Raw genomic sequence first — 72,089 nt, 5'->3', positions numbered from 1 at the left:
AGATCATGAGATTTATATATTCAATATTTTTGTGGTTGTGAAGTTTATCTTATGAAAGTTTACTCTTAATTATGCATTTGTGTAAGAGATTTTAATTTAGTTAACTTACTCCAATGATGAATTTGTTAACATGCTTGGCTGAATCTTGAATTGTGACAGTGTTTTTGCTAGCCAAGAGACAAGAAGGAATATAGAGCAGGCTGAAACTAGGTCATCAAGGATGGTGCATCAAGATGGGAGTGGTTGTGAGAGCACTAGAGATAATAGCAATAATAACAATAACTTGATGAGTGTCCCTGGTAGGAGGAGTATTTCAAGCATTCCCTGTACAAGTCCCTCAATTAGTCCAAAGAAAACAAGGAATGGTGATTTTGTGCCATACTGTTATGCAAGTCCTAAAGGAAACCAATTCTGGTCTGCACCAGAGTTGCCTACTTTTGAAGCAGGGTTGCCACCTCCTGCCTTCTTTGATTTATCAGCATTAGGCACTGACGCTTCTCCTTCTTCCTCTTCCCATCAAAGTCCACAAGGAAGGAGTCCTCCGCAACACTTCAGAACCTTGAGTGGACCTCCATCACCCATACACACCATGTTTTCCCTTGAAATCTCAACGCCGCAACGCGAAAGTAATGCTCCTCCTCCTGTCAGTGTTCACCCGTTGCCTCTGCCGCCTGGGGCTGCCTTGCCTTCGCCATCTGCTGCCGCCACCTTTTCCCATGCCGTGGCTAAATCAGAATCATTGCCAATGAAAAACCAATGGAAAAAGGGGAAGCTTATTGGGCGTGGCACGTTTGGAAGTGTTTATGTAGCAACCAACAGGTACATAAATGTTGAAGTATTAATTTAGGCTCTTCTGCTGTCTCTTTTCAAAGACTCTGAAACAGATGTTGCTTCCTGACAGAGAAACTGGCGCATTATGTGCAATGAAGGAAGTAGAATTATTTCCTGATGATCCAAAATCTGCAGAATCTATGAAGCAGTTAGAGCAGGTTGGTTATCCATTACTTGTTGGATATCACTGTCTATTTGCCAGCTGTGTAAGATGTACAAATTGCTTAGTGTTGTATGTCTGTGTTTTGTGTTGGTATTATTGTACATGTCTGTTCTTAGAACTTTGGGATTTCACTATTGATGTCTGTGTGGCAAATGTCTGACAATTTCTTTGGAATAGTTATCCTCATTCCAATACTTAGTAAGAACACATTTCCAGTTGCTTTGAATTCTCTTATTATATACGTGAACATTGGGAACTGATGGCCGATGGTGTGTGATTAAGAATAACTTATTCTGCTTATCAAATTTGCTTCTGAAATGCTTTTATCATGAAACTTCTAGTAGCTGGTGCAGCTGCATTATAATTGTAATGGAAAATAATTTTTCTTGTTTAACAGTGAAGAATCTCAGCCCAAGTAAACCACTCTATCATTTTACCTTTATACTTTCTTCCATTCCTTGGCTGATGTAGTACATTTTGCAGCAACAACTCCTAAATTTCATTGTAGTGTTGATTATACTTGATGAGATTGCTTTGTATTTTTACTGTCATCTTCTTTTTCTGCAGGAAATTAAAGTTCTTAGCCATCTAAAACATTCAAACATTGTGCAGTATTATGGTAGTGAAATAGTAAGCAATCTCCTATTTCATAGTTAGGTGCTCAACATTAATCATTTATTTCTATAAAATCCTCAAAAATTTCTAACATCTTTTGGTTACGTGTTTGCAGGTTGAGGGCCGGTTTTATATTTATCTGGAATATGTTCATCCTGGTTCAATTAATAAATATGTCCGTGAACATTGTGGTGCCATAACAGAATCTGTCATTCGGAATTTCACTAGGCATATTCTTTCAGGGTTGGCTTATTTACATAGCAAAAAAACAATTCATAGGTACATTAGTGCTCCATACTAACTTCAGCTCAAAAGCTTTAGATTGATTAGCATTACAAATACTTTGTTTGTGGTGGAAAAATTATTGGTTTCCAGAATTGTAATTCATTTTGGATTTGAACCTTTTGATTACATGTTTATTTTATTTTTTTATGTATTTAGGGACATCAAAGGTGCTAACTTGCTTGTGGATTCTGCTGGAGTAGTTAAGCTTGCTGATTTTGGGATGGCTAAGCATGTGAGTTTGGCCTCTGCCTCTCTCTATGACTTAACTTCTTTCTGGTCTGAGTCCTTGTGTCATGGAGAGAATGGTTCTCTTATTTCATTGATTCTTAGTATTTCTAGCTGTTAATGTGATTGTCTATTCACTGTTGAGAAATTCTCGGAGAAAAAATTGATATTTCAAATACAAGCTCTAAGTTTAAAAGACCAAACTTGTTGCTATCAAAATTCCTTTCTCTTTTGAGATCAGCAGTTTTATCTATTTTTAAAGCTGATGTAGTTGTTTCTGAGTAAACTTCTTGCATGATAATCAGGTGTTTCATGCGTTAATTTGAAATATCATTGTTTGAATATGGATCTCAGACTTTGGTGCTTATTATGTTCAGTTGAAGTGAGGTGCTTGTTTTAGTTTAATCTGAACGAGTTCAAATATTTGGTGATGTAGAATTATTTGTGGACCACTGAATACTTCTGATATGATCATATAATCCTTAAATTTCGGGTAGAATAACTTGGAAGCTCTATGTTCCACAGCTAACTGGACATGAAGCAAACCTTTCTTTGAGGGGAAGTCCATACTGGATGGCTCCAGAGGTATATTCTTACTCTACATTACCCTATAATGTCTCATGCATTCCTTACTAAATTAAATTCTCATACAGCTTTTTCAGGCTATGATGCAAAAGGATAACAGCTCTGATCTTGCTTTTGCTATTGATATTTGGAGTTTGGGTTGTACGATCATTGAAATGTTCACAGGGAAGCCTCCTTGGAGCGAATATGAAGGAGTAAGCACCTCAAGAAATTCTCGATTGACTTTTTCCAATTTTGTTATTCTCAGGCTACTTCAGTAACCATAGTATAAGATCTCTCATAGGTAATAGAGTCCCAATAATATCCAACATATTATTTTAGGATTTGGTAACGTTTAGAACTTCTTATTTAGACATGGTTATAAATCTGTTTGTATTAGATTCTGAAATTTGGTAGTGGAGGATAATGCATCAACATTTTACTTGTTTGGGTGAGCCTCAATTTAACAACCAGCTCAAGGCATCTTTGAGCCAACTTTTTTCTGTTTGCAGCTTGTGGATTCGGCCAAGATGCTGTATGTATGCTGGTCCTTCATATTTTAACTAGCTAAATTTCTTATCTATTTATGCAGGCTGCAGCTATGTTTAAGGTGATGAAGGATACCCCTCCTATACCTGAAACATTGTCATCCGAGGGTAAAGATTTCTTGAGGTGCTGCTTTAAAAGAAATCCAGCAGAGCGGCCAACGGCTGCAGTGTTACTAGAACATCGGTTTTTGAAAAGTTCACCTCAGCCAGATGTTTTATCTTCCACCCAGCTGCATAACGGTACATGCTTCATGGTAAATATAACCGTTATGCCACTTTTATATTTGTTAAAACCATGCTATGCAATTTGGTATTAATTTCTTTTTTGTTGGCAGGATAAACCACTTAGTCCCAGAAAATATTCTGAAAATAAGTCTGATCAGTTGTCTGTACCCAGTACAAATATTGCGAAAGGGAAAGCGGCTGAGAGGCGAGGATTTTTCCTTCCTTCAATAGATATTCTCCCTGCACATTGGGACCAATGACTCAATCTTGTTATCAAGTCTGTTTTTTAGCCTTGGAAGATCTATTGCCCAACCTTGATGAGCCATTCTTCTCTGCTGATATTGGACACTGGGCAGTCATCTCAGAATAACTTCCACATAGCAGAGGCGTCACGGTGCTCTTTTTCTTCCCTCCACTCTTGAAGCACTTCCTACACTGTGTATATTGGCTTGCAAGTTACAACACACACGGTCCAATACCTCGGTTGTTTGTCTGTGACTCTGTCGAAAGAACAAAAAAATGACATTTTCAAATGATTGAGCTGAGGGAAGTTTTCAATATTTATGCCGATGACTGGGGCCCATTGTGGAACTACAGTTTACTGAAGCCTCATGTACTGACTTGCAGCTGTTGCCGTCATATGTTCTTTGCGTAGTTTATCATTGATAAAAGTGAAGAGCTTCTACAATATGTAATTTATGCTGCACGAGTATATAGCAGCAGCTTTTTTGTATAATATTATTAAAACTTAGAGCGCTGCAGCAATTAACCTTCTAAAGGTGTATATTTCTACCTCCATCTACATTAGGTTGAATTCAATATTATGTAGATATTAGTATGCATCCCTCTCCGTTTCATGGGGATTCTGATTCGGTTGCTTGCGTTAGAAGTATCCGCTCCAGATGTGTTGAGTAACGAGTGTCTCAAAATCTTCAGTTTTGGATTATAAAAAATTATGCTCCCACGTGAATTGCCACATGTTAATGCCCATAGGATGGAATAAATTGTAGATGCCTTTTTTTCAGAACTGTATTTGATGCTCCTCTTTCCAACTTCCTCTGGTCAAGAAGGCATAGACAATGATGACACGAGAGTAATAAACAAGGTTTTCTCTTTTTGTTAAGCCAAAAAGTTGAGATGTTCACCCAAAAAATGATTTTGGGTAATTTTTGTAGGGATAACAGAATTACTATCAAATAAAAGTAATTAAATAACTTGTTATATCAGTAACCATAATTGAATGATATTTCAATTTAGACTTCAAATTTCGGACCTCCAACATGTATGCTAGTCCAAACCATCACAAAATCCAAGAAGTGATAAAATGGAAACAAGGTGAATCAAAAGAAAGTAACACAGGAAATGACAAATTTTTTTATACATGATTATATTCTTAGCTATGAAAATTTGTACGAAAAGATATAAATAATACCGAGCTAACGAAATGTAGGCAAGAAATTTATAGGATTTTTCCCCCCTGCTTTTCTTATTTCCTTTTGAATTAAATGCAGATTTGTTCGTTGTATAGACCAATCTTCCATTTACAACGTAAAACATGAAAGCATAGAATGCAGAAAGAAATCTATGTCCTAACTATTGATGAACGGCGTAGATAATATAGGTTTATATTTTACATTTGAAGTATTCTTAAATGAGAGTTTTGTTTAAAATTATCTTAGACGTGAACATTTTTAAAAGCTTTTTATTATGTTAAGTATTTGATTTTTCATTGAAGCACTTAGAATTTATCTTATATTGAGCATTTGATTTTTTTGGTTAATATTGAGCACTTAGACCAGTCTTTATTTAATTTGATTTAAATTTTAAATCTTGATATATAATAAAAAAAAATTAAAGATATTTTTTATAACTTAAGTTTTAAGATTATTAATTTTAGTTTGAATTTAATTTTTATATTTTCCATTATTTTTTAATTTATATTTTTATCTCTTTAAAATAGTTTTATTAAAAATTATTTTTTATAATTTATATAATTCATTAACTTTTAAAATAATCATACAATAAATATTTAATGTATTATATTAATTTAATAATATTTGTGTAGTGCAAGGATTACTAATTAATTTATATAAGTTTTGAGTAAATCTCTAAATTTGATTCTTGACATTACTAAGTCGAAATTAAAATTCTTAAGAATTTAAATATTTTTGATAGTCTGAGGGAGTTTTGATGGTTGTCCGTCAAGTCCTAAAGCTTAATTTGACGCAGAAAAGAGCAATTTGATAAACTATCAAGACAATTTAAATTAAAATGTTTAATTCTAACGATCTTAACGAATGAGAAGCGTGAGATTTACTGGCAAGCTTTAGATTCAAAATCTCTTGGACAACTCACAAGGTTGGTTGAAAGATTTATTTAAGCAATTAGAAAATAATGATACACCGAACTTAGATAATAGTCCTCCGCTTAAACACGAAATAAAGTAACACTTTATGGTCCTCTCGAATCTGATTCAGTTTGCGTTGGCGAATAGATGCGCTACTTGTTCAGCTTATGTTGATGACAAGCAGTCTCGTTTCATTTTCTGGAAAATATTAAAACCCACAATACTACATTTGTTCTATCTTAAATGATGATTATTAATACTTTTTGGCATCAGAAATTGATCGATGATGTTATTTTCCTCTGATTCTTTTCCATTTTCATCCCGAGAAAGAGACACTGAATGAACGATCTATGGAAAGTTCCACCACGACCTATCATGCATCGTAGGACAATTAATGAGAGTTCATTTGCTATTTGATTTATGTCTTATAATTTACTGAAATAATTTATGCAACTCTTTATTATAATAAACAACTCTTCTATTCTATGAAATATTTGTGTAATGGGAAACCAAAAAAAAACGAAAAGAACTATGTGACAATAACATATAATGTGTCAATTAAATAAGTGGAATGAAATTAAAAGATACGTGGAAGCCACGTAAGTCCATTAATTTGGCATATGCAATTTTTCCATTTTCACCTCTTCATCCTCTAGATGTCGTCGTTTCCCACAAAATGCCATACTAATTCTTCCTTTGTTAGCTGTTACATGAATTCAACACATACTCAACCATACGATAGATCCACAACTCATTCAAATGGCACTCACTTTCACTCTATATTTAGAATGTTCTGCTTTGACTTCTTCTTCCCTGTAATTTACACCATTTATCTTCAAAGTGCAAGTGTCTTACTATCGTGGCGGAACAGGACAGGTAGCAAAGAAAAGGAAAGAAAAAAGGTACTAAGGTATTGATTACACTATCATTCAATTTCTCCTAATCCTAGTCAAGTGAGAGTGTATATGTTACGGTTTCAAGAGTGTTCTTTATTAGATTTAGACATACATTTCATTATAACAAATCACTCAACGGAAATGTAGATTTATTGCATCAAACTCAAGTGATCTCCAGCGTTGCCACCTTCTACAAAAAAACAAGTTATTTTAATAAGGATGAACATTTTCATTTTCGAAGTTAAAGAATACAAGATGCCCTTCAAGTTTAAAGAGTAAAACTAATCGTTACTCACATTATAGTTACTGTTAGCACAAAAAAATTTATACACAATAAGATTGAAACACGATATCTTATTAAATAGATTGACTTTACACATATAACCACAACGGAGCCATTGGACTAACCCTAATTAACACCTTGTTTGATGTTATATATAATTATTTTTATTTACTTTTTTTTATATTAATACATTTCAAAAATACATCTAAATAATCAAACATTTTCGAAACAAGCAGGTGTCTTTTTCTTCTATAAATCGATTCATTGTGCAAGGCAATTGTAATTGAGCTGCTTTCAAATTTCCAACTTATGGAGGGTACCTCAAATAAGCATTCTTTTATTCTCTTGATTTTGGTTTTGCAAGTACTCCTTAGTCCTCGAGTACATTGTCAACTTAGATATGACTTCTATCATGCAACTTGTCCAACCCTGCCTTTAATTGTTCGAAGCACACTCTTGTCAGCAATGGCCCTTGATCCAAGGATTGCAGCTTCTATCTTGCGCCTTCATTTCCATGATTGTTTCGCCAATGTAAATTAATAACCTATCTTATATTTAGTTATTGTTTTAACTTGGTTATTTTTTCATGTATATATGTGTTTCCATAACCACTAATATGCTTTACTTTTACGTTTTTCTTCCACAGGGATGTGATGGATCAGTGTTACTTGATGATACCAGCACTTTTACTGGGGAGAAAAACGCATTGCCTAATCGAAATTCTATCAGAGGATTTGAGCTAATTGATAGAATTAAGTATGCAATCGAGTGTGTATGCCCATCCACCGTATCATGTGCTGATATACTAGCTCTAGCAGCTAGAGAAGCTGTTAATCTAGTAAGAAACCCCAGCACCGTCTTATTACGATTCAGCATTAACTAACATATGCTATGGGCAAAATCAATAAATAATACCTTTTTATTAAAAATATATAACATTTAATATTATGAATACATAAAATATTATAATGCCTTATGATTTTAAATAAAAAAATTATTATTTTTAAGTTTTTATTGTGTTTAGAGAAACTGAATTCATAACACAATATACTGTATAAACTAGAGATATTAATTCCTGGTGTAATTTTGTCAGAGTAGTTTTAGACTATACTGGGGGGCACCAGCACTTCTTGGTCGTAGAGATGGCACAACAGCAAGCCTGAGTGAGGCTAATCAGTTGCCTTCACCCTTTGACTCCCTAGAAAACATTACCAACAAGTTCATTTCTAAGGGTCTTGAAATTAAGGATGTAGTAGTGCTCTCAGGTTTGTTTTCTTTACTTCTAGTTTTGGTAATTTAGGAGTTCTCACAGCTTGTAACTTTGATTTGATTGCCATCAATAGCATTAAGAAGTTAGTAATACGTTTGACTAATATTAACCGCTTACATGTATTTCTATTTTCCAACTCAATTGTGATTGTAGAATAGCTAGCAAAATAAAAACAGGATGAGAGGTAAATATTAATTGAAGAAGTATCGTTGGATTTATATGGAGACATGGTACAACAGCTTTGTTTGGAGCAAGGTTCATGTTTTTCTTCAGCATTCATGCAGCTAGTGTCAAATCGCGGTACAATAATATTTGGTGAAGCAATAGATTGAGCCAGGGCTATGTCCTCTAGCTAGCTTCTCCCTTTCCGTCAAACTTGAACAGGAAAAAGGAACATAATTTTGCTCAAAGCTAACAAATAAAATACTCCCACTAGGCCTAAATTACATCACATCACATCACAACATAATTGAGATGTGTCACAATTAATTTAATTTGTAAAATTTTATAAAAATTTGTGTTTTTTATTAAAAGTTTTGAAATACTTTGTCTAAAAAAATATTTGTGCAATTTTTGTTACAATACAAAGAAATAGAAAGAGGAAAGAAAAAGAATAAGATGAGTAATCTGATCAAGAAAAATAGATAGAAATTTGTTGTAAGAATTTATCATGAAAATACTATAACCCTTTTATCACTATGTGATGAATGCAGGAGCCCATACCATAGGCTTTGCTCAGTGCTTTACATTCAAGCAAAGGCTTTTCAACTATAAAGGCACTGGTAAATCCGATCCATCACTTGATGATTCACTTCTACAATATTTACGGGAACTGTGTCCAAATAATGATTCTGACACCCATTTGGCTCCCTTGGATACCATGACTCCCCACTTTTTTGATAACATGTATTACAGAAACCTTGTGAAGAATTTAGGACTACTTCAGACAGATCAAGCTCTTATGCATGACAAAACCACTGCTTCATTGGTCATCAAGTATAGTGACTGGCCTGGTCAACTTCACTTCTACCATGACTTCGATGCATCTCTTGGGAAAATGAGTCTTATTGGTGTACTCACAGGACAACAAGGGGAGATAAGGAAAAATTGCAGGGTGGTGAACTAGAAATCTATTTGTATGTGCTCTGTTATCCTTTTTCTACAAACCAAATAGAGTTCATATATCAACATTCTCTCCAAGTTTGTATAAGAGCTAGAAAAGAGAATAGGTTTGTTGTATCCTTGAAAATTTGGGCTGATAGTTCAGATTGATGAATTAAGAGTTTGGTGACTTTTTGTTACTATGGAAGCAATTTTATTCTAAATTTTAAAATTATCTTATCCCATATTTTTTAATTTGACTCTGATTCCGCAAAAATTAATTTTACTTTAAAATTAAAATTTATCTTATCCAGAAAATTTGTATTTTATAGAATAAATTTTAAATTGGTTTCCCACGATTTTTACTAGATTTTGATCTAATCTTTAAATGGTTAATTATTTCCCTCAGCCTCAAAATATTAAGCAATGGCTTCAAGGGCTTAAAGCAACAATTAACTATAAGTAACAGTTATAATGTTATATCACTTAGCCTAAAAATTGTAATGGTCGTTGAAGGACTATTAGAACAACAAAAACATACGAACAATTAACTGACGAATATTACCTTACAGTCGTTGATCACCTTCCTTAAAATCGGTTTTCTCTGTCTTAACACCTGTTTATACAGGTTGAAAAGGCTACAAAGGCAATAGCTTCAAGGGTAAATTTAGTGCAAACAACTCTATCAAAAGGAGATACAATATTAAAACTTGACTAATATATTATTTTAATTCTTAAGATTATAGGTATTTGTTAATTTAGTCTTTAATATTTTAAAAAATTAATCACTTTTGCTCCTAAAATTATGAAATTCGACACTTTTGCTCATGAAATTATGAAATTGGTCATTTAATTCCTAAATTATACATATCTATCAACTTATTGTCTGAAATTATAAAAAGAAAATTTAAATCCCTAAAATTAAAAAAAATAAGTCATTTTAACTAAAATTATAAGTAACGTTAAATTTAGTTCTTGAAATTATAAGTACTATTCAATTTAGTGTTTAAAATTTTGAAATATAATTTTTAATCCCTCAAAAGCTAATTATTTTAACTCCTAAAATCATAGACACATTAATTTTGTCTTTGAAATTATGACAGAAATTTTAGTTTTTAAATATAAATAACAAAATATTAATCTATTTTGCTAACTTATGTTAAATTTGTCTAACAACGTATAAATTAAGTGTTCGTATCTGATGATGCTATTAAATAACACAATTGTATTTTATAATTAGTTTAATTAAACAATTAGTTCTTAAAAATATTATACTTTTTGTTTTAGTTTGAGACTAAAATCACGTGTTTTTTTTTTTTTGTTCAATTTTTATAAAGACTAAAAACATGATATGTTAGAAACTAATTACTTAATTAAACCTTTATAATTTAAAAAACTAAATTGAACTTTACTTATAATTTTAGGAATTAAATTAAATATATAATTTTACAAACTAAAATGAATAATTTTTCATAATTTTATAGACTAAACTGATACATATCCGTAATTTTTAAGACTAAAAATGATTGATTTCTTGTAATTTTAGGATATTGTTCTCCCATATAGACTAAATTAATAGATAATTATAATTTTAAAGTCTAAAATGATGTATTACTTTTAAAAAATTTATCATGTGTTCAAAGTTTTGAATTTCACTTTATTCAAAATTAATATATATATATATATATATATATATATATATATATATATATATATATATATATGCCAAAAGTCAAGTCATCATTCATCAATATATCTAGGATTTGGCTCAAACTCTGAAAAATATCATATGTGATGCATTTACATTCTTTATATTAACCTAAGAAATTTTTTTTCCAAGTGTCAATGTTTTATAAAATCCCTTTAAAATATTGATTGATACTATTTTCATTCAAAATATTATATAAAATTAAATAAATACTAGGTAAGTTAAATTATTTCATATTTTTAGAGACAATAATGCCAAATTAAGTATTATGCATACACTACATTAACTATGAATAAATAAGAATTAAAAAGAGGTTAAAGATTGATTGATTATTATAATTAATTAAATACACAAAATAAAATAAACAAATTAACAATGATAACTAATAGATTAATTATCCATTCAATTTAATATAAAGCTATCATAGATTACTAATAATTAAATCTAAATTTTATTTATACTCTTAGTTTGATCTAAGATAATTAATTAAACACTAATCATATTAAAAAAATCTACTATAAATAATACATAGAATATTCATCGAATTTAAGTTAAACAATCAAGTGTTTTCTAATCTTAATTCATTTGTCATGGACTAAATTTCATTCATATTCATATATGAAGATAAAGCAACACAAATATGATATTTAGTCATAATTTAATCTATAGAATTAAGCATTATTGTTATTAGAGAATTAAGCATTAGGGTTATTAGAAGTTCTTTGTTAATTATATATCAAAGATAAAAATATAATTCAAATATCATAAAACATGCATATTCAAAAATATACAAAACCTAAGAACACAATCAAGAATAAGAGATAAACATTCAATTTTGATTAAAAACAATATCTAAAACTTCAATTATAACACTTGAATTAAATAATTAATCCTAAAAAAGTTTAGCCTTCTATATTCAGATCCACAAGTAGAAAGAAATAGAACATAAAAGGAAACCCCAACAAGAATAGGAACGAATTGAAAATTAAACTTGAATATGAAAATAACAAAAAAAATTGAAGGAAATTCAATTTGCTAAGGAAAAGAAAACTAAGCTATTTATAGTGCTCTTAATTAGGTATCGTATGATTAATACAAATTTAAATTGTATAAACTCCTAATAAAATAAATTAGGCTCAATAAAATTGTAATCTAATGATTTTTGCATGTAACTGATTATTTGGACATAGACTTCATGAAATGGTTCATGTATGTCTTCTGCCTAGTGCAATAAGATCAAGTTGGTAAAGATAAAAAATTCTCTTTATTTTTTTATTTATTTTTATTATCAGCAATTATAGAGGGATTCTTTTAATATTATGTATAAATAGTTTATTTTATTTGTACATATATAGTAGAGGGACACATTCAATCTTTAATTTTGTCCATTAGTGATCAATTGCTCTATTTATCATAGAGTAGAGAAACTTGGTAGACCTCAAGGCTCATGACCTTGAGGTCCATAGACAATATCTCTTAATGAATAGAGTTCAGTTTCTATGAAGTAACCCATCAAATTGAAATCAAAAGGATGCAATTGCTTTTAGGAGCAATATTTTATAACTAAATTGTTGAGAAACCATATTAATATGAAGTAGTAAAATATGAACAATTAAAGACAGTAAATTTACATGTGTTGCTTATAGGGTAAACAGACTTTTCCACCATGCATGTTCATTAATTATTTTAGTTTTTATTTTATTAAAATAAAATGATAAAATAATTATTTACTTGTAAGTTAAAAAAGTCATTACTATCTTGTTCTATATTTTAAAATATTATTTTATAGTTACATATTAATCTAATGTTTACATCATCTTCTTTTTAATTAGATATAAAGTATATTATTGTTAATGTTTAGTTGAATACATATGAAACCATACTTACACATGTTTACAATAAGATATGTATAATTTATTTATTTATTTACAACACCATTAAACAAAGCTAAAAAGTAGAATTTATATATATTTATATAATTTTTTATTTTGATAAATGATACTAAAAGGTACTTTCTTGCAATGTGTTTGTAGTAAATATGTTAGTTTGTTTCACATAAATCTGCTGGTACATAAAATAAAAAGAATATTTATTAGACCACTTTTTTGAAATATAGAATTTTATTATGGAGTTTGTAAATTTACCTATGAATGTGAAAGATGAAGTTATTTCTAAAACTCCAATCATTTTTTTGCAAAACACTAAGTGAACAAAAAAAGAGGCTTCAAATGTGTGAAAAAAAAATTCAAAATTTGGTAAAGATAAGGATAGTGTACAAAAATATTATGTGTAATTTTTGTAAATGTGATTATTCAATTGGTAAAAATCTAAAGTAAAAAACAAGATATGAGACTTCACATTTAAGTTGTTATATTTCTATTTATAAAGAAATTTTAAACTAGAATTTAAATGCTAATGATGTGTTATCTATCCAAATGTTGAACACTGCAAAAGTGATAATTTAACATGATCTTTCTTTTAATTTTGTGGAATATAAGAGTATAAGGGAATAGATAAACTATCTAAATTTAAGTGTTGTGATGTACTTTAGGAACATTGTTGTGTTATGTATTAAAAAAGTTTGTACTATATAGAAAGATAAACACAAGTAACTTTTGTTTAAAATTTTTAATAAAGTATGTTTAACTTCTAATGTATGGACAACTTTTATCACTAATAGATATATTATTTGACAATACACTTTGAATATTTACCAATTAGTGTTTGTAGGTCTTGAGACACTAGCAACCCTTCTTATAGAAGAAAATGATACTATTGAAGAAAATACTCATAATGAAAATTTGGTTAGAAGAATATTATGTTCCTAATTAACCAATATGGCCTAGACATCAAGAATTTTTCATGCAATATTATAGCATACCTTGGATAATATTTGCCACTGAAAATGAGAAACCAGTACATCAACAGGTTAAAGATTTATCACAAATTCTCTCTAAAAAGCTATAACATCAATAACAATGTCAATTTATAAATATTCTAATTTTAGTATGTGTATATAAATGTGTTTCTAATATAGTGGGCTAACCCTAAAAAATAGCTTAAGATCAATTCATTTAAAAAGTAGGTCAAAGATATTTCTTTAAAAGTGGACTTATCCATAGGTTAACTCTAGCTTATTAGGCCTATGAGCTTTTTAAGTTATGGCCTATTTGGCTCTATGGGATTTTAAGCCCTAGCCCATATGGATTAGGGTTAAATGGGTGAGAGTTGACCCATTTGCCAAATCTAACAACTAATGATGGTAAAAAAGAAGATATCAACACTAACAAAAAAGTAAGCTTAAACAATTGACAGAACAGTAGAGAAGAAAGAAAACATTAATGCTAGTTTAAAAAGTGAAAATAATAATGATGAGAATATTAAGAATGTACATTTTGAATATCATAAAAAAAGGAAGAAACTTAAGATATGATGATAGGTTTAACGTTGGTATAAATAATAAAAGTGAAAGTGAGAGATATGTCAAAAAAATAAAAGAAAGAAGTAAACTCTAAAACAAATACCAATAATGAAGTTTATAATAAGAAAATAAAAAAAATAAATAAGTTAATCACAATGAGGGTGCAAGAGGTTGTGAGATACCAATTTCAGTTAAAGTTAATATTAATTTAGTCCAAAATGATGATGTTGATGAATATGTGAATGAAAAGTTGGAAAGTGATGAAGATTTTTCATGCTATGAGAATTAATCTAAACCAAGATATCCCAAACATAAAGCAAAGGATATGTATAAGAACTTTAAGTTCCAATTAGGAATAAAGTTCTTATCTCTAAACCAATTTAAAGAAGAAATTCTAAAGCATTTAATGCTAAATGAAAGGCAAATTAGATTTAAGAATAATGACGTATGCAAGGAGAATTGTGATTTATAACTCATTAGTAGGAATAAGAAAAGTCAGACCTAGATGAAAACTCTTGTGGACAAGTATACTTGTAGGAGAGCCTATGATAATAAGTGTTTAAAATATAAATGGTTGTGAAAATCATAGTGAACAAGTTCAAGATTAGAAACAAGGTTAATGTGAATGAAGTTACAGATGATATTAAGTAATTTACATTCAAGGCACAACAAATTACAAGGGAATTAGTTGAAAGGGTTATAATGCAAAATTAAGAAAGTTATAATTAAACATTCATGCACCTACATGACAACCTGCATTTGGTAGCTTTTACATGTTCGTAGAAAGGTGCAAAAAAAGATTTATTGTTGGATTTGTAAGTGTGGACAATTGTAGAAAAAAAATATGGTAACACATTGTTGATTGTTGTGGGCAGAGATCCCAATAACCAAATTTTTTTTCTTGCATATGTTGTGGTTGAGACAAAGTTTAAGAAGAGTTAGAGGTGGATTCTTACTCTACTTTTAGAATATATTAAATATATATTCACTGATAGATGAGTTTTTATTTTTGACCGTTAGGAGATTATCATTTTATTTACTTAATTTACCATTAAGTTAATAAATATAGTTAATTTATTTTTTTAGGGTCTAATACTTTGTTTGAGGGATTGTTAAAAGGCGTTAAACATAAAACTTGTATAATACATTTGTATAACAACTTAAAGGAAAAATTTATTGAAAGAACATTATTTAGAGATCTGATGATAGAAACAACAAAAGTAATTTATTTTGTGGCATAAAAGGAGAAAAAAGATTAAATTGAAGGTGCTTGATGAGAAACCACATGAGTGGCACACTTTTAGTTATCAAAATGTGATGTCCTAATGATTTGTAAGTAAGACCTTTAATAACACAATATTATTAGCTAGGATGAGCTAGTCATAACCATGTTTGAGAGATTAGAACATATCTTATAAGAAAGTTTGAATTACTTAAGGATAAATTAGTCTATTACCTTGGAAATATTATGTCAAAACTTAGGAAGATGTTAGACAAAGAATAAAGTTAAGTGACAATTGTTTATAATATAGGTCGAGGACTTAAATTTTGATGCAACAAATAAGATATTAATGATAAGTTTGTTGTTAACCTTAACACACATTCTTATTCATGTAAATTTTAGGATTTAGTAGGAATCTCTTGTAGGCACGTTGTGGCTGCAATTTGTGACAAGGGAGATGACTTTAAAAACATGTATATAACTACTAAAACAAAACTTGAGTTATGTTACGGACAAATCATTAATGGTCAAAATAAGTGGCAACAAAATAATGAAGAAAACATTTTTTTCACCTTACTTTAAACAAGGTCCTAGTAGGCCAAAGAAATTACAAAGTAAGAAACCTGATGAAGACTTAAATCTATCAAAGCTAAAAATATCTCACACATCTAATAGATGTGGAAGGTGCCATAATATGAGTATAATAGTAAAAGTTGCAAAAATCCAGGATAATGCTTCAAAGTGCTAAATAAAGATAGCCCAATACATAAAGCTTTAAGTCCATTCCCAATAATACAAATTTTGTTATTACTAAAATTTGTTTTTCTTTTAATTTTATAATTTCTATTTTTTAATAATTGTATGAGTTATAAATGAGTAAAAAGAGATAAAAGGTTCATAACCAAAATCAATCACTAGGTCCAAATCTACAACATTAAAGGAAAGTAATAATGTGTTACTCACATAAATAGTATTTTATTATTTGTCTTTAAATAACCTAGTCTTTGAAATGTGTCATGGAGGTAATAAAGGCAATGACAATGTAATAGTGTGCAAATTGGAGAATTTGCCCTTCAATTTAATAAAAATGCTACAATTGGTATAAAAATTAGTTTGAATATAAATGATCTTATTAATTTGGACCGTAAAATTTGAGTTAAGACCGCAAATTCTATGTTGCCTAACAAATTATATTATTAGGTTAATATTACACTACATTATTGAACTAATATATGATCTGCTAAGTAACATTTTATTTTTCTCGTCAACACTTAATAACAACAATTTAACAATAGAAACTAAATAAGAATTAATTTTAAAAATACAGATGAAAAGATAAAAATCTTTTATAAGGGATCAAAATAAAAAAGATGAAAAATTTTGTAGGGATAAAAAATATATTTAGATTTTTTTATGAATAAAATATGTAATTTATAGAAAAAGTATTATAAAAATCAACTAATGAGATTTTAAATTAATATAATGAGAATTATTTACTTATATCATGATAGAAAAATTACAAATTCACTTATGTAATGAATTTAATCCTCTAAAATTTTTAATAATGGTATAATTTCACATCTCAAATATAATAAATATTTTATTTTTTATACTAAAAATATTTTTCAAAGGTTCTATAAAAATTAATATTAAAAAATTATATAAATATATATATATATATATATATTCAAATAGTTATATATTCAAAAAAAATTATAATAAAAATGCTACTATTCATATTTTATTCATTTTCATAAAAGTAGAATAATATATAAATTTAATTAAAATTCTTTAATAGTCAATAATTAAGGGTTATAAAGATAAAATTGAATTATAATATAATTTTTTAATCTAAGTTTGATGTCATCTATTCTTTTAAAACTAAAATAGATTAAAATACACATTTTTTTCATATCTTTAATATATTTATAAATTAATCTATGTATTTTTAAAAAAATTTGTTTAATTTTTATATGAATATATTATTTTTTTTTTGCTCATTCTATCATTAACAATATCATAACATTAAAAATTAAAATATAACAAAATGCTTGTACATATACTTAAATGAAATTTTTTTAAAATATAAAAACTAATTCATAAATTAATATGAATTAAATATATAATTAACAATTCAAAAAAACTCCTAAAACACCATAAAATAAAATGGTAACTAAAACAGTAATTTTCCATGTAGAAAAATCTTAACATCGTCATTGAAGAAAAAAAGCTTTTTTTTTTTTTTCTAAATTAACGTAAAGCTAAACAATTATTAGGGTCCAAAAATAACATAAAAATATATATTACACTTATCGACTAGAACTACTACAATTATTTAGGTGAATGATAGAAAGGCATAAGAGAGAAATTATAAAAATAAGCTTTTTGTCAAACTACAAAGTGATCATTTTAGCTCTAGAGATTTAACTACGGATCCATTACGTTGTCAATCAAATCCAAGCCCATTAGTTGAGATGTCCCGTCATGACGCGTACAATTTATATAATGAGGTAGGTTCTCCAAGTTTTGAATATTTTGTTAGATAGATTGAAAAATCACTATCACTAAATCCACATGAAATGAAAAAAGGTAACTTGGTGAAGATTTTGATTTTAGTGTGGCACAACAGGATGATGAAAATGATGAAGAGTAGAACCTCAATGATGAAGAAGATGAGAAATTGTTTAATTTGCAAAATTTGGATGAACATTTGATGTCGTGATATCAATCCCCATCTCAATCTCGACAACATCCTAGTCATTACTCAACGGTTAATTTAGATGCAAAGTATTGTAATATGAGTTAGTTTGGTTTAAGTTCAAGTATAGGGGGAGAGAATGATTTGTCACTAGGCCAATTATTTTGCACTAAAGATGAAGTGACGTTTGTTGTTAACCATTACAATATTCGAAGAGGTGTTCAATATAAAATTTATGAATCTAACCACATAAATTTTAATTACAACTATGTGAAGTTTGACATTAACTATAATTGGAGCATATGTGTCACTTTCCGCCAGAAATTGCAGTTATGGGAAGTGCAAAAATTGACAAAACCACACACATGTGTCTTTCTAGAGTCTATGAATCAGCATGCTCATATGGATTATAATATTATTTGTGCCCACATATAGCATAATGCAAGCATATCCTACAACAAAAATAAAATCTCTACAAGCATTAGTAGAGCCAGAGTTGAGGTTCAAAACAACATATAGAAATGTGTGACTCGCCAAACAAAAAGCTATTGCTATGATATATGGAGATTGGAAAGAATCATATAATGAACTTCTTAGATGGTTGGGTGGCTTGCAGTCTTATATGCTAGGTACTATTGTCCAAATGCAAATTGGACCATACTATATTGGTGATGTTGTAAATTATGGTTGCTTTATGTTTCATCTTCCTTTCTGGACCTATCCACTGTGTATAGAGGCATTCAAATATTGTGTAAAAAATTGATTTCAATTTATGGAACACACTTGTATGACAAGTATACTGGAGCATTGTTGATGACAATTGTCCAAGATAACAACTCAAATATCTTGCCAGTTGCATTTGCAATGATGGAGGGAGAGATAAAAGAAACATGGTCATTTTTTTTTTAGAAATATCTGTCAACATTCGACATCTTAAGAGGGCATTCTTGTCATATTTGATAGGCATCATGCTATCAAAGCAGCTTTAGAAGCTATAGGGAGTGGGTGACATCCCTCTTCAGCTTATCATGTACATTGTTCACGACATATTACGTCAAATTTTGTTGTAAAGTTCAAGAACAAAGGTGCAAAGCGATTAGTAATGAATGCAACATATGTAAAGAGTAAGCATATTTTTTTGTACCAGTTTAAAGTGTTGGGCAATTTGGATCCCGCGATGTGTGCATGGACTAACAACATATCATGTGCAAAGTGGGCTCAATATGCTGATGAGGGTCTTGGTTTAGGTACATGACTACTAATTTATCTGAGTGTATGAATGTTGTCATGAAAGGCACTCACAATCTTTCCATTACAGTCATAGTTAAGTCAACATATTATCTTCTTATTGAGTTGTTCGTACAAAAGGGCATAAAGGCAAAGCTGAAGCTTGCAAGTGGCAATAAATTTTCACAGACCTTGTTAAATGCAATTGAGGAGCATAGGCAACACTCTAGTAACATAAGTAGCACTCGAGTGTCTCACGATGCTCTAGAATACTTAGTGTTTGAATGTGACAACATAAGAAGTCATGGTCAACGGGAATTCTAGGTGTATTTAACAGAGTGATGTGTGACTATGGGGAATTCCAAAAATTGCATTATCCATGTTGTCATGCACTTGTTGCGTGCTCTGACGCTCGAAGAAATTAGACCTCTTTTGTTCATAAGGTTTACACCATAGAGCCAGTGTTTAATGTGTATAAAACATAATTCTCTTCTATTTCTTATGAAGATATGTGGCCGTCATACATAGGGCTTCTTAAGCAAAATGGACAAGACTGGTCTAAGCTAGGGAAAACGATACGGATTGTGTAGAGGTACCGATCACACTAGACAGACATGTCCACATGCTCTATCCTCTAGCCAACATAATTGATTCACTGTGTTATATAGTAAAAATAATATTGTTAAATTTAATTTGTTGTAATATATCTGTTGTTTATTGTCTTATTTCCTCTTATACTAAGAGTAATATTATCTAGTTTATGTAACTACTTTCTTAAGAAAAATTTGTTATTTATCGCCTTATTGTCTACCATCTTTTGATGCATTTAACCAAGCTAAGCTAAAATACATAATTGATATATTTCAAAGTACATATAATTTAAAGTCGATTAAAATTAAATATCTTACACCACTATGCTTTGATAATTAAAAACCAAAGTCCATAAAATTAAAAGTCCTAAACCACCATGCTTTAATAATTAAAACTCTTACAAAAACTAAATTAAAAGTCTATCATACATATCCATTTGAATTAGGCCACGCCTATCGCGTCTAGAGCTAGCAATATGACTCTCTGTTGTATAACGATAATATACAATCTGTCATACTGGTCTATGATGTTCGTACTCCTCCTACCGTTCCTCCTCTTGCTGATTCGCTTCTTCATCTTAGTCATCCATTTCATCCTCTTCCTCCTCTTAACGTGAGCCTTGAACAGAGGAAATTCAGATATGCATTGGTGATGATCGATAAAAATGATCTAGTGGTTGTACCTCTTGCATAGGTGCACGTGTACCAGATGATTGTAGTCATGCCATAACGTCAGCATCTCACATAAAGGTGTGCTAAAAGATATGTGTCATGCAATATCACTCTGACCTAAACTTGTGACGGATTGCTACATTGGACTAGGAGTAATAAAAGAATATAACATGAACTAATGACTAAGGCATGCCATAAACTACTAGTTCGGGGTCATACATGGTTGGCTAGAGCTCGACATGAACTAGTGCTGAGAAGGGCTAGCCATGTATTGTTGGTGGCTATGTCCTGACATGAAGTATTGGCTAGGATACATGGGTTTAGGCTGGTATACATGATATGACTAAGGCTCAGTTCTACGGCTATGTTGTGCTTGAGGCTGAAGGTTGGGATCTGCATTATGTTGTACATAGTCATCATCATCACGTGCCTCATCTAGGTACTAATGTCTGCTAACACGTGTACCAGCATGTAAACAAAGTTTAAAAGATCGTTTATCTGGGACTTTAGTAGGTTGTGTTATGTTTGGTTAGGGATGGCAATGGGTAGGGTACTACAGTACCCATCCCCATACCCACGTTTTAAAAAAATACCCATACTCGGCCCTATACCTGCGTGGGTATGAACATTAATCCTCGTACACGTACCCTCTGGGTATCCACATACCCGTCTTGTACCCATTACCCGCGCTTGTTTGAGAAAAAAATATTTATAAAGAAAAATATGTTTATATAACTTCACATAAGTAGCATAATAATACAAAAATTCAATATGTAGTTGCCGAACAAGGTACAAATATAGATAACAAACAAATATTCAAAGATCGTAAACATTAAATGTATCTTAATATAATAATTTTCTAAACTAAAATTCTTGGAAACAATAAGCAAAACTAAACACACAAGTTATTTGTCAGTGATAATCCTATCTTATGTGAGATTTGATTGATTGGTAATGTCAGAGCGATAACGAAATAGATCTGTACAATGGTTGTCCTTTCGTGTGGTATCACTTAGTAACTTCTTGTGACGGCATTGACAACTAATTCTAATGAATAACGTTTCATGGTTGTTAAGTTTTAGTGAGACAGACATTGAGAATGAGAATAGAGTTAGAGTAGAGAAGTTCAATACTAACAACGGAAAGTGGATACATAAAATATTTGTTTTAACTTTTGAATTTGAAATTGTAAGAAAAATAATAGATTTAATTAAAATAATATAATATAATTAATATATATATATATATATATATATTAATACTAGTATTTTTTAACTCATATACTATACGAAAGTATTTTATCAAAAATATAAATTTTTGAAAAATTATTTTAGTGAATTAAATATTTATAATGTATATAAATTTTAAAAGAAAGAATTTGAATAAAAGATAAATAGTTATAATAAAATTTTATAATAAAGAAATATACGTGTATATTAAAAAAATTATACTTTTTTATCTGAAAAGAATTAACAAATAAAAATTAACAATAATTTTTTATATTTATATCTTTTCAAAAACTTCTTTGAATGTGAATAAATAGTAAGAATAATATTATTTAGATTCAATAGATTATAGTTGTGCTTGTAATACATATGTTGCATAGAAAAATATTATTTTCAATTAAAATATAAAAAATAAAATTTAAATATTATTAATAAATAATAAGTTTACGGTAATAGTAGGTGATTGTAAAATTTATAAAATATTTATAATATATTTATTATTTATCATTCACTTTATGATTTAAACATCAATATGATTTTATTAACAAAAATATTTGTGTAAAAAATATTTTCTGTGTGTCATATATAAATAATATTTTTAAAAAAATCAATCTCATATTAACTATGTAATAATTAAATTGTGTTAGCCTAATTAAATGATATAAAATAGTAAATAAATTTTTCTATTAAAAATATAAACCAAAATAAATTTTTTGGTTTACTTTATTATTAAATATATTTTTATATTAATCTTATATAACTTCACATAAGTAATATAATAATACAAAAATTCAATGCATAATTGTAGAATAAAGTTCAAGCATATATATATATATATATATATATATATATATATATATATATATATATGCGGGTATGGGGCGGGGTGGGTACTTAGATACCCATACCCGTACCCGTATAGCGGGTAAATACCCTACCCATTGTGGGTAAATTTTACGGGTGTTCATCGGGTACTTTACCCATTGCCATCCCTATGTTTGGTGCTAGGGGCATGAGGTGCTACACTATCAGGAAAATCCCTAAGCTTTAGATCCTGTGGGGTCCATCCAACGACAAAAATTTATTAGCTATTGACAAGTACCACTGGAAATACTAGACAGAGGGATGATTATCATCAACCAACGAATATTGAACTTGCCACTTCCTACATGCCTCTTATGCAGCATGCCATATTACATGATCCAACATGTCTTTTTATGAAATAAAAAAAAATACCCTCGATTCATGCCTTAAAAGGGGTAATAATAAATTATAAAAAATCAATGGATTTGTGATAAAACCCTTCATAATGAGTATTTTTTTACAATTTTTTTTTGTAGATGAAGGGATCAAGGGATGGGGGATCAAATGGTATAGTTCTTTTGTTGGTAAATTGGAGGATTAGAAACATAACTATTGCTTTTCAATTAGTTGTTTTTGCATTAATTGCTATTTCATTCATTTTATTGATTAGTGTACCTATTGTATTTGCTTCTCTTGATGGTTGAGCGAGTAACAAAAATGTTGTATTCTCCAGTACATCCTTATGGATTGGATTAGTATTTCTAGTGTGTATTCTTAATTCTCTCATTTCTTGAAGCTATTTATTCTAAATTGAAAAACAAAATGACCCCTCCCCCGAAATTATTTCAGATTGTGAGGCACATTAGAAAAAAATGGAATATATAAGCTCCTAAAAATAAAGAAAACTAAAACATTACATTATAGGGAGGGATCAAACTTCTTCTATTGGAAAAATATTATATCTTATACTTATATGATGGTAAATTATAAAACTAAAAAAGCTTATCACCGGCAGTCTACTCAAGGTTCCAAACTCAACGTTAACAACTAAACATGAGAGTTGCGCTCGTTGCGAAACTTAATCAAACACCTTACGGTACAAGCTAACGACAGCCGTGCACCACTTGTGTCCGCGTTCCCAAAGGCACCCCTCTCTTTCAAAAGAATTCACGGCATGTCAAGCCCTGGTAAGGTTCTTCTCTTTGCATCGAATTAAACCATATGCTCCACTGTGCAAGCCTCGTCAATTCCTTTGAGTTATATTCCTGCTAATGTACTATCCAGGCAGGATATCTAACGCGTTAGCTACAGCATTACACGGGTCGATACGTACAGCGCCTAATATTCATCGTTTACGGCTAGGACTACTGGGGTATCTAATCTCATTCACTCCCCTAGTTTTTGTCTCTTAGTGTCAATGTTGGCCAAGCAGAGTGCTTTCACCGTTAGTATTCTTTCTGATCTCTATGCATTTCACTGCTCCACCAAAAATTTCTTCTACCCCTACTGTACTTCAGCTTAGTAGTTTCCACTGCCTGTCCAAGGTTGAGCCCTGGGATTTGACGGCAAACTTAAAAAGCCACCAACAGATGCTTTACGCCCAATCATTCCGGATAACGCTTGCATCCTCTATCTTACCCCGACTGTTGGCACAAAGTTAGTCAATGCTTATTCCCAAGATACTGTCATTACTTCTTCTCTAAGAAAAGAAGTTCATGACCTGTGGACCTTCTACCTCCACATGGCATTGCTCTGTCAGATTTTTACCTATTGCGGAGAATTTCTCACTGCTGCCTCCTATAGGACTCTGGGTTGCGTCTCAGTCCTAGTGTGCCAAGATCGAACTCTGGCAGCATGCCTTACACATGCAAGTCAAACAAGAACTGGTGTTTCCAATGGCAGACGGGTGAGTAACGCATAAGAACTTGCCCTTGGAAGGTGAATAACAACTGGAAACGACTGCTAATACCCCATAGGCTAAGGAGGAAAAGGAGGAATCTGTCCAAGGAGGGGCTCACGTTTGATTAGCTAGTTGGTGAGGCAATAGCTTACCAAGGCAATGATCAGTAGCTGGTTTGAGAGGATGATCAGCCACACTGGGACTAAGACACAGCCCAAACTCCTACGAGAGGCAGCAGTGAGGAATTTTTTGCAATGGGCAAAAGCCCGAGGGAGCAATGTTGCATGGAGGCAGAAGGCCCATAGGTCATGAACTTATTTTTTCAAAGACAAAGCAATGCTGATATGTGGGGAATAAGCATCGGCTAACTCTGTACCAGCAGCCGCATAAGACAGAGGATGCAAGCGTTATCTGGAATGACCTTTATTTTATTTGGGTTTTATATTAATTTATATATTAATTGTGCAGTTTGATATAAAGAGGCCGCAAGTGGATTTTGAGTGCATTCTGGGCCCAAATTGATGGAATATTAGAGTTTCGCAGCAGTCAGCACGCCCAGACCCATTCAATAAGCATGGGGGTGCTTCTAGCCCAAGCACGATCGTGCTCAATGTCTTGCACGACCGTGCTCGTCTGTGGGAAGCCCAATTATGAAGACTCTTTAAGGTTTTCAAATCCTATTAAAAGGGAGATCTCATGCATTGTAAAAGAAACCAATTTTTACATCTTGGCTTTGGCTCTAGAATACATCTGATCTCGTCTCTCTTGCACAGGATCCTTGGCACATGGTTGGCGACACTTGGAGCTTCGAGCAATCGTATTTGAATACCGGGAACACATCTCACACTCTAGTTTCTATTTCTTTTGATTATGGATTTGTTTATGATTGTTTTAGTTCTTTTCTTTAGCATGAGTAACTAAGTCCATAGCTAGGGCTATGGGAACTATTGTTCATGAATTTATGGAATTTTGATATTTGAATCTAAATTTGATTTCCGCTTTGTGATTAGATTTTATCCTATTATGTTTTTTTTCTTAATCTTAATTAATTATATCATCAGGTGACCGTACCTCAGTTAATTAATAGATCTATAAGGTAAAACGAGACAAAGAATTAGGTGGACCAAACCAATCTTTCTCTTCTAATTGTTATTAAATTAACAAGTTCATAAGCTCCTAAAACTTTCTTAAAATTAATGTGTTGCATGACCATTGGGGATGTTAATTTAGAGAAAAGAATATTAATATTGCATGATCATTGGGTATTAATAGTATTCGTATGAATGATTGGTAATCACAAGGAAATCGAATTTAGAGTTAAATAGAGAAATAACATAAAGGATTGAATGAGAAAACTCATATGTCCTAAGTTTCTCTCCGATAAGTTTAACCACGACGTGAATTGTATTCCTTACTCTTAGTTTTATAATTGATTTTATAAATTCTTGTTTTTAATTAATTTTGTATCTTTGAAGCTTAAACGATTGAATTAGGAAATTCTTAGTAATTGAAAATCAATCCTTGTGGAATGATATTTCGGGAACTTAATTTAAAAACTTTTTATTACTACTTGATGGGTACACTTGCTCTCCGAATAGCTGCGTCTCAGTCCCAATGTGCCAAGATCGAACTCTGGCGGCATGCCTTACACATGCAAGTCAGACAAGAAGTGGTGTTTCCAGTGGCAGACGGGTGAGTAACGCGTAAGAACCTGCCCTTGGAAGGAGAATAACAACTGGAAATGACTGCTAATACCCCATAGGCTAAGGAGCAAAATGAGGAATCCGCCCAAGGAGGGGCTCGCGTTTGATTAGCTAGTTGGTGAGGCAATAGCTTACCAAGGCAATGATCAGTAGCTGGTCCGAGAGGATGATCAGCCACACTGGAACTAAGACACGGCTTAGACTCTTACGGGAAGCAGCAGTGAGGAATTTTTTGCAATGTGCGAAAGCCCGAGGAGCAATGTCGCATGGAGGTAGAAGGCCCACAGGTCATGAACTTATTTTTTCAGAGACGAAGCAATGCTGATATCTAGGGAATAAGCATCGGCTAACTCTGTACCAGCAGCCGCAGTAAGACAGAGGATGCAAGCGTTATTTGGAATGATTGGGCGTAAAAGCATTTGTAAGTGGCTTTTTAAGTTCGCCGTCAAATCCCAGGGCTCAACCCTGGATAAGCGATGGAAACTACTAAGTTGGAGCATGGTAGGGGCAGAGGGAATTTTCGGCAGAGCGGTGAAATGTGTAGAGATCAGAGAGAACACCAATGACGAAAGCATTGTGCTGGGCCGACACTAACACTAAGAGACGAAAGCTAGGAGAGCGAATGAGATTAGATACTCCAATAGTCCTAGTCGTAAATGATGGATACTAGGTGCTATGTGTATCGACCCGTGCAATGTTGTAGATAACGCATTAAGTATCTTGCCTAGGGAGTACGTTCGCAAGAATAAAACTAAAAGGAATTGACAAGGGCCCGCACAAGTGGTGAAGCATGTGGTTTAATTTGATGTAAAGTGAAGAACCTTACTAGGGCTTGACATGCCGTGAATCCTCTTGAAAGAGAGGGGTGCCTTCGGGAACGAGGACACAGGTGGTGCATGACTGTCGTCAGCTCATGCCATAAGGTTAGCAATTCCGACTTCATGTAGGTGAGTTGCAGCCTATAATCCAAACTGAGGACGAGTTTTTGGAGTTAACTTACCCTCAAGGGATTGTTATCCTTTGTCCTGGCCATTCTAACACGTGTGTCAAATTTCGAATGAAAGGGTTTGCTTTGATCGTTAAGAGTAGGTAACCCTTTTCCCTTGTCTTTGTTTCTATTGCATTCTATCTCATCATATTTCATTATGTTTTGTGATATTTGATTTGAGAATCGCCGTCAATACCTCAGTGTAGGTTCAGGATACTCCTTTGTTCCACAGTTTGGGGCTATTTAAACTAACCAATTAAGAATTTTTAGATGTACTAGTACTAGCAATTGCAAGTGCATCTTTGATGCATTCATTGATTCTCCTGAGAGGCCAGAATTACTGCGAGCAAACATATTAATGATGAGGAATGCATGCTATGCTACTAATACTTTACTTGCTCTACTATTCTGCCCAAGCCTGGCTGAGGAAGAATTACTAGGCGTAAAACAAAAAAATGCGGATTAAAAGATTAGGGCATACTGTATTTATATTTTTTTTGTTTATAATATCCATCATTTATGAATATTTTTGTGTTTTTTTAAATAAACAGAAAATAGTAAGATAAGGCCATTCCATTTCCTTAGCGTGCAAACAATCAATGTTCATAAGAACGATTGATATGTGTTGCACTCCACCAAATTGTCGAACCACACGATTAGCAGGGTGTCACTCAATCATAGCAAATTGGATAAGAGTAGTCATAAATGCCCATATATCGGCCTCATCATAAACAAAACAAGGTGTAACATTCCTCACCTCATTGTTATTGTAGGGTATCCACCTAAATTAAAACAATGAATAGGAATATTAGATTGATAAATTATATAATTTAATATAAGAGTTAGTATTATATGTCATATTTTTACTTACTCTATTAATGCCAATTAAATCAATGATCCTCTTATATTGCAACAACTTATTCATGTGTGATTTTATCGATGAGGTAAAACTTTTTCACCTAAAATGAACATAATTAATTTTCATACTTGCAAATTTAACATATATAAATATAATTTTAAAATAACAAATAAATATACCTTAATGCTAGTGGAAAAGTGAGTGAATGATGATGTTTATGGGCCAATTAAGGTATTTTGTACCATGCCCAAGATTATAGAAGAGGTAAACAACCCGCAATCTTAGTAACATTATATTTTATTGCACGACAAAGCTCATGATAAATAGATCCTAGAACAGCAGACCCTCCCAACTCTAATTTGTAGTCCTAACAAAATCAATAAGAGGAGGGAGTCACTTCATATGAACCCTAAATCCAGATTTATCTAGGAATAATACTCTACCTAATAGAATAATTATGTACGCTCTGGGGTAACATAATAGTCTGTTTATCAATATTATGGGGTAATGCTCCAAATGTATCTGTGAACTAATGTAGATTTACAGAGAATCCTTTTATGTTTGTCTCATCTGGAATTGCTCCAAATAAATCTCTATACAATGCCCATATATCTCAATCATAAAATTTCTCCAACACTCTAATGCATCCACTCACAGGCCTAGTTGACATATAACATCCTCCAAAGTTATCGTACATTCTCCATATGGAAAATAGAATGTATGTGACCTAGGCTTCAAACGCTCCACAAGTGTACTAATGAGTGTCCTATCATAATCAAATATAAGCACTATCTGCGCAACATGCCAAAAATCAGTTTGCCTAAGAAATGGTTCCATCTTCAGATTTGGAGCGACCATCATATTATATAGTATTTACTTTGTAAAATTTGAACTTCTTATAAGATAACAAAAAATTTATATATTAGGTATTGTTCATCAAAACTAAAAGAAAATACAAAAATGTTGTTTACTATTTTGTTCATATACAACATGATATCAGATATAAATATATTACAACAAAATCATATTAAAATTAACTACCTCATAAAATAAATTTAACAAATAGTATAATTTAATTAATATTATCTTAATATATAACGTCTATTAAAATAAATAAATAAATTATTACAATACGAATCAACAGTTAAAACTTTTTAAATATATTTAACGCCCACTGAATATAAATTTATTTTAATTCACCAAGTTATAATTTAAATGTTTATTTGCTTAAAGCTATAATTATTTAATTTATTTTAACAAATAGTAAAAATTCTAATAAAAAATATACTAGGAGTTTTTTTAACTAACAATTGATTAAATATGTAATAAACATTATGTGTTATAAATGCAATATACAACATATAAAATATTACCATAAAAAATAAATATATAACAGATAAACAATTAAACATACAATAATTAAATTAATTTTTACAATTCTTTTTAATTAGACACTAAAAAGATTAATGGAAAATTAAATTAAAAAATTAAATATAAAATTAAATAATATTTTTCAATATTTACCTGGACTGACAATTTATTTGCAATATGATCAATAAAATTAAGTTAGTTAAGATCATTATTCATCTTCATTGAAGCAACACTAGACTTCTTTCTCTTCTTTTCTCTTTGAGGATTATTTTGAAAGGGGCTTCTTCTTCCTTCCTTCCTGGTTAGCCATGGCAGCGGAGGCCTTCCAAAGTCGATTCAAGTCGACTCCTACCCTTCCACTAAAGTTGATTTAAGTCGGCTTTCTTTGTAAACTAAAGTTGATTGAAATCGATTCAAATTTACTTCCATAGGAACATATTGTAGCATCAAGTTCAGCCGATTAAAATTGACTTCTACACAATAATCAAAGTTGATTTAAATCAACTTTTGTAAGAGCAACTTCTGACGTAGTGTAGTCTATTCAAACTATATTTTATTTTTAAAAAAATCTACTTAAATTGCCAACTAAACATGATATTTATGTAATTTTTTTAATATAAGATATTTTTTTAATTTTCTTTTACTTTTATTTTATTCTTGTAAAAAAGTTAAAAAAGAACTAACTCCCCATAACCCTTAAAAAAAAATTATAGGTGAGCCCATAAAAAGAGAGGAAGAAGTCCCTCGCGCTGCAGCTTTGAGGCAGTTGCTAAAGTTTTACTGTATCATATCATTACAGGAAAAGTAGAAAAACTCTATTCCTAAATGAAACGAGATGCTAAAAGAAAAAATTTACAAATTCTTTTATAACATTTTATTAATTCATACATGTTTCATGCTCTAATCTGTTTCTATTTATTTTATTAATGATTTAAAATAAATCTTATTTTTTATATTGTTGTGTATTTAAATTTTTTAACTCGCACACATAAAAGTATTCTTTTATTTAAAAAATAACTACTCTACTCATTAATTAAGAAAATTGAGTGTATATTTGACATATTATATTAAAAAAATCACTTAATTTTATTAGACATTTTTTAAATATAATTTTCTGAAAATATAACAAACTCCAGCCATGCACTAATCATTTATTAGTCATTATTTTGATATTGCTAAGCAATTAACGAATCAGTGATTTGTTTCTAAATTAATTTTTTTTTAATTTAAAACTTCAGTATTGGAATATTATTTTTCAATCTCTAAACTCATGTAGCATATAGATAGCTTACTGCAATTAATCGTGTAATTAATTTTAAGTGTCCCTTTAACTTTTTTTTTTTTAACATTTACACTACGCAAATAATTATATTTTATAATTTAAATAAAAATAAGTATTTTAAACCTAATTTAAAATATCATTTTCAATGTAAAAAAATAAAATTTGAATTCTTCTATGTACATAAATAGACAATAATGCATTATATTCAATAAAAGGACATTGACAGAATGCTGGATCCTGCATATGATCCATTATAAATTAAACAGTTAGCAGCTATGCTATGGCTATGTCATCGATTGCATTCATTGAATTTAAGAGGAGTCTATTCCGAATCAGATCTCCCTTTACCTGTTTTGAACTTTTGGAGGGACTCTGTATGTCTGGTGGTGACACACGACAAAGAATCTGACAAATATAAAAGGTCATCAAAATGAAAATTTGTTAACATCAATTCTTACTCCTTAAAAATAGCATTTTTACTAAAAAAAAATTTCATAATAAATTATATATAAAATTGAGATATTGTAGAACGAAATTTTAAGGTTAAAAACTTAGTCTGAATAATTTAAATTGAAAAAAAAAAATAATTAAAAATAAAATAATTTAAATCATGTATAAATTAAAATATAAACACTAAAATTAAATTAAGCTCAAATAAAATATTGATACTATTCAAAAAAATTATAAAAGTACCGACGAAAAATAATTATAATTTTCACCTGATAGTGCTTGAATAATTTACGGTAATTACTAAGTATGTGAATTAGTCCGTAAACAACTGATTAATAATAAAAATAAATATGTTTTATAATTTTTTTGAGCAAATTACAATTTTGTTCTTGAAAGGCGTTTTAATTATCTTTTTCTCTTATTTTAAAATTAAAATGTAAATTATTTTTTTCTTTTAAGTAAATAAACATTTTAATTTTTCACTGGTTAGTTATTTTTAATATAGTTAATAGATTTGTTTAATATTGTTGCCAATTCTATCACTATAAGATGAAATAAAAATTCAAGAAAAATCAAAGTCAACATTGAGACACTTTAAATTAACTGGCTGTGATACTAAAATTAAAGAAAGGATAAAATATTATTGAGAGATACTTTTATAATTATTTACCATTATGATGAGATATGTTTATATTGAAAGATTAAAGTATAACATAATTTTTTCATGGAATGAGAATGTATATTTTAAAATAAAGGAAAAGAAGAGTGTTATTCAAACAATTTTTTTAGCAAAATTATAAATTTAATCTCTATTAAATAAAATTAGTCTAAGTTTATTAATATGAAACTAAGTTAAAATTCACAACTTGTAGGTAAATACTTAAAGCTAAGTAGCTAACTGATTGAATCTAACTATTTAGTTATCTAAAATATGTAAAATAATTTATAAAGTTATACACTATTGTGTTAATATAATATTTAGAATAAATATAATTTAGTTTATTTATTTATTATCATCCAATTAAATAAATAGAAGGCGGTGGTGATCCGTAATGTGATGAAAGTGAGTGGAGTGTTTTTTTTCTTTTTTTTTTTAGAGTTTTGCTATATTTTAGTTTTTAAATATAAATTTTAAAATAAAATATGTTTAATTAAAAAAATTAAGATAATTTTTAACTTAATTTTAAAATAATTTTACCTCAATTTTTAAAATAAAAAAGTAATCTTAATTTTTTTTGTACTTCTTTAAAAATATATATAATAATTAATTCTATAATTAATAGTTATCATTATCATCATTAATTAATTGTCATCTTAATAGTCATATTAATAATCAATGTTACAACCATTATTATTACTGTTATTGTATGCATTTTATCTGCTGCCATAATTTTCACTATAATTATTATTATTGTTATTTTTACAATTTATTATGTCATTTTTATAATTACTAAACATATTATAATTAAAATGTAAAAGTGACGTAAATAATTTAAATTTAATGTGAAAATTAAAAATTTATAGAAAATTTTAAATTTAATTTTTATTTTTAAAAATTTTAAAACTTCAAACTAATAACCACTCCAAATAAGACTCTGATTGGAATGATTTATAAATATAAAAGGTAAGAAGAACTAAAATTATTCTTGAAATAAGGTTATAATTATCATATGAGTATAACTTAATTAAAAAAGTTATCGATAACTATTTTTCAAAAACTAAACTCTACTTCATATAGTTTTAAAAAAATTACAGTTTTTTTTTTTATTGTATAGTTCTACTAATTTATTCTAGAAATCAATAAACTCCAGACTTCTATACAAATAAATGATACCTTAGTTTGTAAACAAAAGAATGACACCTTAACAGAAAAGGGGTGACAAAATAACTAATTATTTTGGTAGACATAAAACATAACTAATTTAAAGTAAAATAATTAAAATAAAAAAATTCCAATTTTCTTTTGTTTTTGTGCAGACAGGGGAAAAAAGAAAAGGCGGGATTAGCGACACGTGTCGAGGTTAACCGTAGAAGTTTTGTCGAGGCACGATAACAAAGGAGTTTGAAATTGAAAAGCGGGATTAGGGTTTTGCAGTATCTGAACTTCACTTCTTCTTCTTCTTTTTCTTCTTCTTCTTCATCATCCTCTTTCTTTCTCAATCCTTCTTTTTCCTTACCAAAATGGTGAACCCAAGATGTTTCCTAGACGTAAGCATTGGCGGTGAACTAGAAGGCCGAATCGTCATTGAGCTCTTCAACGACGTCGTTCCAAAAACCGCCGAAAATTTCAGAGCCCTCTGCACCGGCGAAAAGGGCATCGGTCCCAACACCGGCGTCCCCCTCCACTACAAGGGGATGCGTTTTCATCGCGTCATCAAAGGATTCATGATCCAAGGCGGTGACATCTCCGCCGGCGACGGAACCGGAGGGGAATCCATCTACGGTTCCAAGTTCGAGGACGAGAACTTCGACCTCAAGCACGAGCGCAAAGGCACGCTTTCCATGGCCAATGCGGGTCCCAACACCAACGGTTCTCAGTTCTTCATCACCACCACGCGCACCCCTAACTTGGACGGAAAACACGTCGTTTTCGGGAGAGTAGCCAAAGGCATGGGCGTCGTTCGTTCTGTCGAGCACATCGTCACTGGCGACGATGACCGTCCCACGCAAGACGCCGTCGTCGTGGATTGCGGGGAAATTCCCGAAGGCGAAGACGACGGCGTCATTAACTTCTTCAAAGACGGTGATACTTTTCCTGATTGGCCCGCTGATCTTGATGTCAAACCTGATGAAATTTCTTGGTGGATGAGTGCAGTCGACACTATCAAAAGCCTTGGCAATGAACAGTACAAGGTGAAGTCGTTTTTCTTCTCTTTTCTTATTTGTGATGGTTTTTATAATAATTCGATTTTTAGGTATATGCTAAGTTTTCATAAAATCAAATATTACAAGATTTAATGTATTAATAAATTAAATGATACAATTTTTAATTAAAAAATTACTATTTATAGTTTCATATTATGTACTCTATGTCACATGTTAGAAAATTCATTTATAACAAATAATAACTAGATAAAGCATGGTGTTTAACTATTGTTTTGTCATTTCTTGCAAAACAGAAGCAAGATTATAAGATGGCTCTCAGAAAGTATCGCAAAGCCTTGCGATATTTGGATTTGTGTTGGGAGAAGGATGACATTGACCAAGGTCCACCTCTCTAGTTTCTTGCTCTATAGTTGAACTCTTTTTGTCTTATTTGTTGTCCTTTAGTGTCTTATATAATGCTTCGTTTGTTTCTTTCTGACTTGGCAGAGAAGAGTGCTGCTTTACGGAAGACGAAATCTCAAATCTTCACCAACAGTTCTGTAAGTGTCTTGCAATTATACTTCTGCCACCAATTATTGACATCAAGTATCATTATTTATTGTCATGGGCCATCTCTGCTCAAAGCTTTGGTTATTTAGGTAGAGGTTTGGATGTCATTTTTTGGATTCGGACTCCAAGTCCAATAAGTCATCCACTTCTAAATCATCAGCACTAGATGAACTTTTATTATCCATAATTCATTCATCATCAAAATGAAAGATCATCAAGATTAGATTCCATAGCTTTCTTGGCCAATTTTGTGTTAGCCATCACATAAACATCATCATCATTCATAGTTTGTTGTTTCAGGTTCTGTCTTTGTAAACTTACAAATTATATAAATGCAATTAATTAATTGCAAGTGCAATATGTAAAGAATGAAATACAACTTCTCATAGTTTTAAATTTTACAAACTCAAAAGCATTCCAATTACACTCACATCCAGAGGAGTTACATGTTAAGCTCCATATACGAATAGAAAATCTTTGAAACTATGGATGTTCATCTCCATAAGATTCCCACTATTGTGTTGGAGTTTTGATATTAGTTTTAACTGCATTTAGGGCTGCTTTGTTGCCAAAAAACTTATTCTTTACCTTAATATCTTCAAGTTGAGCATCAATCTTAGTCTTTTCTTCATCATTTTCTACTATCCTTTCTATACAGTTATATAATCCATGTTTAACGTCAAAATCAGCTTTAAAATCAAGACTTAAGTGTAAAATAGGGTTGAGGTAATAGGCAACAATATGCAATGGCCTATGGAGTTGGTTGTCTCACTCTCATTTTTCATTAATGGCATTCCATAGAGGGGGATAATAGATGAAAAAAAATAAATTTTCAAACAAAGGTAATCAATCAAAATTTTAAATTCAACATAATAATTTATTTACCCTCTTTACTATCATTGAAGACCTTTGCTATCTTTTCGTTAGTTCAGTTCATTTTCTCATAAATTAACTCCATAGCTGGTATTGCATTCAAATAAACCAAACATAGAACTTTGATTAGATGATATGCACCCTTTAAGCAAACAACAGTGGCTTTACAAATTTTTTTACCATAATCACATCATCAATAAACTTCCCAAATGTTGATTTAGCAAACTGACTAGTCTTCCATTGATTAGATGTGAACATTCATAACCAATGCTCTCTTATGCTCTTGAAGGCATTCCTAAGTAAGGTAAGACGTGGCAAAGTGAGTAATGCCTGGTCTCACCAAATCTCTTTCTTTTGTGAAGTATTGCAATAAAGAAATTAAGGAAGTCATTGATTAAATATTAGTAGTAATTTTTTCTCCTTTGAGATTGTCTCTTGATGAATGTGTCTTCTTCAAATCCTCCAATATCAAATCTATGCAGTGAGGGACACATGTTATCCAATACAATTTCTTCCTTTTCTCTATCAACAATTCACTTGCAACTTTGTAATTTATTGCATTGTCTGTCATAATTTAGACCACATTATCTTCACCAACTTCCTTCATCATCTTAAACAACTTGTCAATTGTTTTAAATATATGAGATGCACCAATTGAAGTAAAAAAAATTGTACAGGGATGTTCACTAAAATTGTGCAAACCCACCAAAACAAGCACAACCTAGGATCAGGATTGCTTCACCGACAATTGATTGTAAGAAATTTGACTGCCATGATTTTTTCTATAGTAGCTACCCACCTTGGGAATAGTTATTTCCCTAATTGTATGTGGCTTTTTACAACTTGCAGAGAGAGAAGAAAAGTAATGTCCTATTTCTAGATGGTATTATTTTTGTGAAAAAAATATGATTTTCTCTTTGTTTTGTTAAACTTGTAAAATTGGGGGTAAATTGACAAGTTTACCTAAGTTCATCCGAGTTTACATAAAAACGAGTTTACATGCGATTTGACATGATTTCTATGGATATGATCATGAAACTGCATTTAAGTTATTCCCCTGTTATGACATGAAAATTTTATCAGTACTCTTTGTCTTGGAGTACATGCTCCTTCCTTTAAAATAGCAATAGCCACCTTTGTTCATAGTAGTACTGGAAATTTACTCCTATGACTGGGTCTGCCAGAATCAACATGAAAGGCTTTCAATTTTATTTTTTTTTCATGGCTGTTATAACTTTTGTCATATTCTTATATCCTGCAGTGATCTTATTTTTTTCAATCAGTTGACTTAAACTAATAACTTGAATCCTGTTTGAATTTTTAGGCTTGTAAATTGAAATTGGGTGACCTAAAAGGAGCGTTGCTGGATTCAGACTTTGCAATGCATGATGGAGATAATGCGAAAGCTCTATTTCGCAAAGGCCAGGTTGACATCTTCCAATGAAGAAAATAGGATGATGATGACAGAGCTTCACACTGGCTAGTAAATTGTGTGCTCTATGAGTCATTTTAATCCTTCATTGTGCTTTTGAATTTAATATATAGCTTCCTATAATTTTATTGTGTAATATTCTAATTTTTGTTAAACCTATGCCAAAGTTTTGGGACCGTGTTCACGTCCTTGTTTTGTCTTATGTGAATTGTTAATTACCAACTCCATATGGGATACATCATTCTTGTACTTTGCAAGCTGAACCGTTTTTGTGTATTATATTTGGTAATCTGGTAATTTTTTATTTATGTTTGGTCTGCTTAATCTCAGGCATATATGGCACTCAATGACCTAGATGCTGCTGTTGAAAGTTTTAAGAAAGCATTAGAGTTGGAGCCAAATGATGGTAGGTGGCTATTTAAATACTTTGAACTCTTATTTCATTCCTGGCTTGTGTTGATGTCATGGATGCTTTTTAGAATTTGTTTTCCTTGAAGGAAAATGTTAATATCATCTCTAGGGGCTGATTTTAAGTATCCAAAAGTTGTAAGGTTTTATTGGAAAATTAAGTATTCATTATATCAGAAATACAAAAGTGTATTACATATTTTATTTTCCAATAAAATCTTATCACTTTTGGATGATAAGATTTTAGCAAAATTGTTTCTTAAATAATGGCTTCCTTTATCTTCATGTGGGAAGGTGTTGTTGACTACTGAGGAGTGAACTTCCTGGGAAGTTGTGAGGACAGAGGAGATTTTCTCATTTAGGACCATAGTTTTGTCTTACTAGGGTTGTGGACTTGTTGTCTGTTCATATGGTAAGTCACTGGAAATGAGTGTAGTGTATATTCTAGCTAATAAATTAATCTTTCCACTTTCATTATGTTTGCCATTAATCCTATTTCAGTTTTCAGTGATATAAAATCATCCTGTTTGGGCATCTGAAGCACGTGATTTCTGCAATCACTCTGAATTCTGAAATTTCTTGAAAGGAAACTAATTATATCTTATGGGTGTGAATGAAATAAATGTTCGTTTTTGAAAAAATCTTATCTTACAGGTGTATTACAATATGAAATAGATGTGACTATATTGAGATCCTACTAGTCATTAGACCATGACTCTTGGATATTTAAATTTTACTGGTGTTGCGAAGTTTAACTCATGGCATTTTTAATAAAGCTTAACTCACACCTTGCTCTGTTCCATAGGAGGTATTAAAAAAGAGTATGCCACTGCCAGGAGGAAGGTCAGTTATTTCACCTTTTGTTTTCTTCTATCATTTTACATGCCATTTCTTTCATTTTGACAAAATAAAGTTATTCTGCTTGCTGATTTTGGATACAGGTTGCTGATAGACGCGATCAAGAGAAAAAAGCTTATTCTAAAATGTTCAAATAGAGTTCTTGCAGTAATGATTCGTGGCTGCATGGTCTGAAAATCAGATATTATGGGGTTCAAGCGACTCATGCCAATTACATAGTCAACAGTTACTACTTTTTGTTTGCTGGTTGTTTATGAAAACATCAGATATAGTGTATCTTCCTGAATTTATGCTTTCCAGATTGTGAAGTTGTGATAGAGCATCATCATACTTTTATCTTCTGTCAAACTCTGGTCATCAACCACTAGTGATTTTTTATAAAAGAGATAGGCAGATCGAGACATATCTCAGAATGAGGCTTCCAACATGGTTGACCCAAATTTCTTTGCTTTTATCCTCCGATGGTATTTAGTCTAATCAGAACGGTTTCTGACTGCAAGTTAATCTGAAGACAAAAAATCAGTAAAACTGAACTTTTGTTGATTTGAATTTAAGTGATATTGGTTTTATTAAAATTTAAACATGGCATCTTGCAGTCTGCAGCTTGGCTGTTGCTATATGATTCATTTAAGTATGTGTGGAGTCATCCACCAGATTTCCTTGACTTCCATAAAAGACAGTTCATTTTATACAAAATGGATGACTTTTTCTTTGTTGTTTTCGCATTGCTTCCTGATCTTCTGGACTGGCGTAGTTTTCCCCCTTTGGATTTAGTTAATGATACTTCGGCAGCAGACTTGGGTGTAGCTCTTGTTATTTTAGTTATGACTCCCACTTCAACAATTTCGTCTTGGCTTTTTGCATTCTTCTGTGTGTACTGGTGGCCTATTGTGTCTCTTCTGTTCAATCTTGATAATGCTAAGTCACGGCTAGCCCTGGCTGCAAGCTTTTGGTCTGTGGAAACAGAAACATGCCAATTTGCCTGGGAAATCTTTTCTTTTCCTCCTCTTGTTAGGGCGTTGTAGTTTTCACGAGTAAGCTGGACAACATCTCTGTGATTTTCCGAATGCTTGATCTGTAGAAGAGCCTTGGCGGAAGATTCTTCCGCAGCATCCGACTCCAGTAGTACAGCTCGAAGAGAGAGCTGCAAGGTTTGAATTGTCTGCTTTCTTAGTTGCAGGGTTTGCCTAAGTTTTGCCAGTGTGTGCTTTTCCTTTTTACTCTCTAATTTGAGCCTTTCCATGTCGTTGCGTGCTTGATCCAAAGCATGATTGATTTCGTGAATCATCAATTCTGTCTTGAGTTGTTCCTCTCGCTTGAACTTGATGCTCTTGTGGATGATCTCTAGCTGGGATTCCATCTCTGCGATGGCAGTTTTTGTTGTATTTGAACTTTGTTGAGCATCAGCAAGATTGGATTTCTGCTTTTCAAGTTCATCTATGAGAGGCTTAGAGTCGAGCCAGGATTGCATGGCACTCTCTTTGGCTCTACTCAGCTCTTGTTTTGCATTGGCTAGTTCTGCTTTTGCGGCCTCCAGTATAATTCTGTGGTTGTCTTCCTCTTCTCGTTCTTTGTACATTACTCTCTCCGCTGTTTCCTCGTTTGACTCCATGGAGTCTTGGATAGACATTTTGTTCAAATCATGAATTGGGTCCGTTTAAGTTGGTGCCTCCTGGGTAATGATCCTTTATGGAGTGTGTTGTCAGTAGTTAAAATATAAATTGCGACTGTTCTGTTGAAATCAAACTGTCATTTGAGATTTCCTAAGACAATGTCGATAAGTTGCATGCTCACGGGAGATACCTATGAAGCATGTTGTTTATAACGGTTCCCTTTGTCTTGTATGTTTTGTATTGTAGAGTATTTTAGCATAATTCAAATATATTGCAGTCACGTTACGCAAAAGTTATTATTGGATAAATATGCGTTCTATATTATTTTGGTAAAGATTCCAACAAGGTTGACTTTGCATTGGCCTCAAAGTACTTGTATACTAATTATTAGCGCAGATTCTCTTTTTTTCCTATAAATATTATAACTGTTAACTAGTTAATAGGTTGCGTATTTTATGGTTATTATATTTTAAAATGTTTTATTTTGTCATGAACAATTAGAAAATCACTTATTTTATGAAAAATTGCATATAAAGAATTACGTAAATGTTGCTTTATTGTAATTTTAAGAATTTATAAATTATCTATAATATATACATTTAAGACTTTTTATTTGTGAATTTTGTGTATTATATAAATATTATTAAATAAAAAATAATTATGTCTTTTCAAATATAATAAGTTTTAAAAGAACGAATACTAAATTTATAAATCGTTTTTTTAAGAATTTAGAAAAAAAATATAAAAATTGTAAAGTGATTTTATAAAAGAACTTTGTTGCACGATATAGGATTTTAAGCATTAATGTTCATTTTAAAATTAGTAAACAAAGAATTTGACAAGTTATCGTTTCAAGAGTAATAGTTACTTAAAGGTAAGAAATAATTAAAGTTTCAGAAGTATTTAGAAGGAGAGGTTAGTTGTTATGCACAAAGTATTTTTATCATTTGAAAAAAAATGACTACAAAGGTCAAAGAACTTGTCAAGGCAATTCTAGGTGAATTTAGAGGCCTTGAACCAAAAGATAAAGAATCATGGTGGTGGAATGAAAGTGTGCAGGATATTAGAGCTAAAGAAATGTGTTTTAAAAGCTTGCAAGTATACAACAATGTCAAAAATTGGGTGAGGTATCAAAATGTAAGAAATGAGATAAAAAAAAGTAGTGAGTAAACCACGTTTTAAGGCTTTTAAGGGGTTTTTATCAAGATCTTGGGACAAAGTATGATGACAAAAAGATTTATAAGCTTGCCAAAAGTAAAAAAAAATCTAAAGATTTGGATCAAATTAGATATATTAAGGATTAAGAATTTTTTTTGGTTTTAGACTAAGACATCAAAAACAAGTGGGAAAATTATTTCTATACATATGGAGCAAATGGAAATATAGTATGATTAGAAATGTAAGTGAATGATCTAAATTTGACATATTATTGTCAAATTCAAGTTGGAGAAATTAAAAAAAAAAAAACCTCTTAAGAGAATAGATAATGATAAAACAATTGATTTAATAATATATATTAAAGTAAAAAAATTTGAAAAAATAAAAAATTGAATGACTTACTAAGTTCTTTAATAAAATTTTGTTCAAAGCTATTAGGGATGAGTCTATCATTTGATGGAAGCATCATGTGGCTGGACACTTGTAACTTAACATGGATGTATATGTGCATTTTAGTTTTGCTACATGTAGAGGTCTAGTCAAGGATACTCATGGAGAATTTATTGTTGAGTTCACATGTAAACTAGGTTATCCTTCTTCTGTATTGGTTGAATGTTTAATTATATTTTTTATTTCTATAAAAATAGTGTTATTTAAAATTAGTCCTTAAATTTTTTTTTAAGATTTAATTTCTACTATTTTCAAAATTTTTAGAATTTCTTTACCGTCAATTATCTTCTGTTAAGTGATAAGTTAGATAATGAAAATTTAGTTCATTATTATCATATCATTGTCATGTGATATCTATTTTTAATATTTTACTATTCAAGTATTAATATTTGTAAAAAAGTCTCTAAACACTTTTTCTTCTTCCACTGCTATCTTCGTCAATCTCCTTTCTATCTTTAGGTGCCGAAAATTGTTATCCCAACTCACAATATTTGCAAAAATGAGGATTTTCAATTGAAGAAAATGGTAATAGCAACAATAGGGTGGATGATCCAAGGACATCAATGGCATGACTATCGTCTTTTGCTTCACAACACTTTCTTAGGTTCACCACCCTCCTATTTTCCTCAACCTCAAACAACCATGTCCACTAAAATGAAAAATGTGTAAAGAAAGAAACAAGCTCTTGAAAGTTAGTAATGTATGATGTAATAAAGAACACACATTTATCTCAACAGATATGCAGGAGATAGATCTTGGGTTACTTGAAATGAAGTTATTGCTTGTATAAGCTATGGAAGATGAAGACATAGTTCATATAATTAATTTTCAAATTGTTTAAGGAAGTCAATGGATCACTTTAATTCAGAAGGAAACAAATATAGTTTTCTTTTGTGAATCTCTTGAAAGATGATTTGAACAAAAATTGTACTTGTGGGTGTTTAATCCTAACATATATTTAAAAAGTAAAAACACAAATTTAGGTATTTTGTCATAAAAAAATTGTTAATTATTCTATATGTATGGACCGACATAAATTATTTTTGTTATAATTATAATTTCAATTCAGATTAATTGGATATCAAAATATTAAACGAAGGTATATATTTTATTTTCTGATTAATTTTTGTTATGAAACTTATTTGTGATAGTTTTATTATTAAGAAAGAATATGATTTTTTATTATTATTATTATTGGACTAAGCTATAATAATAAGTTTGGTCCATTACTAATTAAGAGGTCCATATTTATTTCCTAGTCAGTTTTAGACACTAGTTTATGATCAATCTCTGTCTAATTCTAACATTTAATCTTAATTATAGTATTTAATTACTATTTATTGCATTGATAATTAATTAAATTAAAAGTTTCTTAAAAAATATCAATAATTTAACATAAATATTTGAAAAAACTTAGTTTTCATTCATCTTTTCTTTACTAAACATTTGTTGATTTGACTAACGTCAACGCTATTTTAAAGCACTAGACAAGGAAAACTTTAATAGAAAAAAAGTTACATTCTTATATTTCTTAAATAATCAATATTTTTTAATAAAAATAATTATACTTATGATTAACCCAGCTTTTATAGTAGAAGTGGCAGGACGAAACTCACTTTAAATATATGAAACCGTTCAGCCAGGAATGGGCCAAATAATATTAGCTACATATTCCAACCAAGTCGGAGAGAACAGAAACACGGAGACTGAAAGGAGCTGAAATCTCAAACGAAACATAACATTCTGATCGAGATCGCCTTGTCCCATCTTCCCTTCTTCTTTGTAACAAGGACACAACTACCATATGAAGAAATAATAATGTTTTATCCAACATTCAATAAAGAAATCATATTCATCCAACTGCTCCAACTTCTAACTAAGCCATTCATTCATTCACCCACGATGTTAGTCGTTATATAGGGTACCGTCAACGCGGAAAATATATAATGAGACATATGCAGAACGCTATTGTAAACGAAACAACGAGGAAATAAAAGTGATGTGATGTGATGTTATAAAAAATCATATAAAAAATAATTGATATTAAAAGAGTGATTATTATAAATTAAGATTGTTAACTTTACATCCCTTATTTTTTTCTCCTCTTGCTCTTCTTCTTTCTCTTTAGCTCGAAATTCTTATACAGTTGCGCTAATCAAAGCACGCATGGCTGAGTCTTGCATCACCCATTCCCTTCCCAGGTTCCTTCTCTTTTTCTTTCCTCAAAATTTCACTTGGGTTTATATATCACTCTACTATGCTTCTCATGCGTGTGCTTGCATCTATAAACGAAACATGGCAATAAAATAATCTATTTATGTCAACATTTTTTTAACGATTGCATGAAGCTAATCTTGGGATGATAATTGCAAACTTTATTTTGCTCTTCCTATTTCTAATTTCATCTTCCTTAGACATCCTCAAACTAATGGCTTAGATGATGCTGGTGTTATAGCTATCCCCGTCCAGATTATGCCGAGATTGTTGTGGTGCGCCATGGTGAAACAGCATGGAATAATGAGGGAAGAATTCAGGTACTTCTTTTCTTCTCTATATTTTTGCTTCATCGTGTGTGTTATATATATATATATAGAAAGATCGGTCGAACCTATCTTTGCATAGTATATTTGAGCGCTACAACAGAACAAAATACATAAATAAAAAACAAACTTAACAATCATAAAATTTTCAAAAACAACGAAGCATCCCTTGCAGCCAATGCATATCCAACCTCCTAGTCTATCATCTTGAACCCAAAAGACTCTGAATCTTGTTATCTTTCTACACAATAAACTTGGGAGTTTATTTGGGGCTTGGAGTTATATTGCATCCCTTGCCACCGATGCATTCCTCATTATTTGGACCAATTTTAGGATTTTGATTTGGGCTCATTTTTATCAGCTTCTAAACATCTGTTGAGAATGACTTTGAAGTACTTTACCGCTTATTTCTTAGAAGTCAAATCATAGCTAATTCTTGACAAAAGGAAAGAAAGAAAGAAAAAACTAGCAAATTAAACGCATCCCAATCACCTTTCCATTCTGAGCTGCTACAACATGCACACAAATCCAATTTGAAGGATTACTATAATATAGCCTACCAACAATAGGTCTAGCATGAATGCTGGAACGGTCTCTATTGCAGAGATGCCTAAAAAGTACTTTATGTTCAAAGATTCAAAAGGTCAACTTCGGCTGTAATCTAATAGCGCATACGTTTTAGCCATGTGATTTCGATCCATAACTAACGTGCACAATCCTTTTTGTAATTTTATTTTAGCCTTTACAGGGATGTTAAATGGATGGCGTGAATAATTTTTAAATTCAATCATAATGAATGGATAAAAAATTAACCGTTAGTTTATTTTGATTCATTAAAAATTTTCAAATAAATAAATAAATAATTCATCTATAACCTTTTTAATGAAAACCTATCAACCATTTTTTATGGACAGATATCTATCCAATTCATCCATTTAAAATCAATTATATTTTATTTTTAAAAATAATTTTATAAAATAAAGTTTAATATTTATACACAATTGATATGATAAAAGAAAGATTAATTTTTATGCTATCGTACGTTTGATATATATTATGATAGTAAAGTAAATAACATTAAATCAATCATCATGTTTAATGTTTGAAATAAACAAAAATAATAATAAAATAAGATGTAAAAATATTTAAATGACAATATTTAATCCTTTATCAAAATTAATATATATTTTTAAAATATTTTTATTACTTGAATTTTCAATATATATATATATATATATATATATATTAAAAATTTAAAAATATTTTTATGTACATATAATATTAAATTTTGATATCAAATATAATATTTTTTCCAATTTTTTACAATTAAAATTTATTTTTTTTGGTAATAAAATATAAGTAAAACAAAAGTAAATTATAAAAATTAAAAATCATATTTCATAAAATGAGTAAAATATTTCCTATATAAAATATTTTTATTTTTATAAAAATTATTAAAATTATATTTTTAAATAATCATTTTTATAAATATTAAAAAGGTATAAAAATTATTAAATATGTAATAAAATAAAGTTTTCTTATCATATATTTTTAACCCATCACCTATTAAGTATAAAATTTTTAATTATGATAATATGATATAATAACTGAATAGGATAAGCTATCCTAACATATTATGTTTTCAACAAATACTAAAGTAAAATAGAATAAAATAAACTATCCTATCACCTCATCTTATCTTAATCGTCAAAAGGGTTCTTAAAATAGAGTTTGGAGCTCATTTTATAAAATTTATGTTCAACTAATAGAGTTTGAATTACTTAGTCAATTGAAAAATGTCGTGGATAGTTCATTATCTATTAAGTAATAAATGGTGATCCAATCTAACTCATCCGTTGATTATTTTATAATTGAATAAATTAGTGAAATTTACGCATGAATGGATCGGGTGGTTAGTAAATAAATGGATTAAATGGCCACCCCTGGACTTGTGCATGCTCAAGATTAAAATATACGCTATAGAAGCTAATGAATTGAGAAAACGGTATATTGTTGGTCATTTACAGCATTCTCCAAACAAGTTACAAAGTTCTGAAGTTTCATAAAAGAAATTTTGTATCACATTTGCGAGTCCGAGGAGTGTAACTTTTGCAACTTCTTTATATAAATCAAGCCAAATATTTTCATCACCAAAAGTTACAGACTTTTTTATTCGTAAGTAACAGGGTCTTTTATGCACTTCTGAAAATACTTCTACAAGTAGTTTACATAGAAACATCAATATTTTGTAACATTTTTGTGGCAAATTTTGCAAGTGACATACCAATATATTGATTTTACGATAAGTAGTGTTGTTGTTTTTAATCCTTTTCATGCATGCCTATGACAAGATGCTTTCAAACTATTTCTCCTTGTCCCTGTACACAAATATGAAATCTATGACTTCATTAACAATTTATTTTCTCATTCATCCTCTCTTATATATGGGATTCCTTTGAGTTATCGTTTCAATTTTCACTAATATATGTAAACAGGGACAAATGGAAGTTGAATTAAATGAAGCTGGAAAACAGCAAGCTGCTGCAGTAAGTTGTGTTAATTGCATTCTCTCTTATACGCGTGTTTATTGCCTTACATTACATCTTTGTCTATGGATGCTTTCATGACTCTTATTCATGTTCATTTTACAATGAAGGTGGCTGATAGACTATCCAGGGAACCTAAGATCTCTGCTATATATTCTTCTGACTTGCAACGTGCTTTTGAAACTGCACAGATAATTGCAATCAAATGTGGAGTGCTAGAGGTTTGAAGATTAGTCGATAATCTTCAATATGTTGCATTTTATTGATTCAGTTGTCATAGTGTTAATAGCCTAATCATGATTAGTTTCCATTTTAACATGTTCAGTGCTTCACGTTATTTGGTTCCTTTTGTTTAATGACATTCCAACACTCTTCTCTTGGAGTGCCTTTCTACCATTGCATGGACTACACTTGGTTATGCATGAAGTAATCTTACTGTTTCTAAGTATTGATGAAATAGACAGTCATGAATTAGTCCTTCTTCTTAGATGGTAACAAAAGAATGTCTTAATTCTTTCTTTAATAGAATATTTAGTGCCATACCCTTTACAAAATTATAAGCATACCCTTTCTTGAGTTTTACCTTCTATCTTCCTTCATGATTGAGTTAAAGTTGAAGTTATGTTTTCAATAATGTGCTTTATTTTAATTCTACTCTCATTTGTTTATTTGATCTAGCTAGCACCACCAATTCTATGTTTTAACGATACTTACCTTTGTTTGAAACTCCAGCTTGTAAAGGATTTTGATCTTCGGGAAAGACACAAGGGGAATCTTGAAGGCCTTTTTTATCGTGAAATAGCTAAGACTAATCCCATGGGTCACAAGGCTTTGATGTCTAAGAATGATGATCAACAACTCCCAGTAAGTACTGTGGAAGCCAAATTGTTAGAATTAAATCCCTCGATAATAAGTAATATCATCATTTGAACAACTCTAATGCTATATGAATCGTTAGATAAGTCTAGCAAATCTTGTTGAGTTTGCATGCTCTAATTATCATACTTGTTTTACGTAGCAACTAAATCATTGTAACTGCGTGCAGAGTGATGGCAAAATTCACTTTATGTATGCTTAATGAATATATAATTATAATACGGAAGCCTTAAATTTTGCATATAACGATAGGGTGGTGGAGAAAGTTATGCGCAACTATTTGAACGCTGCAAATCTGCGTTGCTGAGAATTGGAAGAAAACATAAAGGTAAGGCTAACAGTGAAAGTCCTTCAATATGACACATTGTGAAAATTACGTTTTTGGTGATTAGTTATTGATTTGATTGGAGATCCTCTGGTGCATGTTTGGTTTAAAGTTGAGCAAAATTGATTTTAAAGAAATTGATTTTGATTCATTGATAAATTAATCTAAACCAAATTTTTATTGATATATTTTTAATTAAAAAATGGGGGAATTAATTTTTCGACTATAAAACAATCAATCCATTAGTATTCAATCTCTATTTCACTTACAGTAAGCACTATATGGCAACTTTGGGAAAACAATTTTTTTTTCCTCCGTAATCTTAAAATATCATATGGATGCATCTCTTTGAAAAGTCCCTCAAATCACAACTACATTAGGGTGATGTTGGGTGTGTAAATTGCAGGGGAGCGAGTTGTTGTAGTGACTCATGGAGGATCAATTGAAACACTTTACAAGTGGGCCAATGCAAATGGAAGTTATGCAGGAAAAATAGACAATGCATCCATCGCTATTTTTCACTTGGATGGTGAGGATAACTGGGCCTTAAAAAAGTGGGGTGATGTTAGCCACCTGAGCCAGAATGGTAGAGCTTCTGGTTAGGGTTAGGGTATAATTTGTGTTGTTTCCCCTCTAAAGTAATAAATATTTGGAGGAAGGAGAAGGGATATAAAGTGATGTTACCACATGATTTTGGCCTCTACCATGCTAAGTTATTTATGTTTTATATCTTAGCATGTATCATCACTATTTAAGCAAGTGTAAAGATGTCAAACTTTTCTAATGTTCATCAATCTTAAATAATAATATTCTTAAAAGTTAATTTTCTTTCTCATTATATCTTTTAGTTTCTTCTTCATTAAATATTTTATTTTTCATTTCATTTTATTTTTTAATTTTCCATAACTTTTTTAGACAGATTACCTTCACCCTTCTGAGGTTTAACGAAATTTTACTTATACTTCTCTATGTTTTATCTTATACAAACATTCCTTAATTTATCTAATAACACAACATTTCATCTCTTTCGATTACACATGTCACCCTAATTTCTTAAGCAGTTATGTAAATTCTGCAAGATTAAAGTAATGTAAAGAAAAGGCAATTAGGTGGAACTCTGCTTAATCTCAAGAGATGTAAATGTAATTTATCTTTTATTTTTTAATTTAAAAATATTTATCTATTTAATTTATTAATATATTAAAATATTTATCATTAACAATTGTTATTTTTAATTATTAAATTAAAAAAATAATATAATATAATTGTTATTTTTATTTTAAATTTTTTTTAATTTAATAATATCTATAATATACATGAATAATTCACTATTTAATATAGAATTATTTCTCTTTTATACAATATTTTTTCTGTTTAATGTGATGATGAATAATATTAAGTTTGTTGTACTATAATCCAAAAAAGTTTTACATTTACATTTATTTCATAACTGTGAAGTGAAAATGTTTAACATTACATAACGTTGAGTAAAATTTAAATTCAAATTTGAAAGTTGAATTTATTCACTTATTAAAATTTTGAAAGTATACAAAAATATATAAAATTCAAAAACTAATTAGCACTCTTCATTTGATAACTTTATTTTAGAGAATATTTATGCCTTCAATAAACAAATCTCTCTCTAAATATAAGTAAATGGTATTATAATACTATTTAATTTATCTAAAATTTAATATATTAAATCATAACACATTAATTAATGGTTGAATTAATACATAATTTAACATTATTAAAAATTTAATAAGTAAGTAATTATTGTCAAAGTTATTCTTGAAGTAACTTGATCTTCACCCATATATTATACTCACACAAATAGTAGTAAGTCTTTTCTAACTTCTTTTACTTAATATCTTTGTGCAAACATTAAATTTTATTAATTCAATCATTGAAAAGTTTTTATATAATTTAAAATTTTTTTTAAATTTTTTTAAAAGAGTGGAAACTTAGATTTGAGAAGTTATTTTTTTTTAAAATTTTATGTAGTCGATTTCCATTCTCTCTCCAAAATTCTATTTTTGTACAATATTAGAGTTGATAGATATTTAACTTCGAAGAATCAAGATGTAAATTCATCAAATCTTAATAGAGTTTTTATTTTTTTTTCTCCTTATGATTTTTATTTTTTCTATTATGTGTAATTAGTTTGTGTGCAAGGAAATGATGAATCTCAGTATAAACTTCTAATTGAATTCTTATATCTTAATTTTAGTTTCTTTCTTTCTTTCTTTCTTTTTGGCTGATAGTTTCTTTCTTTTAATTAAATGTTTGCTTCTATTTTTAATATTTCTATGGATTGATTAATCTTATATTCACTATTATGATTAAAAAAATAGTTAGTGAATTTACTATTAGAATAATTCATCATATATAGTTGTTGAGAATCTAAGAAATAAAAATTTTTCTGATCTTATAAATATTTGAATTTAAAGCTTGTTTCAAGTAAAAAAAAAATCTAAGAAATTAGAAATTTTAACGTGAAAGAAATGAGCTAATTATTAAGTAATTGAAATTAGTTTATTCTAATAAATTTGATCTTTAATAAAATATTAAAACTTAAATTGAGAAGAAATTTAATTGCTTGAAGTGAAGTTTAGAAGAATTCTACCAGACTCTCTTATATTCTTGAATTTTACTGTTTTATCTTTTTTTTTTTTTTTTACTTTGTTCTTGTTATAATAACTATGTCCATCGTTATCAATTCAAAATTACGTATAAATGGTAATGGTTTTATGAGTCATTCCTTGTAATTTCACTTTATTATTTGGTACAACCTTAAGCACTTACTAACTTTTTCCTATCAAATATGTTTGTCAAATTATTAGTAAATTAGACTATAACATTACATAAGTATGAACGGTGAATTTGTCTAATATTTCATATGCATAATCTTAAAAATGATATCACATTATTCAATGGTTGTATTTATTAAATTTGTAATCTAATAGAATTGGGAGAGTGTCCAAGACTTTTTATCATGTTTATCATGGATGAGAATGAGAATAGATAATATGGGTTATGAATTATCCAAATTAAATAAAATCACATAATTATTTTTAAAAGTTACGTGACTTTTGAAAAATGTCATAACTTTTCACAACTAGGAAAAAGTGAATTAACAACTGAAGTAAAGTAGTAGGTAAAACACTAGTTGCAAATTTTATTTTAGTGACATAATATTCAATCGTTAGAATTTTAAATTAGTAACCAAATTAGTCACTAAATAATTTGGATTTGAATTCTCTGCAGTTTGGCTGGAACTGCACCCTATAGTGTGTTTTCACCTAAGTAAAAATTGTTCGTTTAAGCGAATATGAAGTGCATTTACTTAAGCACGGGCAATGGCTTAAGCGAATAGGAAGAAGGCTTGCGAAGCGAGCTACAAGAAACCAGAAATCTGTTTCGCTTAAGCACACGCTTTAGCTTAAGCCTCTCCAAGTGAAATTAAATAAACTTAAGCAAAATGGAACAGAGAGACATGTATTTGAGTCATTCTTTTTACTTCAGCGAATTACGAATCGGTCAAGCTATTGTGGATTCGCTTAAGTCGTGACAAGCGATTTTGATTAATATTAAGCAAATTTAAGGCAGAGAGCAATGGTTTCAGACATAAAAATGGCTTAAGCGAAAATGAAATGGCCTAAGCGAATGCGAGTAAGGCTTGAGCCCAAATTTAAATTTCTCAGTGAATCAAGATCCACTTAAGCGAATATATTAGAAATTGAAAAAATTATGCAGACATAGACAACATGCAGAGAGGGCCAAAGAAACTTGATTACATAAGTTTTTCAACCTTCATTCTTACACAAAAAAAGAGTTTATAATATAAGGCACCATAAAGGATAAATATTAAAATCCATCAATTAAAACTATATAATTTAGCATTGAAAAGCTAAAAATAAAATCCATTACATAATAGAAAATGTTGAATCAGTAAAATCCATTACAATAAAATCTTAATTGTAATTATGGGTCTCTTACATTCTCCTCCTCTTGCATAGATTATGGCTCATATCCCTCATTATGTCCCCCTTCTTCTTCTAAGTATTCACCTTGTTGAACATCTTCCCCTTCATTCTTATCAATGTCCTAAACGTCCTTGTTGGCTCCTTCATCTGGCTGTGACACATGATCCTATGGAGTTTCTTCTTGAGCTAGAAAGGTAGGGTTATCTACAGGCCATGATACAGCTGTTGTAAAAACCTCTTATGTGGGCCATGAGAAAGCATATGTCTCACCATGATGTTGATGTAGAATAAACTTGTTGAAAGAGAAAATCAGAGTAATGTCTTGCATAAATGATTAGATATTTTAAACTATTAAATGAGAGAAGAGCTGCCTGGTAGAAGGACTCGTTCAGCTGAGTGTAAGCGCGATTATTTGCTGCCAATTGTTGCTCTACATGCTATTCCAATGGATTGATATAATAATTTTTTATGAACTAGGAATTGATTAGTTTCTTCAAACTGATAGTTTAGTTGGTGATATTTGGGATGGTAATGCTTTGGGAGGCACATAGAGCAGTGATGAGTGCTGGAAATCCCAAAGGTTTTGTTGCTAATGCAATACTAAAGGTGTTGGAGATTACAAATTGGTGCAACTCATCTAAAATGATTGTTGATATGTCAACAGATATCTCTTGCATGATGTTGTATATGAGATATGCTCGAGGCATCCGAATATCTGAGGTGTGTGTGGTTTGAGCTATATTGGCAAAGAAAAATGATGTCCAGATTTGGGCAAAAGTATTCAAAGATTGTCTCTTGAACCTCATTGGCTTCCCAGCTGCATTTGTTTCATAGGATTTTCTAGGGATGCATAAGGCCTCAGCTACCCTATGATCCAAAGAACTTGAGAATTTCTTTCGGCATTGCTGATATTGGCACAGCTCCCTTCTTTTAAGGTTAGAAGGTTACCTGACAAGGCTGAAATTGCATCTCTGTCATAAGCTACTGGGTGCCTTCGAACCCAAGACCTTCTTTTTGACTTGTCTGGTATCAATGGCCATGCATTTGCATAAAATTATGTGATAATTACCTCATGAATTTGGTTGGAGAGATTTACCAAGAATTCACATTTTCTTCTCCTTTTCTCTTGCATAAAATCTTTATACTCTCTTTCTTCTGAAGCTACCTTCCTCTCAAGTAGCAAGTCCCTAGCCTGTAAGTCAAGAAATCTCTGAGCCTTGGCCTTGGTTTTGAACCCATATCTATCTCATGATATAATTTATGTTTGTGTTTGAGTTTCAGCTGGTGATTGTTCTTGTTGATCAATAAGTTCATTATGCTGCTGTGAAGTTTGGCCAACTTTTACCCTTTGCCTCTTTCTTTGAGGAATAGATTTATTTGGTGCCATCCTGCAACCAAAACCAGAAAATCATTTTCAGTTATACTCACTTAAGTGAGTATTTTTGCTTAAGCAAAAATTACAACATAGAACATAGAGGATAAAAGGCATTTAATCCAACGACAATGTTTTCAATCAGTTCAACATGAAAATAAAAGTTTAAAAATGCATATATTACAATTTCCTTGCTTGGAAGGTTATAACCCTATGCAAATAATACATGTCTATCAACAATCTAACACCATACACCCCAATTAAAACAATATCAATCAAATAGAGGTACAAGAAATACAAAAGGGTTTATGATTGCATATTGTACTTGAGGAAACAAATTTTTGAAGCCTTTGAAGCTTTGGAAGAAGGGACCGAGATTTTCAGTGTTGAAACGAGTAGATAGAGAGCTGAAGTGAGTAGAGAGAGAGAAAGCCGAAGCATGAAAATGAAAATGAAAGGAGAAGATTCAATTTTATAAAATTTCAAATGCTGCCAAATTAGCTTAAGCAAATGTCTTTGCTTAAGTGATTTTAGCTTAAGCGAAGTATCAAGCGAATGGGCGCTTAAGCGAATATTTGTGCTTAAACAAGTTTAGCAGATGTTTTGGCGCCAAATGTATGTGTAGTGATGTATTTCTGAAGAAAGAAACTTTCCTTAACCTTGTGATTGATGAAACACTGAAGGAACAAATCTTATGAGAAACTTTGATGAAGGAAGTTCATTGGTGAGAAAAATCTTTGACAAGTTCATAGCATTTGACATCATTCTCTCCTACTTCTTTGGCAAACATCATCTTCAAATAGAGAAAGCATAAAGGTACACATGTATTCCATAATAAGTAAAATTTAATATTACTAGAATCAATATTTATCATGTTTATTATCATGTTATTGAAGTATAGGAATAGTTACAAATATGGATGTCGCAAAGAAACCAAGTGCCGAGTTAGAGTTTGAGAGTCTTGAGCAAGCATGAAAATTTTGGTGTGAATATGTAAGGCTAACAAGATTTAGAGTGAGAAAACAATATTTTAACAAGCGAAAGGTAGACGGTATAATTACGGGTTGCGAGTATGTTTGTTGCAAAGAAAGGCATCGTAAAAAGATAAAAGGAATGCACAAGTCACAAAGCATCGACCAGAATCTAGAACTGAATATCTTGCAAAAATAGCGTTGTCTTTGGTAAAAAAAAACAACAAATATGTCATTCATCAGTTTGTTGAAGAGCATAATCATCCATTACAACTTCCAGAAACAACACACGTGTTTGCTTCTCATCGTAATATAACTGAAATCCAAGTTGTTGGGACTTTTCCTTCAAACACTGCAAGTGTATCGGATTGTTGCAAGTAATAACTAGTAGAGTACCAAAGTACTGTCCTCAGAGAGCAATTCAAATGTATTAATTATTAAGATATAAATTAATTGAGCTTATATACAACAGAATTGATAGATGATTTTCATGAAATTTTGGGTAATAATTAAAGTGCAAAATGATAATGTAAAATATAATAAAATTCAAGTTTAAGAAGCTGAGATTGAATTTCATTTATTTTCCTCTCTATATTCTAGTAATTCAGTAATAAATATAGCAATAATTTTCAATGAATTTGATACAAAATACAAAAGTCATATATTTCAATTCCTTGAAAATATATTTCTAAGATAGTTTCTTAAATATTGATTCCTTAAACAGTTAATAAACTATCCAGCATTAACATAAGGATTTAAAATCAATCAATAACTTGAAATCTATTCATAGAGTAACCAGTTATTGAGTAATTTCAATCAAATCTGGATCTAAGTAATACTTTTTCAAATATAACTCAGATCTGAGTTCCAAAAACCATCAAATAGATAAATTCAAATATTAAAACAAATTGAAATCACCAAATCAATAGAAATGAAAAAGAAACAACTATATTTATATAAATTACTGAGAATACATCAAGTTTGAAGATTTACATTCAATCTCATACAAATTATAGCTGCTTATTGCAACCATAATACCAAGATTTGAGATACAAACGGAGTATAACATCAACAATCAAGTATTCCTACTCTTTTCCTATGCCCTGCGCCGCTCTCCCTCTTTGAAAATGTAAATGAAACAGTAGCCCTTTTCAAAAACATAAAAGTCTCCTTTTATACTAGTCTGCATGAACTTCTCTCGCTACATCGACACCTCCTCCCTGTTGCGAGACATAGAGATAGAAATTAGGTCATTCTGTTTGCCTCTCGTTGCAGTGACACAAGGGACTCTCGCTATAGCGACACATTCTTACTATAGCGAGAGGAACACAGAATCACCCTCTTCACAATTAAGCATTTTCGTTGTAGTGAGGGTGTATCTTTATAGCGAGAAACCTCTAGAAGTTTGAAGATTTTTTGTAACTTCATGCTTTATATGCTCTTTTTTGACTTTTTTCAATCTTCTTTAACTTTAAATAATATCTCTCATTTAATTTCAGCTACAAAATAGATCAAAAGGGAATCAAAACACTAAAAATTGCATTCTTTTCCTAAAATATAAAAGTAATTGTAAAAGTTTCAAGTTTAAGGGGAATTTAACAAAATAATCCAACTTTTAACATGAAAAAGGCTCGAGTCATCATCTCAAATCACTTATTTTATACAATTATCACAAGCGCATGACACCAAGCTATTGTTAGGTATACTCGCTTAGATGCAAAAAATTACTTGAAGGCAAAGAGACAAAGGGGAATAGTATAGTGAGAAGTCGGTTGTCTAATGCAATACTTCCAACGGCAATTAGTAGACAACCCATATTTTTTCATGCGTACTAAATAGATGCAGAGGAGCAAATAACAAATGTTTTTTTGGACAGATGCAAAGATGGTAATTGATTATGAGTTTTTTAGTAAAGTTGTATCACTAGACATTACATGTTACACCAATCAAGCTAATAGACCTTTAGCATTATTTTCCAATTTTAACTATTATAGAGGTGTTGTTATCTTTGGAGCAGCCTTGTTGTATGATGAAACAACTGAATCATTTCAATGGTTATTTGAGACTTTTTTAGAAGCACACAACCAAAAAAAAACCTCAATTAGAAAGCAAGATCAAGCAATGGCCAAGACACTTGTACAAGTAATACCTGAGACATATCATGCATTATGCACATGGCACTTAATGCAAAATGGAATAAAGCATCTAGGCAATTTGATGAAGAGAGGGAGTAATTTCTTAAGAGATTTGAAAAAATGCATGTATGACTTCGATACTTCAATTGACTTTAAGGAGGCTTGGACAAAGTTGATTACAAAATACAATGTCGAAAAACATACTTGGATTACTTTATTGTATTTCATAAAGAAGAAATGGGCATCATGTTATCTCAATGATTGTTTAACCCTTGGAATGCGAAATACTCAATTAAGTGAAAGTTTAAATTCTGACTTCAAGGCATGTATGAAACCTAGTGTTGACATCAAGCAATTCTTTGGACACTTTGAACGAATGGTTAAAGATAAACATTACAAAGAGCTCAAGTGTGAGTATGACTCCCATCACAAACTAGCCATGTTGCGATATGAGGTATCACTAATACTAATACAAATGGCTAAGGTTTACATACATACAATGTATAATTTATTTCAACAAGAGTTTGCTTAATTCTTGGCTTGTTGCATATCACAAAGGATTGAAACTCCTCCTTTGATTCAATATGTAATTATTAAAGTCAATCAACAAAGATTATTAATCATTCCTCAATTACTATAAATTGCTCTTGTAAAAAGTTTGAAACATTTGGCATACTTGTTGTCATGCTTTGAAAGTGTTTGAAGCCAATGATGTAAAGGTTATTCTTGACAAATACATACTAAAGATATGGACAACACAAGGCCGTTGTGGAAAAATTCATAATGTAAAAGGAATAGAAGTGGAAAGAGATCCTAAACTGAGTACTACACGCAGATACTGATACCTAGCATGTAAAATGATTAGGTTGGCCTTTGAAGTTTATAATTCAAAAGAATATTGTCAATTAGTAGATGATAGTATTAATACTTTAATTAGTCAAATCACAAACCTTCGCTTACAAGCACAAGATAATGACAACAATAACGATGATGGTGTAAATAAAGTCAATATTCATGGTACACAACCTAAGGAATTCAAACAATGACTTACTACCAAGAGGAAAGGTTATAAAAGATTTAAAGGTTAGCATGAGCTACAAGCAAAAAAAAAAAAAAAACAACAAAACTCCAACTTTAGGTCAATCAGCATCTCAGGTACTTTGTTATAATGACTTTTTTTTTAATCAATGAATGCACTTTTTTTTATCAATGAATGCATTTATCAATGCTCTGTGTTTTGTTTAAAGTACATTGTTCAGCACCTCCATGTTATCCCCCTCAATCATTATTCAATTAATTTTTACAAATTTGTTGACAATAAGACTATTCAACTTACATCAAACCAATTCTTTTATTTTTTTTATTTCATCTATTCTTGCTCGTAATGTCTCTTCTTATATCTCTTCTTATTTTGTAAGGACAACTTGATGATACTAATGTTTCAATACTTGATGAAATTTGATTACGCAATTGTCAAAACTTCTTTTGTTTCTAAGCTAAATATGTATTTATACATTCTTTTTTTGTGTAAGAATGAAGGTTGAAAAACTTATGTAATCAAGTTTCTTTGGCCCCCATTGCATGTTGTCTGTGTTTGCATAATTTTTCCAATTTCTGATGTATTCGCTTAAGCAAACAAAATCACTTAAGCAGATCTTGATTCGCTGAGAAATTTAAATATGGGCTCAAGCCTTACTCGCATTCACTTAAGCTATTTCATTTTCGCTTAAGCTATTTTTATGTCTGAAATTATTGCTCTCTATCTTAAATTCGCTTAATATTAATCAAAATTGCTTGTCACGGCTTAAGCGAATCAACAATAGCTTGATTGATTCATAATTTACTGAAGCAAAAAGAATAACTCAAACACATGTCTCTCTAGTCCATTTTCGCTTAAGTTTATTTAATTTCGCTTGGAAAGGCTTAAGCTAAATTGGATTTGCTTAAGTTAAAGTGTGTGCTTAAGCAAACATGTTTCTAGTTTCTTGTGACTTGCTTGGGCGTGCTTTTCAAGTCTTCTCCCCATTTTCTTAAGCCATTGTCCATGCTTAAGCGAATGAATGCACTTCATATTCGCTTAAACGAACGATTTTTGTTTAAGCAAAAACGCACTGGGCTCTTGCCAAAATTGCAGAGGATCCGGATCAAAATAATTCAATCACTGAAGTTAGTCACTACAAATTAGATCTAAGCGCGTGAAGAGGGGAGAAGAAAAATGAGTTCAACATTGGCATGGTAAATGAAGTAGTCGCCGAAAAACAAGGACTACTAAAGGCTCAAATCCATTAGGAAGAGAGAGTGGTCTTGAAGACTTCATCTGCGAGCAACATTGTCACTGCCGAAGGCTCCATTTTCCTTACCCGCCGCAAGGTTTCCCTGTCCAAATTAGATTCGCCTCTATGAGCTCCCTCCTCCTCCCGTTGTCAGTGACGCCATAGTGTTAACAATATGCTTTTGAAACTGTTGTCAGTTATTTCAGTTTATTATATTAGTATCATAGTCAATAAGTCGATATTTTATGAATAATTTAGTTTGTTATCAAATCTTTCAGTTACATAATTAGTTTAAGTTTCTTTGACTTATTATAAATGCATTGTTGCTATTGAATAAAAGTTGAGTTCTTTCTCCATTCATTCTTCTCACATTTCTGCGCATTTCCTTTTCTTTATTTTATTTTACTTTTTACCATAAAACCAACAAAGTGGTATCAGAGCTATTTTCTTATGGACCTATGAAAATGGATGCTAAATTAAATTTCTCACAAGTTGCTTCTCCTGTCTTTGATGGAGAAAATTATAATCTTTGGGCTATCAAAGAAGCTTTAGATATTTGAAAAGCTGTTGAAGACGATTACGAAGTTCTTCCACTGCCGCACGATTCTACCATAGCCCAAATAAAGAGTCACAAAGAGAGAAAAACAAGAAAGGCAAAGGCAAAATCATGTCTTTTTGCTAGTGTTTCAACAACTATCTTCACCATAATCATGACTTTAAAATAGCAAAGGCAATTTAGGATTATCTTAAGAAATAATATGTTGGGAATGAAAGAATTTAAGGTATGCAATTTTTGAATTTGGTGAGAGAATTTGAACTCCAAAGAATGAAAGATTCTGACACAATCAAAGTATACTTAGGCAGACTGCTTAGCATAGCCAACAAGATAAGATTACTAAGTACTGATTTTCGTGATTCTAGAATTGTTGAAAAAATTCTTGTAACAATGCCTGAAAGATTCGAGGCTATAATCACCACCTTAGAGAATACTAAATACTTGTCCAAAATCACACTGGTAGAACTCTTAAATGCCTTACAAGCACAAGAAAAGAGGCATACAATGAAACAAGAATGTGCTATTGAGGGAACCTTACATATCATGCATCATGAAAGTGCAAGATACAATAAGAAGATATGTTATCCTCCATGTCATTATTATGAAAAAAATGGTTATCCTCCTTTTAAATGTTGGAGAAGGTCAAATGCACGATGCAGTAAATGAAACCAAATGGGACATGAAGAAGTTATATGCAAAAATCAAAATCAACCCCAAGATGAAAAGACTAAGATTGCTCATCACGAGGAAGAATATCATTTATTTGTTGCTACTTGCCTCTCCGACTTTAAATCAAATAAAGGTTGGCTAATTGATAGTAGTTGTACTAACCACATGACTAATAATAAAAAATTCTTTAGAGATTTCATATCGATTAACATCACTAAGGTCAAAATAGGTAATGGTGATTTCATCTCAGTCAAAGATAAGGGAACAATTGCAATAGCAAATTATTCATGCATGAAGTTAATTCATGATGTTCTTTGGATTCTTAAAATTGACCAAAATTTGTAAAGTGTTGGTCAATTGATTGAAGGGAGATTTAAAGTTATTTTTGAAGATAAACATTATTTGATTAAAGATGAAGTTAGTCAAGATATTTTCAAAGTAAAAATGATATGAAAAAAGTTTACTCTGAATCTATGGAAGCAAGAACAAACAACTTTCTCATGCAACGAAAATACCACAATATTTTATCATAATATCTTGAGTGTTGAAAGTAAGTTTTCTAGTTTCATCTATAATGCAAATGAAAGACATTCTAAGGTTGTAAAGAGAGTGGTTAAATATTTCAAAGACACTCGTAACTCAAGCATCAACTTTAAAAGGAGTGAAAAATTCAAGTTGATTGATTTCTTTAACAGTAATCTAAGTGACTCAGTTAATTACTTATCTTTTCTATGGTAAAAGAAGAGTTTCTTTGATTCTAATGTGAAGCGGAAAGAGAACATAAAATTCTTATTGACAACAAATTCATTTTTTGTTAATAAATTTAAACTGCAAAAAGATAAAATTTACAGTTTAAAAAAAAAAGAAATGTTAATAATATTTTTTTAAAACTGCTATTAGTTATTTTCTGTTATTTCAATTTATTAAATTAATATCATAGTCACTAAGTCAATTTTAGAAATAATTTAATTTGTTATCAAATTTTTTAGTTACGTGATCCGTTTAAATTTTTTTAATCTAATATAAATATATTGTTACTATTAAATAAAAGTTAAATTTTTTCTCCATTCATTCTTTTTATATTTTTGCATATTTTCTTTTCTTTATTTTATATTACTTTTTTTTTTATCATAAAACCAACACATAACCATTCTCTCTCCTCCTTTCATTGTAGCTTTCTCTCTCCGAATCAAGGCACTGAAGCTACCCTCAGCCACCGCGAGCCAAATTGCTGTCCCTGCGTCATCTTCGCCATATCCTCCACCGCGAATCACATCTACTTCAATCCCCAAATCTAAACGTAAAATGGGAAGGTTCTAGACCACTCGTTATTTTTTGCTTTCGATATATTTTTTTAATTTTAATAATAATTATTTTGCGACTAATTAATTTGATCGCTAATCAATGGCCAGAAGAAATTTAATGACTGACTCAATATTTTAGTTTCATGACTGATTAATTTGGTTGCTAATTTAGTGATTAAATTTAAAAAAATTAATGACTAGATTAGCAATCAATTTTGTATTTAAAATTTTTCAACCTATTCTTTTTGTGATTAATTTGATCACTAAATTTTATATTATTAAAATTATCCGTTGTTAGATTTAATTTCTTTGTCAATTTTTTTTTTCAAAATACTCAAATTTTTATTTTTTATTTAAAATATTAATAAATTAAATTGCTTAACATCTTGTTTTCTTCAAAATATATCAATTCAAACATTAAATTTCAGTCAAAATATAAAAATAAAACAAAATTATCATTTTTCAAACGATCTCAAATTTTATCAAAATTTTACTAAATTTTTAAATATTTAGAATTGTTGAATATAACAAATTTATTGTAAACTCCTTTGATATTTGGACAGAAAATAATATTTTGAGAATTTGAAGTAACATAAAATAATGAATGGGCTAAATTTGCACTATATTAAAAGTAAAAATATACATGTAATTGGTTCGAGAAGAAAAATTAAAAGAATGAATTTATACATAGATTTAACTTAAAAGACTAAAAATATAATAATTTTTTTTATAGCTTTAGAGGATATATCCTTCAATCCATACCGTAAGGAGAAATTAACAAAGAAATAAAAATAAGTGATGAATATAGTTAATAATATGTAAAAGAAGAAAGATTAAAAAGAAAAATAAGCGATAAGCCCTAGATATGTATAAAATTTAGAGTGTGATAGCAGAAAATTCTTCTTTACTTTCTTCATATGATTTTCTTCGTATTGTGTCTATGCCGGGTGATTCTGAATAGTGAAAACAGGGCAAACATAACATTCATTTCCGTTATCGTTTTCCAATTGAATGATAGTTATCGTACATAACTGTTTTGTCAGTTTCTTTTATCAGTTATGGAAACGGAATCTGACTAATATAAACCCGTCGTTATAACGCAAGAAAACGAAGCAACGAGGAAACAACAGTTACGTACCTCATTCGTTCTCCTTTGCGCTCAAAATTGGCAAAATCAAACACCTTCATTGATTGACTCTCTGACTCGCTCAGAATGGCCGCGTTTTCCATCAACAGCGATTCCCATTCCAGGTTTACGCCAGTGCTTGTGAATGTGATTCTCAACACACAACGCGATAAATGAAAAATACTTCATTTACATCACTATTTTTCCCAATTGAGTGAAATTCCAAGTTTTCTTCTCTCTTCTTAATCGTTCTCAAACTAATTGTTAACATTATGATGCTGCTTATAACAGCTCCCTTCCAGATTATGCTGAGATTGTTGTGGTGCGTCATGGTGAAACAGCTTGGAATGCTAATGGAAAAATCCAGGTGCTTTATGTTTTCTCTTTTCGCCTTCAACATACGAAATTGTTTTAATTGAATATTGCATTTGTTGTATAAAGAAAATAGGAAGATTATTTCATGAGGTTTTGAAACTTCTATTCTTTTTGTGTTATCCATAACCTATTCCAAAGAAATAGGGATGTTCGTTATATAGACAATTAAATCTATAAACTGTAGATTCTCAATAAATTGGACAATATGGCTTTTATTTTATTGAATTTTGGTAATGTAGAGTGTTCTTCCTTCTTGAACTGCAGTATATGTTTCACTATGGATTTTGGTGATGTAAAGTGTTCTACCTATCTTGAGTTGCTATTTTTTTTTCTTGGCTTCTACAGTATGTGTTTTAGTAGATTAAGTACCTTATTTTATTTCTAAACAGTTACAGTAATGTGTAAAGTATTCATTAGATTTTAACCTCTATAGCGGATTATACATTACACTAAGGCAGTTTAATATATTCATTTCTTCAGATGCCATCTGTGGGTCTATTTTCTGGTGACTATATGATTTGGGTAAAAGCATTGATGAATCATGAAATTGAAAGGGGAACGGATGGGGGGTCTTCCCCCACTAACCTGTACATCCACAACTAGCACAACTCATCCTCTTTTATGTCATACTTGGCCTGAAAATACTTCATATTGAAACAGTCAAAAAGCTGTTTTGGCTGTAATCTAATTGCCCATACTTTTCTTTCCTGTAATTTCTATCACTTAACTTTAGGGGCTTACTACGGTAGATTATTGAGATGGTAGTGTATGGGTAGCTTATTTACAACTTACAGCATTATCAAAACAAATTACAATTTTCTGGTGTTTCACTAAAATTGTTGTATCTCTTTTGTATAAAAACAAAGATACGATGTTTATATCCATAGTTACAAACTTTTGCATTTGCAGGGAACAATCACAGTTATAATTGTAAAAGATTTTTTCAATAAAATTGTTCCTTTTTATTTTTTAAACAAATGTTGAAAGTGACTTGTGCATGTGCCAGTTTTTCAATGCTGAACCTTAGAAACGGTCAATTAATATAGCTTGTTTATTCTTTTCATGCATACAAATGACAAGATGCTTTCTAAGTCTCCTAGTCCTTCTATAGAAATATAAATATACCATCTATGTGTTTACATTTAATAATATTTTTCTTGTGAATTATTTCTTATATTTGGGGTTTCGTTTTAAGTTTTCTGGCCTTGATATATTCAAATTTCACTCATATATGTAAACAGGGACACCTTGATATTGAATTAAATGAAGCTGGAAGAGAGCAAGCAGTTGCAGTAAGTTGTGCTTTTTGCATTCTTTTCATTTATATACAAACCAAGAACGGAGCCTTGCATTACAGTTTTTGTTTATCTATGCCTTTGTGACCCTAATTTCTGCAAATTTTACAATTCAGGTGGGCGATAGACTATCTAGGGAATCGAAGGTCTGTGTTATATATACTTCTGACTTGCAACGAGCTTTTGAAACTGCACAGATAATTGCATCCAAGTGTGGAGGGCTAGAGGTTTGAACTTAAAGCCTTCTTCATGTTGCATATTATTGATTCAATTGTAACAAGTCGAAAACGTAGTTATGATTTCCATTTTACCATGTTCAATGCTTTAAGTCTTTGGCTCCTTTGGTATATAGGTTTTCAAACATTCTTGCCTTGTATCATTGTCTGGACTGGATTACGATTGACTATGCTAAGTAATCTTTCTGTTTCTAGTAATTATGAAGTACACAGATGAATCATTCTTTTTCCTTATATTGAAATTATGGGAGTTTAACTTATCTAAACTAAGATTGTGTGACTTGAGAAAGTAAGGGCTTGTCCATCCTTGAATGAAAGTTGATTAAATTTATGAGGTACTTTATTTCAAATCAAGGGTGAATACATTCTTACTTTTCCACTTTACAGGAATTAAATCCTAGACACAGGAAGGAAGAAAAGAGAATAGGATGTATGATTAATATATGGTGTGTTATGATGTGATATAAAATACTACTCTGAAGGTTCTATTTTTACTCATAATTTGATCAAGTCTTAATGTAGTCTGGTACAAGCCCAAACTCACTAGTATAGTAAGACTAAGGTTGTTAAACTCGAGAGTTAATGTAAATTCGAATCATAAACTCATAAGAGTTTACCTTATACAAAAGTAATATTTAAAAAGCTATAATAATGAAATAGAACATAGGAATAAAGTTAAAATCATACTAAAATAACCAAATCATATAATGACAATGTGATTTTGGTATCCAAATTCTAAATTTGGTGTTTTGCAACTTGCGACAAGGGAAGATAAGTGGTGGTCGAATTCAAAATGTTATTTTTTGTGAGAAAATGTAATTTCCTTTGTTTTGTTAAACTCGTAAAATTAGTTATAAACTCTTGAGTTTACTTGAGTTGACCTAAAAACAAGTTTCCATGCGAGTTGACACAATTTCCTTACCTGGAATCGTGAACTCATAATGAGTATACAAGTTAAAACGTGAGTTTAACCATGAGTAACACTACAAATCTTAATTAAATAAGGAAATAAGAGTGGAAACAAAATGAACAGGGAAAATTCCTAAAGATGCTTTATAAATTAGATTATTAATTGATTCCACTATATAAAGATGATGTTGCATACTCTAAAGATATTTTAAAATATTCTCTGATATAGTAAAGATATTCCGAAATATTTTGTAGGCATTCTTTCCAATATCAGCAAAAAAGAATCTTAACTCTTACTTCAATTGAATATTAGGGTATCGGCATATCTCTTCTAAAACTTGTCTTTCTTTCTCTGCCTTCATGATTAACTGAAAATTTTAAGTAAAATTATGTTTAGATTTTTATCCTTTTTTTTTTTTGTTAATTCTAAACACATTTAGTACTTATGATCCTTCATCTATTCTTTTTCCTAACAATATATACCTCTGGTTGAAATTTTAGGTTATCAAGGATTCTGACCTACGGGAAAGACACCTAGGGGATCTTCAAGGCCATGTTTTTAATGATATAGCAAAAACTAATCTTACAGCTTACAAGGCCTTTGTATCTAAGAATGAAGATCAAGAAATACCAGTAAGTTTCATAGAAACCAACTTGTAAGCATGGAGTTCCTTGACAAGAAATTAATAACCTAAAAAGTTTAAATTTGGAGCAGGCTGCCTAAGAAAGTTCTTCAAGTTTAATAGGACATGTCCAAAGAATTTGGAAGATGAGTGTAACTGATGACTCCCTGTAATTGCATTTAGTTGGCCGCATGTGGAACATGAAAAACAAGCCAAAAGATGTCATATCATGTCATACCAAAAAAAGAATAAGAGATGATTGGTTAGAGAACTCAGACAATGGTTGTTTAAAGATTGGTTAGATCATCATCCAATGTAAAAATTCTAGACATGCTAAGAATGAACTGTCAGACACCTCTAGCAAATCTCGTGGAGTCTGACTTGTATTTAGATTATAATTTGCTTATTTATCCATGTTCTAGTTGTCTCATTTGTTTTATATCATAACTACATCTTTGTCAAGTAGTCTTGCTTGTATCTTGGAATTGCCATCTCCAAAGTGTTTCTGATTGTGTCATGGCCTCAGTTATGACTGTCGAGAGAATTGAGATTATAAAAGAAAAACATTAAAATCTACTGCTTAATGCAGAAACGAGGGTACATACATGATATACCTGTTTATGATTTTTATGAATATGTGCCTTAAATTTTGCAAATGCATAACATTGTTCCATATACCATTATGTGCAGGGTGGTGGAGAAAGTTTTGTTCAGCTTTACGATCGCTGCACGTCTGCATTGCTTAGAATTGGCTTAAAGCATAAAGGTAGGCTACCCGCCATGACATAACGTGGAAATAATTTTTCTCGAATTTGGATGTCATGTTATTAACTAACATGATATGGTCATGTTGAAAATTGAAAAACATTTTTAAGTAAGGATATGCTGTGATTGGTTGTAGGACCCACTAATTAAATTTGATAAAAAAATGTGTCTCTCTCTCTGCAACAAGATCATATCATGTTATTCCATAAAACGAGAGGATCCAAACTCATGTTTTTCCTAATTAATCATTGGTTTGACATGAGATCTTTTTAGTTCATGCAATAGTCTCAGTACATAACACCCTTTCTTGCCATTTGCTACCCAACTTGTCTGGCTAGATTGTTATGAACGGCAAGCAATAATCTCATTCAGACAACGTTGGCATAACATTTTTTTGGTGAAAAAAGCTACATTAGGTTGATGTTATCCGTGTTAATTGCAGGGGAGCGAGTAGTTGTTGTCACTCATGGAGGATTCATCAGAGCACTTCACAGGTGGGCCAGTCCAAATGGAAGGTCTGCTGGGAAGGTACTCAATACAAGTGTCAATGTTTTTCACTTGTATGGTGAGGACAAATGCACCTTAAAAGTGTGGGGTGATGTCAGCCATCTTAGCAAAACTGGATTTCTACAGTCTGGTTTTGGGGGTGACAGAACTTCTGGTTAGGCCATTGTTTCCCATTAAAGATAATAAATGTTTGATTATTTCCCGTCCAAAGTTAACAAAAGATTCAGGAAGAAGAGTGGAAAGGGATATTAAGAGGTGATGATAATTATTATTTTGACCTCAATTTTATATTTGGTGCTTGTTATGGTACTTCTAAACTTGGCGGGACATTAAATACTCTTTTTAGATTATATTAAAATATTAAAGGATATTTATGTCTTTTTCAAATACACTACTAACTCTACTGCTAAAATCAGTAGTTATAATTATTTCACGTTTACAAGAGTATAATAGAATACTCTCTCATTTCTCAGTGCACCCTAGAATTTACCTTTATATTTTTGGCTGTGATGCATCAATCTGCATTACAGAATTGTTGCTTTTAAAATCTTTACGACTGCATAATGTACTGATAAATGTTATGGTGCACATTCCGTGGTAGTATTTTTATTTACCGGTAGGCCCTTTAAACTTCGATAGCATATGATTAATGTAGACAATGGAAGTCGAAAAGTTTGACATTTTAAAGTATGAATTGCAAGCTAGGGGTTTCACAGTGATTCATTGAATCAATTAGTAATCCTTGTTTATTGGGGAGTGGAAAATAGATCATCTCATAATAGATCTTTACATTATTTTATTGTGTGAAATTTTGATGTCCATTTCATTTTTTGTTGACATTCATAAATTTTGATAGGGAACTACCTAATTAATGTCTATAAAGAAAGAAATAGACAATTTTTATGACATAATTTGTAAAAAGAAAATTCGTTCTCCAGGTATGCTTGTCCAAAATGAGTGAAAATGTTTGGCATAGAGAAGAAGTAAGATGATTTTCTGGAATAACTCTTACCGAGTAAAAGAGTAAATCACACAACTTTAAAAACTTAATTAATAATATTTAAAGTTGAGAAAAATTCAATGTTTCAATAGAATTATAAAACAGCATAAACTTTCCATTGGTGTACGCTAAGCATATTTTCAGTTGATGACTGAAGATTAGTCTCTTCTGAGACGTAAACATTCACCGAAATGAACTTTTTTTATTTTTCAACAAAGCATATTTTGTTAATATGGTCAGGAATCGACTTATAAACATGTAAAAATTCAATAATTCTGATGAAGAAAAATAAATGTCATTTTATTCAATTCTACAATTCTCACTTAATCCTTTTAAACACCTGCAATTATTGATTTTCATAAAATATTGAGGGATTTTTATCCCTTTAAAATTCAACATAAAATTACAGATATAGATTTTCATGCATATATATGGGTGTGTAAGTTGCACGTAATTAAATATTATAAGAACAAAGAACCTGGAAAAAGTAAGATATATTCACGGTATTTGGTAAGCTTGTTAGATTGAAGGATTTTCAATATTGCCAAAAAAACCGGATAACCTGCTTCGCCGCATTTCTAAAAGTAAATTAATTTTTTTAACCTGTCTCATTTAAGAGTAAACTGACAAACTAATGGGAAAAAAAAAATATAAAACACCAATCTGCCTAAAATTAACATAAAATTAAAAAAAAAATAATAAAAACTTATAAAAATATTTAAATAATACTTTTATATTAATAAAAATTAATATTTAACCAGTAAGTAATTATATTTTATTTAAAATTTTAAAAATCAGTCTAACGGTTGACCCGCTCCAGCCCATCATTAGCCCATTTTTCAGCAGTAGGTCCAATATCCAAATGTATGAAAGTATGAGTCAACTTGAAGTCTATATGCTGATTTCAACCAACATATCATCGACCCATAAAAAGGTCTTAATGCATTCGTTTACTATGAACCAAAACAATATAAAAAATATTTTAGCTTCTTCAGTTGTCCAAGAAGAAATGGCTTCCTTGAACTTGAAATATAATAATGACTTGGTGATTCACGAGACAAACTACATTGATTTTGTCATCAGATTCGCAAGTTCTAAGAGCAGAATTCGAAACATTTTAGCTCTGCAAACAAAATGATTTTTCTGTACTACATTATCCACTGTATTCAGCAAGTAATAAGTTAAACATAAAAGTTTTTCATCCTTTCTTTGTTCTTTCTAGTTTTACAATTATTCCAATTTTTTTTATTTTGTCCTTTTCACTTTCATTCCTTCTTCCACTATTTATTTATCAATAAATAAAAACATGTAAATTACACTTTCCAAAATATTTACATAAACTAAGACTTGAAAAGATAAGCACAACTTATGGTTTTATTGTGAATCTGCAGAAGAAAGTATTCAAATGATCAGCTACTAGTTGTAGGGTAGTGTGAGACCTGATTGCATTCAAAATACTCTCCATACAAACTTTTCGATTTTTGACTATGATTGGTCATAGGAAGGAATTGAAAACTAAAATGAATAATGACAAAGAATTATATCTTCGCAGGGCTTTGTGTTTTCTCCTTTTAACATTCAGATATACATTTTGTCAGTGTTGTCTAATGTATAGGATATGTGGAAGGAAAGTTAGAAAGAAAAGAGTGAAGAAACGGTTGTTGTGGTTGTGGTTGTGGTTGTGGGTGCAAATATTTATTATTACGTTTCTTTCATGATGTGGTGTTGGAGAGTGGAAGAGGAAGAAGCATGCGCTTTAATAGTGGGGCACTTCATAGGTGGCCATGGATACGTGTGTGTGTTTGATGGATCACTTTGTCTGCTTCTTACACACCTCACTTACCCTCTTTGTTCCCTAATTCCTATCACCTTTCTTTTTCATCAAAGGTTTCTGAGTTGGATCTCATCATATGATTACCACAGCTCCTTTGTTTATGCTTCCATCATTAATCTTTTAAAGGTCAACCTTTATATTCAACTAACTAAAGTGAATTGAAATTTAAGAAAAGCTTATAATGCTAATTTCAACACTGTATATGTAAGCTGTTGATCATATTGCTATAAACTAAATTAACATTATACTAATAAAAATATTACTGAATATTGAGTTAATGATTTAGAAATTTAGCAAAGAACTGGTGTGTTGGATATGCACATTATATTCAGAATCATGCTAATTAATTGTGAAATTATCGCCTTCGTTTCATTTATAAATATAATTTTTTTTATTTTTTAAAGAGAATAATTTCAATATATATATATTAGTTTGTTAAAAAGAAATAGGTTCACCAAATTTGATGCTAACACAAATGTTAATGTGTTCATTATATAGTTTAAGAAGATAATTTAACATGTAGTGTATATGCCCATGTAAGGGTCATGCGAGTAAACAAAAAATAGAAATCAATGTCATGGTAAACCGACTTCAGTTGTATGTAATTCATGGGTCTGCATGCATGTTATCAGAAAATTTAAAACTCAATAATTAAACTACTTAGAAAATATGACCTGAAATTTAATTAACATACAATATTAGACAGCATATTATATAAACAAGAGAGTAATATATTCAATTAGTTTCTAAAATTATAAAAGTTAATTAATTTGATTGTTAAAATTAAAAAAATATGATTTTTGTTTATAAAATTACCATACATCGATGGGTTTAATTTTCATTAAAATAAATAAATAAAAATATCTATCATTAAATAATTTTAACAATCAAAACTTTTTTATAATTTTAAAATTAAAATAATTAATGGTTATAATTTTGGGAATGAATTTGATGGATTGGCAAGGAAGTAAACGGTGCAAAAATGACAATTTATTCATGCCTGATCTGGCTCCAAGTACTATATGACACACGGTTCTTTCAGCTAGTCATTTTCAGCATCATCATGAAACGCAAGTCAAAACCAGAAATCACAAGTGCAGCAAATAGCATAATCATATTGTGCAGAACTTGTACAGTTAAAAGTATGATAATACTAATCCCTGCTTTAGTAGTGGATAACAACTTTTTGGGTTTCCGATTTCTTTGACAGTGTTATATTTGCAAATGAACTCACAACAACTGATCATGACAACATGGACACCCTTTCATCTTTGATTCGATTTATAGCTATGTATTGTTGTAATCAAGTATAATGTTTAAAGCGAATTTATGCTTAACATGATTCGAAATTATGCTTAAAGAAATAATTATTTATATTTTCAGGTTTTTGAAAAAAGAATATGTCAAACATGTACTAAGTCTGCAATTAAAATATTTTTACCTAAGGTTATTTGAGCTCCCTATAGACCAGCACCAGCATTGCCAAGGTGATGATTAGAAAGAGACAAAACCACTATATTAATACATGTCTAACATACATAGAAGACATTAATTAGAGATAGTTGAAGCAGAGGTTTTGCTGTTTTGATAAAAATGGTGCCACTTCATATTCAAATAACTATTTGTAGTCTATTTTTAAAAAACTACAACAATGTGTGTAATCAGAGGAAGCAAACAAATGGCGACTAAAAAAACAAATGACGAAAGAAATCTTAGTTGGTCATCAAGTAATGCAACATATATGAGGCACATTTACGTGGGGAGCTAAATTATGGTCATGGCATGGTGAGTGGGTAGCAAGGAGAATACACAATGAATCTTCAGTTCTTCATTGAGTCGCCACACGAAATTTCAATTAAAAATAAAGGAACAAATAATTAATAATAATAATACTCAGGGGACCAATCACATAGTAACATTTAGTTGTATACCAATGCCTTTTCTATTTCGAGAATAAATATATTGTTTATATCTTGAAATTCGGAAAGTGGTAGCGGAACCAATGAATTCTTCTGATTTAAAAGGGTGATCGATTCCACATAATATCAGATTGAGACAACAAAAAAGGTATGGATAATTTCCATTTGGTTAATATAATGTGTAAATTCTCCATCATGAAAGAAAGCGATTTCACGTTCTTTATTTTATTTGCTGTTGCTTTGTTATTATTTTATCATTTTCGGTACGTTTATTTATGTCTCTTATACTAGACTGAGAATCCAAAT

At 30.4% G+C, this 72,089-nt stretch overlaps 5 protein-coding genes across 8 annotated transcripts in view; all 5 read left to right on the top strand.

Annotated features, from left to right (window-relative positions):
- LOC113858483 (mitogen-activated protein kinase kinase kinase 5-like) overlaps positions 1 to 4,580 on the top strand; it is a 5,309-nt gene extending 729 nt beyond the window's left edge. Inside the window, exons 2-10 of the mRNA XM_027491160.1 lie at positions 160 to 819; positions 902 to 989; positions 1,562 to 1,624; positions 1,725 to 1,888; positions 2,051 to 2,126; positions 2,645 to 2,704; positions 2,773 to 2,898; positions 3,276 to 3,485; positions 3,567 to 4,580. Coding sequence (XP_027346961.1) covers positions 160 to 819; positions 902 to 989; positions 1,562 to 1,624; positions 1,725 to 1,888; positions 2,051 to 2,126; positions 2,645 to 2,704; positions 2,773 to 2,898; positions 3,276 to 3,485; positions 3,567 to 3,716 — 1,597 coding nt within the window. The 3' untranslated portion in view covers positions 3,717 to 4,580. The remainder of the gene's footprint in view (positions 1 to 159; positions 820 to 901; positions 990 to 1,561; positions 1,625 to 1,724; positions 1,889 to 2,050; positions 2,127 to 2,644; positions 2,705 to 2,772; positions 2,899 to 3,275; positions 3,486 to 3,566) is intronic.
- A 2,711-nt stretch (positions 4,581 to 7,291) lies between these two features.
- Positions 7,292 to 9,378, top strand: LOC113859263 (peroxidase 10-like). Its single transcript, XM_027492074.1, has 4 exons — positions 7,292 to 7,513; positions 7,629 to 7,838; positions 8,076 to 8,247; positions 8,966 to 9,378. Exons 1-4 carry the CDS (start codon positions 7,292 to 7,294, stop codon positions 9,376 to 9,378), a joined length of 1,017 nt encoding a protein of 338 aa, XP_027347875.1.
- A 24,185-nt stretch (positions 9,379 to 33,563) lies between these two features.
- On the top strand, positions 33,564 to 38,966 carry LOC113857408 (peptidyl-prolyl cis-trans isomerase CYP40-like). Of its 3 annotated transcripts, none has more exons than XM_027489263.1 (7): positions 33,564 to 34,327; positions 34,594 to 34,681; positions 34,787 to 34,839; positions 37,047 to 37,148; positions 37,485 to 37,560; positions 38,368 to 38,405; positions 38,504 to 38,966. In XM_027489263.1, the coding sequence occupies exons 1-7, from the start codon at positions 33,656 to 33,658 to the stop codon at positions 38,555 to 38,557; spliced, it is 1,083 nt and encodes a 360-aa protein (XP_027345064.1). In that variant the 5' UTR covers positions 33,564 to 33,655; the 3' UTR covers positions 38,558 to 38,966. The 3 variants fall into 3 exon arrangements, 1 of the variants encoding a protein (XP_027345064.1); XR_003503243.1 differs by having other exon boundaries at positions 33,578 to 34,327; positions 37,047 to 37,212; positions 38,504 to 38,814; XR_003503244.1 differs by having other exon boundaries at positions 33,578 to 34,327; positions 37,047 to 37,205; positions 38,504 to 38,522.
- A 4,841-nt stretch (positions 38,967 to 43,807) lies between these two features.
- On the top strand, positions 43,808 to 48,531 carry LOC113858210 (phosphoglycerate mutase-like protein 4). The gene is made up of 7 exons (XM_027490730.1): positions 43,808 to 43,842; positions 44,097 to 44,175; positions 46,677 to 46,727; positions 46,838 to 46,948; positions 47,460 to 47,591; positions 47,856 to 47,931; positions 48,335 to 48,531. The coding sequence occupies exons 1-7, from the start codon at positions 43,808 to 43,810 to the stop codon at positions 48,529 to 48,531; spliced, it is 681 nt and encodes a 226-aa protein (XP_027346531.1).
- A 13,571-nt stretch (positions 48,532 to 62,102) lies between these two features.
- Positions 62,103 to 67,504, top strand: LOC113858633 (phosphoglycerate mutase-like protein 4). 2 transcript variants are annotated; one of them, XM_027491347.1, is made up of 7 exons: positions 62,103 to 62,445; positions 62,612 to 62,687; positions 63,937 to 63,987; positions 64,107 to 64,217; positions 65,637 to 65,768; positions 66,449 to 66,524; positions 66,966 to 67,504. In XM_027491347.1, exons 1-7 carry the CDS (start codon positions 62,408 to 62,410, stop codon positions 67,187 to 67,189), a joined length of 708 nt encoding a protein of 235 aa, XP_027347148.1. In that variant the 5' UTR covers positions 62,103 to 62,407; the 3' UTR covers positions 67,190 to 67,504. The 2 variants fall into 2 exon arrangements, with proteins under 2 accessions (XP_027347148.1, XP_027347149.1); XM_027491348.1 differs by having other exon boundaries at positions 62,408 to 62,445; positions 62,594 to 62,687; positions 66,966 to 67,307.
- The last annotated feature ends 4,585 nt before the right edge of the window (positions 67,505 to 72,089 follow it).

Source organism: Abrus precatorius, unplaced genomic scaffold (assembly GCF_003935025.1).
Source record: "Abrus precatorius isolate BTA unplaced genomic scaffold, Abrus_2018 Scaffold2, whole genome shotgun sequence".
NCBI lineage: Eukaryota > Viridiplantae > Streptophyta > Magnoliopsida > Fabales > Fabaceae > Abrus > Abrus precatorius.
This window is presented reverse-complemented; position numbering and strand designations above follow the sequence as displayed.

Coding starts and splice junctions, on each gene's coding strand:
- LOC113857408 (XM_027489263.1), top strand. CDS start 33,656: ATGGTGAACCCAAGATGTTTCCTAGACGTAAGCATTGGCGGTGAACTA. Junction 34,840..37,046: donor AAATCTTCACCAACAGTTCT/GTAAGTGTCTTG, acceptor TTGAATTTTTAG/GCTTGTAAATTGAAATTGGG. Junction 37,149..37,484: donor CTCTATTTCGCAAAGGCCAG/GTTGACATCTTC, acceptor GCTTAATCTCAG/GCATATATGGCACTCAATGA.
- LOC113858210 (XM_027490730.1), top strand. CDS start 43,808: ATGGCTGAGTCTTGCATCACCCATTCCCTTCCCAG. Junction 46,728..46,837: donor GAAAACAGCAAGCTGCTGCA/GTAAGTTGTGTT, acceptor TTTACAATGAAG/GTGGCTGATAGACTATCCAG. Junction 46,949..47,459: donor TCAAATGTGGAGTGCTAGAG/GTTTGAAGATTA, acceptor TTGAAACTCCAG/CTTGTAAAGGATTTTGATCT.
- LOC113859263 (XM_027492074.1), top strand. CDS start 7,292: ATGGAGGGTACCTCAAATAAGCATTCTTTTATTCTCTTGATTTTGGTT. Junction 7,514..7,628: donor TCCATGATTGTTTCGCCAAT/GTAAATTAATAA, acceptor TTTCTTCCACAG/GGATGTGATGGATCAGTGTT. Junction 7,839..8,075: donor TAGTAAGAAACCCCAGCACC/GTCTTATTACGA, acceptor TAATTTTGTCAG/AGTAGTTTTAGACTATACTG.
- LOC113858633 (XM_027491348.1), top strand. CDS start 62,408: ATGGCCGCGTTTTCCATCAACAGCGATTCCCATTCCAG. Junction 62,446..62,593: donor AACAGCGATTCCCATTCCAG/GTTTACGCCAGT, acceptor TTGTTAACATTA/TGATGCTGCTTATAACAGCT. Junction 64,218..65,636: donor CCAAGTGTGGAGGGCTAGAG/GTTTGAACTTAA, acceptor TTGAAATTTTAG/GTTATCAAGGATTCTGACCT.